The sequence below is a fragment of the Phyllostomus hastatus genome, unplaced genomic scaffold, assembly GCF_019186645.2.
Source record: "Phyllostomus hastatus isolate PE091 unplaced genomic scaffold, TTU_PhHast_1.1 phas_scaffold_1674, whole genome shotgun sequence".
Taxonomy (NCBI): domain Eukaryota; kingdom Metazoa; phylum Chordata; class Mammalia; order Chiroptera; family Phyllostomidae; genus Phyllostomus; species Phyllostomus hastatus.
The window spans coordinates 523101-595189 of record NW_025334011.1 but is presented as its reverse complement, the minus strand read 5'-3'; the positions used below and the strand labels follow the sequence as shown (position 1 = coordinate 595189).

The 72089-nt window shown below is 36.8% G+C and overlaps 2 protein-coding genes and 1 pseudogene across 2 annotated transcripts; all 3 read right to left on the bottom strand.

Moving 5' to 3' along the window:
* Nucleotides 1-1814: 1814 nt before the first annotated feature.
* AMTN (amelotin) lies at nt 1815-14137 on the bottom strand. Its single transcript, XM_045857701.1, has 8 exons — nt 14084-14137; nt 11255-11341; nt 10212-10277; nt 9227-9316; nt 6390-6425; nt 5130-5156; nt 2481-2748; nt 1815-1825 (listed from the first exon to the last, which is right to left on the bottom strand). Exons 1-8 carry the CDS (start codon nt 14135-14137, stop codon nt 1815-1817), a joined length of 639 nt encoding a protein of 212 aa, XP_045713657.1.
* A 17083-nt stretch (nt 14138-31220) lies between these two features.
* LOC123831053 lies at nt 31221-40096 on the bottom strand (annotated as a pseudogene).
* A 12606-nt stretch (nt 40097-52702) lies between these two features.
* On the bottom strand, nt 52703-61809 carry LOC123831332 (cell wall protein DAN4-like). Its single transcript, XM_045858192.1, has 3 exons — nt 61693-61809; nt 59891-59959; nt 52703-53658 (listed from the first exon to the last, which is right to left on the bottom strand). The coding sequence occupies exons 2-3, from the start codon at nt 59942-59944 to the stop codon at nt 52714-52716; spliced, it is 999 nt and encodes a 332-aa protein (XP_045714148.1). The 5' UTR covers nt 59945-59959; nt 61693-61809; the 3' UTR covers nt 52703-52713.
* Between the last annotated feature and the right edge of the window lie 10280 nt (nt 61810-72089).

Sequence of the window (72089 nt, the reverse complement as noted above, 5' to 3'; positions counted from 1 at the left end):
GTAGTTCTTGTAGATGTAGGGTTAGGTTGTTTATTTGAGATTTTTCTATCTGTTTAAGGTAGGCCTGTATTGCTATGAACTTCCCTCTCAGGACTGCCTTTGCTGTGTCCCATAGGTTCTGGGCTGTTTTGCATTCACTTTCATTTGTTTCCAGAAACTTTTTGATTTCTTCTTTGATCTCATTGTTAACCCATTCATTATTTAATATAATTGTTTTTGATACAGGGTTACTGAGGAAGTCTTCTGATAGCTCTTTTAATCAGTTCATATGACACTAGTGACAAAAGAATTTTGGAAAATTGAATCCTAATTTATACTTATTTGGCTGTGAAAATCTCAGCAATTTATAAGTGTTATTCAGATTCTGCAAATCTGAAACACTATGACCAGTAAGTCTAAAACCACTAGTAAATCTTTAACCATTTAATAAGCTTAACATGGAATATTTCTATTTCATAGGTGTATATTTGGCTTATTTCATACTGATGGGGATGACTCAACTATACTGAGATGTGTTATTAAACCTATCCATCCATATTTTTCATCTGTGGGAGCCATAGTATAGTTTGTATTAATCTCTCTCACCCTTTCCCACTCTGAGTGAACTGTAATGATCTAGGTTAGTTAGTTTTAACTGGTGTGTCTCAAGAATGTTTAAAACATTCAATACCTGACTACTTAGTTATTGGCACTGACATCTTTCCCCTTAGATTGTCAAATAAAAAAATGACTACAGCTAACACAGCAATAACCATCTGGTGTGAATGAATGAAAATTATACGTATTTTTTTTTCAGAAGGATGACAAATATATTTTTTGGTGTGCTATGAAATCTTAGTGTGCCAAGACATGAAAAGAGGGGAAAATCATTGGTCTAGGTCAGGGGTGTCAAACTCATTTTCACCGGAGGCCATGTCAGCCTCTCAGTTGCCCTCAAAGGGCTGAATGAACTTTTAGGACTGTATAAATGTAACTGCTCTTTAACAGTTAAGCAAGAGCTTGGCGCTGCTCCTGGGTAGAAGCAAAGTGCTGGGCCAGACAAAACAAGGTGGAAGGTGGGATTCAGCCCATGGACCTTGTGTTTGTCACCTGTGGTCTGGGTTATAAATTTAAATCAGATTAAATTCTACCTTTTAGGCTGAGAAACTAGAGTATCATCATTAATGATAACTTTTATCACTGTAATTTCTTACTTTCAGACATATTAAAATTAATTATTAAACACCATAATCACTAGCTCTGTATTAAAGTAGCTTGAGGATAAACAATATGATGTATAATTCTTTGTTTTCACTGTATATTTTAGATGATCAAAAATAACTTGCATATTGAAATTAAATGTCTAGCTCTTATGGGAGAGAATAAGTCATAAGGTAGGTGTGAAGAAATCAGAAAATTCCCTTCCATTAACCAGTGTCCACCCCCATGACTGCCGCACTGCCTGCTTCCAAAGCAGGCCCTAGATGCTACTGTCATCCTAGGATCCTGCGGTCACATGGTTCCTGAAAGGGGGTCTGCCTTTCTTTCATCCCCCAAAAAGAAAAAGACAGTTTCAAAATATGTTTTAATACATGTATCTTCTACATCCAAGAAGACGTAATGTTGCATTTCAAAGACAAATCATCTATTTAATTATTCTTTTTCAGAAGTCAGCACTCTCTAGGAAGAATGAATTTGCTGAAATTTCAAGAAGGCTTTTAGTTAACTAAGAATTAATATCTTCTGATATTCTCCAGTGTGTCTCAATGTTCTCCAAAATATGACCAATGAGAAAAACACCACATTTAAGGTCATTTAGATGGAAAAAATTCAGCTTACTGAACTCCTGGAAGAAAAGAAAACATTTTTTAAATAAGGTAAAAGCGTATTGAATTTAAACATTTTTCTTTGACATCAAAATTTTTTTCTAGGAGCAAGAGTATCAATATCAAATCATTTTTTTTGTTATCTCCAAGGACATTTGGTTCTAGACATCCACACTTGTTAAACTATTATTTTTGGTTGTTAGTGCTAGAAGAGCTTATTTTGCAGCATTTGTTATGTTTCACCAGTGGAGAATGGCTCATGGGGTCACCTTTGTGCTAATTCCAGGGTGCTACTAGCAGCTGCGTGTTAACATTAAGTTAGGGAGGTTCTGAGGCTTAGGTGAGTAGAAAAGAGTATTGTGATTCATTGCACCTACTGTGTGTCTGTGTGTGTTTGCGATGGGAAAAGGAGAGAGCAGTTTGTTTACAAATATTTCCAGTTCTGACCTAAAATGGAAAAGTATGTTATAAGCAATTAAATGTCTTCTTCCTGGGTTGAGCCCATAGGGTTGGTGGCCCAGTAAAAATATTCCCTCACATTGCTGCAGCCCACTCTAAGTAAAGGGTCTCCCTGACTTTACTGAGATCTCTATTTGTCAAGCCAAAAAGTCTTCTCTCCCACCCAGCAGCTGACTTTGCTAACCCAGAGGCACTTTTCTAGCTGGGTAAACTTACCATTTGGGGACCCTGTGGTGGTTCCCTCAGGAATGTGTGTCCCCCTCTGGATGCCTGCAGGGGTAGTCACTTCAAAGTCATCGTCAGTGTCTGTGCCGCCGGGGGTCAGGAAGGGGCTCTCGGTTCCCTGGATGGAGGGATTTACTCCTGCTTGTCCTGCAGGGAGGATTCTGTTCTGGACATCTGGATTAGCCTGGCTGCTGGGCAGGATAGCTCCGGGGAGCAAGGGCTGGAAGATGAGGCCTGTGAAGATGTGTGGGGCTCCTGGCTGGAGTGAGGAAAGGAAACCAAAAAGAGTTAAAGGAGTACATTTCAAAGGGCAGTCAACCAGCCTTTCTTCTTTGAGGGGAGCAAATTGGGGTAGGAATGGCAAGGTGGAGAAGGTAGAATCAGAGAAGATAATAAAGATGGGGTATTCCTCATCTTTAGGAAATTCCTCCCTGCCTGAGCCGAGCCTGATGCTGGTTTCATGACCGGGATGCCTTGCTGTGCTCCGTTTTCAGAAAGGGAAAGGGAAAGCCACCATCAAGCCAGTCACCAGAAGAGGAAGAATGCATCCTTGGCTAATATCAGGTGTAGTTGCAGGTAGAACCCAGCAGAAAATTCCTACAATTACAATGCTATATCTCTGTTATTGACCTAAGTCATAGCCTTTTTTTGTTTTTGCCCATAATTTTTAAAAAAGTAATGTAGGAGACTAAAAATTAACAGGCAAAATTATTTCAAGTAGATTACTCAATCCCTATCTCATGGTTTGCCTCCATTCATACTTCCTTTGATGTGTTTTTCAAAGGCACTGGAATATTCAGTCAAATCTTTCTTTTAGCAATTTTAATGATTTGCACACTGGTATGAATGCTGTTGCTGCCACAATTTTTTCTTTTTTGAGAAAAAAAAATCACTGTTAGAAATTCCCCCTCAGAAGAAATCCTTCAATACTGGCTGGTTTTGGAGAGAGTTCAGACAGAAACCAGTTTTCTGGGCCCTCCCAGTTCTGATAGAATAAAAGGGTCAAGAGCTCATAGTCAGAGTACAGGTCAGTTTCCTTGAACATCATTCTTAATTGTTAGTTTTCATTAAGAACCACTTAAGGAGCTTGTTAAAAAGGCAAGTTCCTGAGCTCCACTGTTAGAGAGGTTGTGATTGAGTAGGTTGAGGGCAGCACCCAGAAATCTGCATTTTAACCAGCATTCCAAGTTGTCCTGACTTGGTGGTCCAGGACTGAAGTTTGGGCAGCGCTGTGAGTGCAGCCAGAATTAAACTTATGCTAGATGAGAGACAGGTGTAGAGTACAGAAGATTTCACACTGAGGATCATGACAGTCATAGGTTTGAAATAAAGAAGGTGGGGCTGTGCACATCATTACAAATCAGACACAAAGTGTAGACTCTATCAAATATATTATGTGTGTATCCCACATAAGTGCAAATATAGTTTTATGAAATGTGTGTGTGTGTGTGTGTGTGTGTGTGTGTGAGCTGCATGAAAAACGTAGCTGTTACTGTGGGTTTTACCAAAAAATGCTTGAAAATCACTGGCATAGTAGACAGAAATAAGACTTTCCATCTTTTTAAAAAATACATTAAAATAATCCTTACCTGAGGATGTTTATTAAATTTTTTAGAGAGAGAGTGAGAAAGAGAGAGAATTATCAATGTGAGAGAGAAACACCCATTGACTGCTTCCCGTACGTGCCCTGACTTGGGTTTGAACCAGCAATGTTTTGGTGTATGGGACGACACTTCTACCAACTGACTTACCCAGCCACAGTGGCTTTCAATCTGTTTTTGACCTTGAGATCTAATTTGCTTAAGCTCTCTGAGTCTCAGTTTCTTTATCTATAAAGTGGGGTTGAAAGTTTCTACTTTGTAATTTGGTGAGGATTAAAGGCAATGCATGTAATAGACCTTCTAAGGTGCTTGTCCTATAGAATTGGCTCAAAAACTGGTAGATGTAGGGGTTCATGTATCCATGTTGGCAAACAGCCCCATTATTTTATTGATGGACAGTCCAGCAGATCTCTACCTTTTCATAACAGAAAAATTAAAAAAACACTGTTTTCCTAGATATTGCAACTTTTAATATCAATGTCATATTTAGATATCACATCAATTATGGGACGTGCATAGAAGGGCCTAGGAATGATAACATGAGTATTATTTATGTTAAGCCTTTTAGTCATTCATGTGTAGAGGGAGGGGATTGTTCATCACTATAAAACACTAGAAGATATATTTTCCTATGAAAATTAAAAATTTAAGTCAAGTAAATTAATTTTTTCTGCAATAAATATCAACATATATTATTCTACATCTGCATGCATTTTGATAATTTATAATCCTGGATTTTAATCAACATAAAGTAAAAAAATATGCACTGGCTTTCTGGATAGAATCAAATCTGATGTCAATATATGAAAAACAAAAGTTAAGTCTTATTAACGGAGATGTAGCTGGAGAATGATGATAGAAGTCCCTTCTAGATAAAGGATGACCTAATGCAAAGAGCTATTACATTGTTCAATTTATTGTAGTAGATAGCAACTTAGGGGTTTGTGGTCAAAGAAACTATGGAGATGAGGACAGAAAACAGCATTGTGTTAGCACTGAAAAGAATTTTTAAGTATTAGGAATTAAAATTATTTTTTACCAGTTCCTCCGAGCTTAGGATAGTTCCCTAAAAGGAAAATAATAGTGTGAATTATTACACAAATAGTAATATATGCATGGCAAGATGTGTATAACATAACTTAAAAAGTTAAAAAAGTTTTAAAAATTATAAATAGAGAATTTTTAAGTTTTTAACAAAATTTTAAAACTATCTTGTGACTTGCATCACAAAACTCATCAGTACATGATGGACTGTTGGCATCATCCGATGTGAATTCTTTCATATTTTAAAATTTATATATTTTCTATTATTAAGTAATAGATGTACATTGAAATAAATTTGGAAAAGGCAGAAAGCAATAACAAATATATAATCCCATCAAGCAGAGTTTGATGTATTTCTTTCCAAGTGTTTTTCACACATTTAGTTTTTACATAACAGAAGTCATGTCATTTATACAATTTGTGTCTTATCTTTCAATACTATACAACAATCACTTAACCATATAACTGACATACTTTAATAAATAGACTTTTGAATGATCACAAAGTATTTGCTTTTTTGTTGCAGTTTACTTATGTTTTCTTTAAAATTTAAGTTGAACAAAGTATTCCTCTATAGTATAAATGTTATTTTGATTAATACATTTCCTGTATTTCAGATTATTTCCTTGGGCTGCATTCCCAGATGTGGAATGAAGAGTGGATAATAATTTTATATTTGATTCTGCTTTTAGAAGTAAAAGCTGGTACCTGATGCTCATATTTAATTTTGACTCTTGGTAATTTTATCAGTGATTTCAAGAATCATTTTTGACAAAAGAAAATAGGGAGAAAGATGAAGAAGTGTTTATATTACTTTTAGGGAAAATATGTATTTAATAAATAAATTAGAAATTAATAAATAAATCCCCAAATCATTATTCATTAGATCGATTCCATTACTTTATTTTTCTTGACAACGTGGTTTGAAGGACTGACTGCTTGACTTGTGTGACATTTACTGTGTGGTTATAGTGGCATTTCTGAGCCTCCAGTTACTCATTTTCAAGTTGGAAATAAAAATATTGTCTGTAAAAGGTGGCTTTGAAGATTAAATGAGACAGTATATAATAAATAATAAAATACTTATAATAGTGCTTGGTACATAGTAAGGACTCAGTAAGTGTTTTCATTATTATCAATATCCATATAACACCAAGTAAATAGGAAACTTGGCAACTATCTGGTAAATTGAAGCAAGATTAAATATTTCACATTAAGATGTTTAAAACAAAAATCATCATACAAATCATCTTACCTGGGCTCCAAGGTGTGCTACAATAAGTGGTAACATCTGAAAAAAAATGGTAAAAATTCAGTAAAAAAAAATATTCAAAGCTATGTTCTGATAGATGGTATAAATATCAAGATTTGCTTAAAAACACAGTATTTGTTAAACAACTACTTGTTACTAATGTATCATTCGTAATCATACATATAGGCTCATAGAGCTGGATAGGAATCAGAACTCATCCAAACTGTAAAAAGATTAGACCCAGAGAGATTCAGAAACCAGTACAAGGCAGCACACTGAGAAGGTAGAAGTTAGTAAATTGGATGATCCAAAATTAATTTTGGTCTTAAGCCACCTCCAAACTGAAAATTATCCCAAGAAATAATAATGTAAAGTGTGATAAAGATGCATGTTTATTTTATGTTACTTCAGAAGATACATTAAAACGCAGTAGAGCTTTTAAAATACAAAAGTTTGAAAGTGAGCCACAGAGTGGTTAAGTAACTTGGCCAACATCACACAGGTAATAAGGGGAGAGCTGAGATTTGACCAGCTGTGTGATTAGAATTCACTCACCCATGTTGGCCTTGCTTTAATAAATGGGAGCTTTGGACTGGTGACCAAGTTCCTGGCAGAGGACCCTGGAAAGGCAGGGTCAGAGGGACTGGAGCTACACAGAAGGTCAGGCATGAAGGGAGACCTTTGGTGGTGGTATAGGCTAGAGGTGTTGAGGAATTTCCACTGAGAATGGGAATTGATTTACGTTATTGCACGTTGGGGGGTGTGCAATGTTAAACCCTCTCTTTTACTGAACCTTTAATAACATCTACAATGACAACTAATGCATATGAGTAGAGTGGATATTCTTTGCTGAACATGAAGATGTACTAAGTCTGACTTCAAGGTTAGAGCAGGGCGGTAATTGAACTGAAGTTGGGCAGTTGGCATAAGGATTGTCAAGATCACATGTTAAAGGAATTCTCTTTTTATTTGCCTGCCTCTCTGGTCCATTTAAGAGGATTACTTTTATTATTGAGGTATAAATAAGCAGCAAATATGTTGAGTGAAGGCTTTAATATATCTGTATGAAATAAGTACAAGTATACATCTCAATATTAAAAAAGAAGTGTAAAAATTCATTACATGACAGAATTTCACAAATGTGAATTAATGAAGCAGCATAGAGTGTCCTGTGTTGTTATTTTGGACAAAGGTATGAATATAATTGCAGGTTATAAATTGCAGGTTTAAAAGGTATGAATATAGTTGCATATAATGTGAAATTTAAATTGAGCAGCATAAAATTATTTTGTCAATTCAACTCAGTTTTGAACATAATGACTAATTAACACAAGCTTACTCTTATTGAAACCTGGAGGTGTCCATAGTGGTAAGAAGGTAGTTAGGATACATCAGTCCACTGTAATAGTCATGCTTCTTAATTTGGGAATGTGTTTTCAAAGTCTTATATTTTTGTATGTCTTTGGACCTACAAATTCCTTTCTTAAGAACTGGTCCTAAGGAAATAATCATTGATATGGTCAAAAAGTTAGTTACTAGGATGTTTACTGTAGCATAATTTGTAGAAGCAAATTTTGAAACCCCTCCAAATTTTTCAATATAATGGAATACTAAACAATCACTAAAAACTATATTATAAGTGACTATTTCAAAACACAAAGACTAATCAATATTCATTAAGGGAAAATATTATTACAGAACGTTAGATATTGTAAGAACATATTTTATTAGAAAATGTGCTTACCATATCACACAAAAAAGACAGGAAGGACATATCCTATAGTGCTAACAGTGTTTAATTCTGGCTATTATGACTATATTGCCCCCTAATGTTAAACTGAATTCTTTGGGTGTTTTTTTGCTCACCTGTATTTTCTGAGTTACCTATAATTACCATATATGATATATGTAATAAACAATAAAGCTTCTACTCAAAAATTATACCATTATGTGAGGCCAAGATAACTTGTTAAGGAGAATAAGTTATCCATAATGACTTAGTCCAGTCATACAGGGATCATTATATTTTTCTCAAGAGCCTAATAATCTGCTTAAGGAAGTTTCAAAGAGGTAAAAATTAAGGCTTTGTCCCTAATTAGAATTCAAACACTCCCCTAAGTGTTTGATGCCCTAAGTATATCCTTTATATCTTACTGTGAGAGGGTTTTCTAGGGGTTTTCCTGAAAAATGATGGTGGTAAATAGGAAAGATCTAGAAAGTACTCGGGGACTTTCAAAGGGACCTGATCAACAAGTCCAAAAGTGAAAGATTAGATTTGCTGAATTTAGATTTTATTCTCCTCTTAATTTTAGTTTGGGATGATTCTGGCCACCCAGAAGGCCTTCAACGGAAAACCCAACACACTGCTTGACCGGGGTAGTGAGCACACCACACAGTGTGCAGACGATGTGCTGTGGGATTGTGCACCTGAAACCTGTAGAATTGTATTGATGTGTCACCCCAATAAATTCAATATAATGGAAAAATGATGCAAAAAACCCCACACCATGCTAGAGAAGAATCCTCCTACTTCTCAGTTTGCCCCGTTATACTTTTGACCCTTCAGCCTTTCCAAGCTCTTCGCATTTCTCTGCCACCCATGATAAATGCAGGCTAGAGAGGTTATGGGGCAGCATGCGCAGTTTTCTGGGTGTGTTCTCATAGATTTTCAGCAAGAACCAAACTGTCAAAGACAGTTCCATGTTCTGTAGGGCATCCCTTTGCCAATTATCTGGGTAAAATGTTTAAGAGCCTTGAAAAGATTCTTTCCTTCCCTTTAGACTTCCATCTGCGAGAAAACGCTCCCCAATGGTAAACTGAGGTCCCATTGTTGAACTTACTTGTGGCTGCAGCTGCTGCTGCATGTTTAGCGCCCCCAGGGTCAGTGGGAGGGTCTGGGCAGCAGGTGCCATCCCTGCAGGAGGATTTAGCTGTAAGGCAAAGAAGATTTTCACTGTGTTGTTTCAGTTTGAACATTCAGGAAGCTATCATGTATTTACTGAATGTAAAACATGTTTAAATAAAAAACTTGCTATGCAAATGTGAAATATACTATATTTCATTTGGAATAAGTTACGGAGACAGAGTTCACAGACTAGTCTACCAGCACAACCATATGTTGTCTAACTTTTTTCCATGTTAAATTTTCCTTTGGCATTTAACTCATTCTTTTTGAGAACTACTTAGGATTTCATCCTGGCTTTTTGTTTTTGGCTATAACAGCAACAATTCTTGGAATTTTTCTGAGGGTTTTCTTATAAAGAAATGATTCTTCATAGGAACAAAGTATCTATTTTGCATATAATCTATTACTATGAATTGTACAAATCTGATCACTGGATCCAGATTTAATCAGGAAATCCACTTTAATCAGGAAAGGAACTTAAATTATATATATATAGTTTAAATCACTGTACCGATATTCTATAAAAAATGAAAATCTTTCTGTCCCTTCTGGCTTGCTCTAGTCACTGGGGTGGAGATAGTGGTTATGTGTTGCAGTGGGTGTGCAGGTGCTGTGGGGGTGCAGAGCGGAAGGTCTGGTTAAGAAATGGGGAGAGGAACTTGGATAAGAGGTGAGAAAAACTACAAAAGTAAAGACTTAAGAATTAGGATTCTTTTAGAGGCTATTTTGCTCAGAAAAAAATTTCATAATGTATCGAATAGCATTCAGTTCTCTGACTTCCCTGTCATCTCTCTTTCAACTGATCTACCGTGAAAATGTGTGTGTGTGTACATTTGTGGATACACACACACATACACACACTCAATGTTAGGTATATATACTCAACAATGGATATTAAAATGATATAAAAGAGTACTTACCAGCTGCAGATCTGACCCCAGCGTGAGCATCTGTGTCAATGGTATTAGACTTAAAGAATGGAAGACCTGCAGGGCATTGAAATTGATGAGACAAGAGGCAGTCTGTTTTCACTAACCTGTCGTCAGTGGTGGAAATCCTCAAGTAACTTGTACTCCCATCACAGGTGGATTTGCCATGAAGGTAAATGAAGGTGAAGCTTCAGTGCCTCTCACTAGTATTGCCCCCTTCTTTGGCCCTGGAGGCACCCTAGCAGTCTATCCAGTGTATGGCATTTGTCAGCTTAAAAAGTGTGTATTACTCATTTCTCATCTCCTTGTGAATTATCCACTTTAGTACTTAATTTTACATATCTAATTTTGTATTCTTTTTCTTAAAGGGTATTACATAAGCTTCAGGTTTCCTAAAGAGAGAGATAGGCTTATGACTTGAGTATTTCATAATGTCCACAGATTTAAAAAAGAACTTTAGACTCTGTTTTTATCTGATTGTTTTACAAAGTCTAGATGGAGGTGAGGTGGGGGTCTTTAGAACAGAGAGGATGGGTTAGAGTCAGAAGAAGGGTAGTAGCTAAGAGACAAAGTAGTTTTCCAAAGTATTTAAATATGCTTTGAAGAAATAGACACTACAGTGATGCATTAGCTCATCATCAGCAATGAAACTTGAGGAAATCTGCAGTTGTTTTCATAGATTACCTCTTAATCCTTGTTAGCTCTGGCAAATACTACAGTGACATGTCACAGTTTCACAAGGGCATAGAAAACCGAACTTTATCTATGGGTACAGCTGTTGCTTTTCAAAGTTTACTAGATTGGGTGACTAAAACAAATTATTATTCAGATAAAAGGAAAAAGAATGAGGATGCTTTATTTTCCTGACTTGACTTTTTAAAAAAACTGTATGGTTCCTGTTTTGCTTTTTTCCCTGAAAGGAAAGCCTCCCTCTCATTTAGTCATGGGACACTGTGTAAGTCTTGATTTTAAATCCACTAGTCTTACCACGTGTCCTTCGCTGGTCTGCAATGTTCTTCTTGGAGGACTCTTACCTGATTCGGATGCTGTTGGTTCAGTAGGGTTGTCTGATCTGGAACCAGCTGAGCTGGAGGAAGTCCCAAAGCAGGGGTGAGCTGCATCTGTGACAACAAATATTTGAAGAGTCAGGTATGTGTTTGAAGTTTTGTGTCCATTTATTCTCAGGATGTAACAATTTGTCCCAAATGCAAAAATGTCTGCCTTTAGGCTCTGTGTGTTTGGAGTTTCAATTTCCTGAAACATCTTATGCACAACAGGAGATGGAACTGTAGATGGAAAAATGTCAGCCTAGGTGGTGAGCGGTGTGGGGAGGGAGACAGCGAGGGAGAGGACACATGGATTTCTAGCTTTCCATTTCTTTTCTGTGACTGCCTTCTTCTTTTTTCAGGGCATGAAAGACATAGTCTGCCCTTAGCTCTTTACACATGTGCTTTTCCGCAGTGCTTGAAGGCATGCCACCATGACTCCTAGTGTGTTTCCATGATGCATTCTGCTTTTGACCTGTACCTGATGAGTCAGTTTCTGTAATGGAAGTGAAGTCTCTTTTCTGGCCAGAGTATTTTCCTAGTGTATTAAGAACCACTGAGTTTAAGGGGTGAAAATGTGTTTGTGATTCATGTGCTATATTTGTATAGTTTTGTTTAAAGATAAGGAAACTGAAGCTCGGACAAGCAGAGTGACCTGCCTGAGGTGACATGGTGAGTGGCAGAACAAGATCTTGAAAGTGCTCTTGGTCCTTGAAGAAAGGAGTCCTTCTCTTGGTTTCTCTCAGCACTCCCTCTGCATTCAAGTGGAACTCCCTGGCCTGGTTGACCCCAGTTAGCCTTTGCTTCTGGCTGTACCTCAGAGGGCAGTGGGGTAGGGTGTGGTCTTTGAGTAGTGCCCTTGGGCCACTTCGATATACCCTGGAGCTGCCACTAATTCCTGGTTTCACTTTGGATTTTCCTCCTCAGTTATAAGAGGTAAGACCAGCATTATCCATTCTTAGAGGTTCCTACAAGCTTTAAGATATGTAAGTATAAATTCTGCAAATTTATTTTCATCCCTTATAAGCTATTCTCAACATGGTAGCCAGAGCAGTCCTTTGAGAAGAGCGGTCTGCTCCTTTCACTCCTCCGCTCATCCCCTGTGTAGACTTCTATTCTCACTCAGAGTAAAAGCCAGAGACCCTACAGTGGCCCACAAGGCCCTCATGCCTGGGCCCCAGTGCTGTCTCTGTGACAGCTAAGGCCCAGCCCTGCCTCAGAGCCTCGCTCCACCTGTTCCCTCTGTCTTGAAAGCTCTTTCCCCACAAATTGGCTCACTCCCTCACCTGCTTCAAGTCTTTGCTTGAGCTCATTTCTTACTGAGGCTCACTGACCTGAATATGCAACCTGCCCTATCTCCAATTCCTAAACAGACCTACTGAAAACAAGTGTTGGGCTATTTTAAGTGTCCACATTTGCAAATTTATTCATTTTGATGCCTTTATGATAATTCAATAAATTAGCTTACAAATCATAAAAAAGTCACATCTATGTTTCCTGATTTTTTGGTTGATAAATACCATTACTATACCTAATAGATATCTCAGTGCCACCTGCCCTCTTGCCCCCGATATCCCCTGCACCATGTTTCTCTAGCTGCTCTTATGTTATTGGCTATTAGCAGTCTACACTGACCTGCATGCTACTCCTCAGTCTACATTGAATGGAAGCTGTGTTCCTGGAAATTTTATTTCTCTTCAGTTTTTACAAAGTGTATAGTAACTTAAATATACAAGAGACACTGTTTAGGAGAAACTTTTGGTAAATTTATTTGAAGTGAAAAATCAATGTTTTACAAAAAATTTAATTTCCTAATTTACCTTGTTTAGAAATTGAATTTGTGCAAGATATGTCCTTCTTTCAAGGACATATGTATCATCTGGAATGAAATACAAGGGAGGTTTATTCATGTCTGTTCCATCCTGTTCCTACAAGATCACCCTCTTCATCTCCTGACTAATCATAGTTATAATTTATCATTTAACAGTTTTTAGAAATTATTTATTATTTATTAGTACTGTGCTAGTGAACACCATGGAGGACCACGCCCTTTCCCCCTTCATCACTGTATTTTCAACAACTGGGTGGTTTATAGAAGGTTTCCGGTAAATATTTGTTCATGGTATGGATTACTACAGAAGTGTCAAGTGGGCTTGAAGCTCACCTAAAATGTTTTCTTTGTGCTCTGCTATTTTATAGCAAATATATCCTAATTAGTTTCTTAATGCCCACACTTAAGTATAACAAATAGTCAAAGGGAAGCCTACTTAGAGGCCCAGCCTATCTTTCACATGTAAACACATTTTGTGATGAAATGTTCTAAGTCAAAAGTTATAAAAAAAGTCTGTAGTACTTCCTTGCAATTGCATGATTTGGTCATCTTTTTAGAGTTTAGATAATCTAGATGTTTTGTGCTTCTAATTAGAAAAATCAGAAAATGTAGTTTACTTCTTTAGTCATGAGAAAATAATTAGTTGCCAAAAAACCTTAAATTCTTTTTGGGAAGTAAAATTATATTCCACTTGAGTAGTCATAACCCAAGGTATTCTTTTTTCCCTCATTTCTACCTATGGCTCTGCCCAAATAGTAGAAGTCCCACCACAATAGAGTGGATGAATTTAAAAAATGTAAGCACATTAAAATATGCACTAATACTTTGTTAGTTTATTATCTGTCACCTTGGAAAATAAAAATTGAAAGCTAAGGGAATGGGTCACAGAACAGAGCAGTTTTAGTGGAGGGCAGGAAGAGCAATAGTTCTGCAATTAAGATGCTACTAAGGCTGGTTGGCACATAAAATAAACATGTTGCACTTACTGGTAATGACTGAGTTGATCCCAGAAGACAAAACAGTAGAATCATAGTCTTCATGTTTCAAATTGCTACCTATAACAACAAAATAGTGTTATTCTTTTACTCCATTTTTCTCCTTTTGAGGAAAGATGATACTTAAAAACAGAATGTTTTATTTGAAACGTTGTCAGTTAATGTTACCTTTCTCTCCACTAGGCAAAGTGTACAGGTGAAGTCCAGTTGACTTCTCCAGTTCTTATGGAGAAAATTTTATCCTTTGATGAGTTGTGAGTTTGTAGAAGGAATTTAAACCAAACTCCAGGAGGTTGGCAACTGAAAGACCAATCAGGCAGGACTCAGCTGTGAAATCATTTGGTTTCTTTCATTTCCCAACACTTCATTAAGTGAGTTATTAGCTGCAGACATCATATTACCCAATGTCTACCATTTGAATAGGTGGTATGTCTGCCATTTGAATAGATGTCTTGTGTAATTAAAAAGTATACAATTAAAAACATTAAAACCCTTCTTCATCTTCATTTTCTTCCCAAATGACTCTCCAGAGGTACCTGTTTTATCATGTATATATGGACATATAAATCAAGCATCAAAATATAATTATGTGTGAAAAAATGAGGTCTATCATGTATATTGCTCTTCAAGTTACTTGGTTTACTTGACAAATCATGAACAATTTTATGTGTCTGTACATATAGATTTGTTTAACTTATTTAATGGTTACATTATATTATATTACATTTCATTTTGTTGGATATTTAATCCATTTCCATTTTATTTTATAATTAAAGAAGTGGTACAATGAATACTCTTATACTTTTTTTACACATGTGGAAATACTTCTGTAGGTATTATTTCTAGAAGTACTGTATTGAAGAATATATATATGTTTTAAAATTTAATAAATATGAGAGGAAATACATTGGTTAACAAGTAATTACATGCTTGATAAGTTATAATACTAAGAGTATACGCAGGCATAAAGAGGAGTGTGAATAACTTTGTTGGGGTCAGAAGGGTACAGAAGGCTTATAGAAGAATTGACACTTGAACTAGATTTTGAAGAATAAAAATAATTCATTAAGAATTCAAGAAGAGCATCCAGGCAGACTAAGTATCTAGATGAGTGATTTTATTGTTCCCTATTATTACTGGAACAAAATGGGGTGAGGGTAGCAGTGGAAGATGGAGTTGGAGTGACGTCTAATTTTAATCACCTTTAGTATTTCTGTTTGTTTCTCTTGCTCATTTTGACTGTTGATCAGATATTATTTTATATGGCTCCTTCATTATTTTCCTATGGAATGTTTGCCTCGAGCTATATGGGGAGTTCCTAGGATCTTGTCTTATACTTCTTCCATGTCTTCTATGTTGATAACATTAACATTGCCAAGCACCAGATGGTCTCTGCACACTGATGAATATGTTGTAGAGGTATATGCTGTAGGGAGTTGAGGTGAAGAAAGACTTCAGAGAAGAGATGGAGCTTTAGGTGGATGTGGGGACTAAATATGATTGACAGCACAGAAAACAGCATGGTAAAGGGGCAAATATTGAGAGAAGCAATGGAACATAGTGCTGAAGGGTGTGGAAAAGAAGCAACTGGCTTTCATAGGCATAATGATTCATTCTTTTATTCAGTCAATTCATTCTTCCCACCCATCATTTAGCATATATTCACTCTATATACTGTTAGCATGGTTTTGGTTCCTGGAAGTGAAACAATGAATGAAAAGGGCAAAGATCCCTGCCCCCTTGGAGCTTATATTACGGTAGGGAGAACATGAAATACTCAAGCATCACTGTGTGGAAGGGAGCTTACAATTCCGGGGAGTCCAGTTTCCTTTGGGCATTATTTTCAATCAATGTGCAGGAGGAGGGGCTTCATTAATTTGTTTTTCTTTTTGGTTGATATAGAATTGAATTTCAGGCCATTGTTGTTCCTGGGCTTAGGTGAGGAGACGTGTTCTATTGCCAACCTATAGTATGGTGCCAGTAAATAGCTCATTTGAACTGAATCACTGTTTGTGATTGTTTGGGCTTCAGGTGATTCAGGGACAGACTGTGCGTGGTTGCCTGTTGCAGACATGCTTTCAACTCCAAGCTGGGATGGGACACACCCTATCTTGGAAACAGAGCAAGCAGTGCGATATGACCAAAATAAACAAGGGTAATGAAGAAGGTTGAGTAATTTCTTAGACAAGAAATTTTAAGTCTGAAAGCAGACAGCTTGCAATACTATAATTATGGAGTTGTGTCAAGAAGTAGATACTATACACAGGAAAAACTCCTAAATTATTCTAAAACTAAGAGACATCAGCAAAAACTGTGAAGCAATTAATTTTTCTGAAATGACTTAGGATATCAGGGTTCATTAAAGTGTTATATGAACTATAGGTGACATCGCTGGCCTACAGGTCTAGACATTTCTTGATCTTTCATGTTGGTTTTAGTTTTAAGTTTCTTTGGGTTATGCACCCTTTTGAGAATCTGGTTGAATCTATACACCATCTCCTCAGAAAAATGCACATATGCCCATAAACATGATGTATATTAGACAACTTCAGGGGTTTCACAGATTGTAGTAACATGAAATTCCAACTCAATGTTAAAAGTACACACACGTAGATTAAAAACTAAGCTTGGATGTAGGTGAAATGGGGAAAGGATGTCTTGCAAATGGCAACAAATGAGGATGCTGAGGAGAGGGGTAAGAGATGCAGTACTAGTGAAAAGGATGAATGATTTTAGCATATGGATAGTGAATGATGGTTTAGGTAAGGCTCTGGGATGCTGTTGGGAATATATATTGTCTCAGAGTTAATACAGTACTGCCAATTGGGTAATTACTTTCAGTTTTGTAGAGGTTATCAGGAAAATTTGTTGTTTCAAAGTGGATTGAAAGGTCAGTATATGGTTCGGTGGTGCCATAAGGAGATTCTGTGTTTCAAAGTTAAATGCAGAGTCAGTGTAAGGTTGGGTGCCATCATGGGGAGAGGCTTTTGTTTCAGAGTAGTTGACGTGGGTGCCAGCTTCTAGGCTGTTGTAGTATGGAGTGGTGTGTTTTATGGTTATGGCAGATGTCAGTGTGGGAATTACAGCTGCAGTTGCAGATGTGGAGGTGGTGGTAGAAGTCACTTTAGAAGTGGTGGTAGCAGGGCTTATGAAAGTTATAGTAGTGGTTTGTGTTTGAGGGTAAGAGTTTAAAAATGAAAATATCCAAATATGGGATTGCATAGAGGGGCATAGAAGGAAAAAATTAATTTTCATTATCTTTTTTCCAAATCTTATTGATAAGTAGATTTGAAGGAAATTAGTGTGATCAGGTATTTTTGAGGTGGCTTTGGACAAGATATTGGACAAGATTGAGATATAGAAACTTTTTATCAGTATCAACTTTTAGAAAATATTTTGATAGATAAGATTTGATTGACTATGGAATTTTCTATGAAGTTTTTGAGAGCAAGTTCCTATTGAATAGCTATTTTAAGAGTAGCTTTGGATGGGACAATTCTTGGCTTAATAGCTACTATTGGGTGATTATACAGGAAGGCAACACCAGATGAAACAAGTTTTTTTTTTGGGTATATATTTTAGATGGGTTGGCTCTTTGCTTATTACTTATTCTTGAATGGTACTCTTAACTGAACACCTGTTTTCAGCTATCTCTGGACAGGGAAGTCTCTTTCTGACAAGTTAGTTTTAGGTGAGTTTGATAGAGGCAGCTGTTTTTAGGAGAGTTTTGGATGGTGCAGCTATTTAAGTTTGTGGTAGCTCCTTGCTGAATAGCTTCATTGGACAGGAGAGTACTTTGCAGATCATCTTGTCTGATGAATTTGTGTAGAGCTAGGTTCTAGCTAAGCAGTTGCTTTTGGGTGATCTTTGGACAAAGAAACCTTTTTTCTGACATGCTGATTTCAGTTGAGTTTATGTGGCACTAGATCTTAAACAAACCACTGTTTGGGGATGAGTTTGGGATGAGGCAGTTCTTTGTTGATAAGTTGGTCCTTGATATATTTGTGTCAAGCCAAATTTTGGCTGAAAAATTATTTCTGGATGAGTTTATGAGTGTTCTTTGCTCCTCAGTGAGTTTTGAAAGAAATTAACTTGTTTTTTTATTCAGGTATAAATGATGTATAAGTTTAAGGTATATGACATACTGATTTGATATATATTATTGTTGTAATACTATTGTTGTAGTGTTAGCTAACACTTCCATCACATCACAAAATTAGGAAGAATTTGAATTTGATCATACTTTTATTGAGATGCAGCTGGCCTGAAAACAGGTGAATCAGACTTTGTTTTTTGTTTAGTTCTAGCTTTTCTTTGCTGAGTATCACAGGGTTGATTAGGAAGAATGATAAGCATAAAAAACCATCACTGAATTTTAGAAGACAAACAAGTAAGTAAACTGATTATAGAGTTTTAATTTGACCCTCAAAGGGAAGTATAGACTAGCTCTCATTTATCTAGGTAGTTTAGATGTATGAGTTTCTTGATCGTAGTTCTCTGGTTAAGTACTCCAAACAACTTCCTAATTGTGTTTTTAAATCACCATGTGTCAAGGAAGTGCTGAAGCATGAATTGTTGACTTCTTGATCAACTATCAAGGTTACATAGGTTATGCTAATTGGTGTGGGAACCTGTTGAAGTGGGGTTGGGAGGAATTCTTATCTTTTTGAATTTTGTCTTTCATTGTAGTGGCTAGTTTTTCAGTGTGTCCCCACCCCCTTACCTAAGTCCAATTGCATTCTAGTTTTAGCTAATTGATTATTGAAACAACTATCTATTAGGTATTTATTATTTTTTCAGACACTATGCTAGACAGTGGGGGATTGAGCTAGTAGGTTGTTAATTTGCTATCTGTAATGTAAAATGAGAATAGATGACGCCTAAGATTCAGTCACTCTGAAGGCCAATGTCTTGAAGTGTGGGTGGAGGTAGAAGTTAGTACAGGAGACTGAGAAGGAGCAGCATCTCCAAGAAAAACTTGGGTGGTGTTATACAAGGCAAAGTAACAGAGTTTTTAAAAAATGACCAAGTGATTAAATTGTAGTTTCTAGGAGGTCTAGTACAATAATGACTGAAATATGTCTGTTTAAATTAGCAACAAGTAGGTCATTGGTGAAGTGAGTGCAATGAGAAGTGAGTGGAAGGTTAAGTGGACACTGAATGTTATGATGTTTGTAGACAACTCAGCCCTTTGAAAAATTCAGGTTTGAGTTGAAGGAATAAAAGAATAAAGGTATCAGAAGGCCCCATAGTCATAACGGCCCTGAGAGGCAGAATGTTTTTGTATCTAGAACACAAATGGTGGGATTGGTCTTTGACTGAGCCATTGAAACAGGACTAAAGGAGAGGATATGAACATGTGAGGGTAGATTTGTAGATAAGGGGCAGTGAATTGAAGAAGTCAATTTGATGACCTCTGTTTACTTTGTGAACTTATTAGTTAAATTTATTTACTATGGAGGGGGGTCATGGGAAAGAGACTGAGATTCTAGGCTGGAGGATATACAAGTATTTATTTTATTTTATTTATTTATTTTTAGAGAGGGAAGGAGAGAGAGAGAGAGAGAGAGAGAGAGAGAGAGAGAGAGAGAGAGAGAGAGAGAGAGAGAGAAACATCAGTACATCAATGTGTGGTTGCTAGGGGCCATGGCCTGCAACCTAGGCATGTGCCCTGACTGGGAATCAAACCTGCGGTGTGTGGTTTGCAGCCTGCACTCAATCCATTGAGCTACACCAGCCAGGGCTAGTATGTTTTGTTTTATTGAGCTTTCTTGAGCTTCACAGGTGTTGCCTTTTTTACAAATTGAAGGCAAAACCCTGCACCAGCAAAAACATCAGAGCTCACTTTATTGCAGTACTCACTTTAGTGTGTCAATCTGGAACCAAACCTGCATATTTCTGAGGTATGGCTGAAAAACAATTCTTTGGGGTGTGAGTGAACCTGTAACCAGAGCCCAGTGGTCTGGGACAAGCATTTCTAGTAATTCCAGTTGTTCTGCTGTGTGATCATTTCCAGTAACTCTTGGCATCCTGGTTACAGTGCTGTGGTTTAGGTAGTTGTGGGGTGCTTTTATTTTTATGGATACTTAGCCATGGTGCTGAGGACAGTTGTAGCTTTAGGGCATGGATGGAACTGTTACTGTTGGTATTTATCTAATTATTAATAGGAAAGGGGAACAAAGGGAAGTAGACATTGAGTTTAGTAAAATGGGGAGCACAAGCCTGTTTGCTTAGCCAGGAAGCTACAGCTTTATACTCCAGGGGATCATGTATTGTTCCATCAAGGAGTTTAACATTCCTCCTCCCCCCCACTTTGCTGCTGGATTGTTGGGGGGCACTAGGTGAGGTGCTGGACCATAGTGGCCTGTCAGTCTAACTAGAGGGTTTGGACCTATCCAAAGCCTGCAAAAACTCGGAGACTTAATTGGTCATTTTGAAAAAGCATCTTGTCATCCCAAACCCAAGCTCCTGATTATTAGCCCAGGGGTACAAAGAAGTTCTCTGTGTCTTGATCATGACTTGCACTTGCACTGTGCACATGCATGGCTTCTCTCCATAGCAATGTGGCCTTGGCAGCCACATGGCCCGTGACCATGGAGGCTCCACAGTCCAGGAAGGAGCCTGAACACTGCAGCACTGCAATGGGCTGCAGCTGGAAGCACACAGTAAGCTAGCTGGATGCTGGACTGGACTGTTTTTTAGTGTAGAACAGAAACTCTGGGCAGTGGCCTTTGTCCTGGGCCTAGTGAAGACAAGTTAGACTTTTCCATGGCTACAGGGACAGAGATGGCACATTGGGAAGTCAGGAAGGGAACCCCCTTAATTTTACATCATCAGTAAAGTTTACAACAGAATCCTCTGCAGGCCTCAGGAAATTCTTTTCCTCATGATAACACAAGAACTCCACTTCCACTGATAACAGAGCTAGTAAAGGATCCCCACTTGGAATTGTTCCTCCCCAAATCGCTTCTTCTTCCCCACTTCTTCCAGTTGATTTCCTCACCTTCCTTAACTGAAACAGCATGGAGAGAAGAACAGCCATTTTAGGGGAACTCTTTTCTTCTCAACCTGCCCACACCCGGTCTCATCCTTTTGTTGTTATAATGGAAGGAGTATTCTTACTCCTCCTAGTGGATAACTCCTCTACTTTTGTTCTGGATCCCATTCTTTTTTACTTTCTAAAGGACTTCACTTCTTTGGTTATCTTCTGCTCTATTTTTCCTTGGATCATTTCCATTAGCATACCAACATGCTCCAAATTAAGAAATAATAAAACGCAACTACCTTGACTTGGTATCTCTGTCCAACAGCTGCCTTATTTCTTAGCTCCTCTGCATAGGAATTGTTTGCATTCCTTCTCCCTCTTTCTTCACTTTCTGTGGACTCACTTTACAGTGGTGTCCATTCCTACCACTCCACTGGAACCACTCTTTCTTAACATTACGAATGACCTCCAAGTTTTCAGTGCTAAGGGACACTGATCTTTGTCTCATTCAGCCTTTGGGTACCATTAGCCACTGCCTCTTTCTTGAAATACTTTCCTCTCTTGTGTTCATGATACTGCTCTCCTGGTTTTTCTGTTGTCTCTCTGATCATTCCTTCTAGTGTTCTGTATCGTCTTTAGAAAAGTTAGGTTTAGTCCTGAGCTTTCTTCTCTTGCCTTTTCTTTCATTCCCTTCCCTGTTTATCTCTTCTCCCACTTCTCTCCCTATATGATCTCACTCAGTTCCATGTCTTTAAATAGAATTCAAATGCTGTTACCTCTCAATTTTATATTTTACCTAGATTTTTCCTATGAGTTCAAACTTCTATACCTAAGGGCCTACTTAAGATCTCTATCTGAATATCTGATAACATCTTAAACATAATGCATTTCAAACTAATTTTGAATGCACTCCATTTTCCTCCCAAACTCATTTTCCCAAATCTTCACCATCTAGGTAAATAACACCATCATCCACCAGTTATCTAGGTCAGACACCTTGAATTTTCACTTTAACCCTTTGGCATGGCTGTTGTTAATGAACCAAAATTCATATTCCTGACACTTTGAAAGGCCAAAACTCAAAATATCAGAGTTTGGAATAAGGAAAGGTTTATTGATTGAGGAGGCACCAACTGAGAAGATGGGAGACCTAATGGTACCTTAAATCCATCTTACTTCCTGGACTAGGCTAAGGGTTTTCCACAGGTGAGAGGGAACAGGTATGCAGAAATGCTGTCAGGGCAAGGTTTAATTGGAGGACCTTGGGTTTTGGCTATTTATGGTAAAGAGGAGTCAACACTGGATCTTCTAGACAATGGAAATTTGGCTTCTGAAAGGGTTCTAGTGTTCAAGTTCTGGTTATTTCCTGGTCCTTTGGTTTGGAAGAGGGTGGGGTGCAAGACTTTGGTGTGCAGCCGAAGGTTAAAGTTCTCTCCTCTGCCAAGGCAGCAGCTGCGTGACTTGCAGTTTTGGTCTGCTGCCTCTGACAGAAAACTCAGTATTCCGTTGAACAGAATAGGACCATTTTGAGCTCATTTTGCTGTTATATTCATATGTAGTACAACTTCTAAAATATATCCCAACCACTCAATTTTTCTCCAATTCTGTCCTCGGTCCCCCCACCACCCGTCTTACCTGGTTCTGGGTTTTCAACCTTAGCACCATTGACATTGTGGGCTAGATAATTTTTTTTTTCAGGGAGACAGTCCTGTGAATTGTAGGATGTTTAGTGACACCCTTGGCCTCTGCCTACTAGATGTCAGTAGTGACCATTATGACAACAAAAAATGTCTCCAGACATTACTAAATGTCTCCTATAGGGGCAATGTTGTATTCAGTTAAGAACCACTGATCTAGACTCAGACACCATCATCTCTAACATGAGTTGCTGCGGTAACCTCCAGACTATAATCTCTCGGCTCCTAGCCCTCCCTCCTGCCCCCGGGTCCCATTATCTGGGCTGGGACTACTGCAGTAACTTTTTCACTAAACCCTTGTTTCCACTCTAATTTCTACCCAGTCGGTATATAAAATGTCAATCAGAAAATATCTTTGTCCTGCTTAAAATCTTTAGTGGCTTTTTATTGAATTTTGAGTGAAATGCAAGCTCATTACTGTGGTCTACAAATTTTTTTTAATTTTTAATTTTTTAATGAAAAAAACTCCGTAATAATTTGGTGCCTGTGAACCTCCTGTGGTACCAGTCTTCCTGCAGTTTACTACGTTCTGACCACCCTGGACTCTCTTCTGTTCTCCTCAAACATGGCAGAGACTTTGCCCTTGCTTTTTTCATCTGCCTGAGTGCTTGGCCCCTAACTGTTGGCCTGGTTGGCTCTTATTCAACCTTTAGGGCTTGGCTTAAATGTTTTCTTCTCAGAGACCTTTTCTGGAACACTCTAGTGCCCAGAGAAGTGTCCTCCCTCACTCTCTCTCACATCACCCTGTTTATTTCCTGCATAGTCCTAACCACCGCTTCTAATTACCTTGTTTATGTGCTGTCTACTTGCATGTTGTGGTTCTCCTGATTGGAATGCAAGTTTTATGGAAGTGACGACATTGTCTTTTCCACTGCTGACTTGTTGCCTGGCATGTAATGGGACTTGATAAATATTTTTGCATGAGTGAATGAGATAACTTTGTATAGTGGAAAGAAACATATTTGCATTTTGAATCCTGACTTTGTTACTTCCCAGCTGGATGTCCTCAGACAAATTAAGGAATTTTACTAACCTTTAAATTCTTTATCCATAAAACAAGCATTTCACCTTCATCTTATAGAGCTGAAGGTTTGTATGGCTACAGACATCTATCACAATGCTTGATGCATAGTAAATATTTAATATTTATGCCCTTTTTGGGGTCTGAGACCTAAAGCTAAGCTGACAGTAGATTGGTGTCAGTGAAAAGGCATGTTCATTGGGTCCCTTTGCTTCTGGTTTTAAGCAACAATAATTCACTTCTTCACAAAAGATGAAGGACTTCTCTCCCTCCATCCCACATCACCATTGGTTCTATAGTTCTTGACTGCAGGGGTGGGTGTTCTAAGCGTGTGTGGATGACAGACTGTCAGAGCCCCCAGACTGTTGCGCTGGGGACTTCTGAATATCCTTGTGATTAATAACTCACTAGAGAACAAACACTCATTAGAAGGTACAGGGGCAGTTTCAATAACCGATCTCTAGTCCCTACCCTGTCTTCTTTCACAACTAGCAGAAAACTCTGATGTTTCTGACAATAGTATGCATAATTTTGCTATTTTGCCCTCTCTTTGCTCACATCCATTATCCAGATTAGCCTTCAATTCTCTGTCTGCATAATCAAAGGTGTTATAAGAATGAGCAGCTCATTCTCTAGAAGGAATGTTGCTTCCTCCACGCTCACACTTCAGCAGCTCAGAAGGTAACACCTCTCTCCCTTTCTACATTTGTAATTCAGTGGAGAAATAAAATTAATCTCTGAGTAATGAATGCTGTTCCTAATATAAACCCAACACTGACATACAGAAAAACAGGAAGAAAAACAGGAAGAAAAACAGTGAAATATCCAAGTGTTCTTTGAAAACTGTTTTGGATGTTATCTGACCAAGTTGTGGTGTTTGTTAGGGAAACTGTGTGAGGATGGTTGTTCAACATTGTCCCTGTGTAAAGTGAAAAACTATTCACCTCTGGTAGTTCCTAGGGTTGATCTGTTTGTCTTGGAAGATTGGGGATCTGCAACCTGCTGCTTTCACACTGGAGAAGAGAACCTTGCTTCCAAGGCAGTTGATCTTCTGAAACCCCATTGGATAATGTCATTTTATTTTGTTTGAGACTCTTGCTATGAACATACTTTTTTAGCATACCCGCACTCCTCTGTAATCTTTGTATGTGCTACTGTAAATTACTAATATGGTTAGCAAGTTAAAGAATGAGATTAAAATATACCCTGCATCACAGCAATTTAAAACATGATGTGGTGTGCCATTTGCTGTCACTTCTAATTTCTGGATTTTTAGATTTTTTTAGATTGTGCCTTTTAAAGAGACTCAGTTATTCACTTGATAGATAGGTAGATAACAGGGCAAATGAGCAAGTGAGCAAAAAAAGAAGCAAAAAGAAACAAACCAAACACCAAGATCAGAATCTGCACTTCAGGCAGGCAGCCACCAGAGGGCACATCTGTCAAGCTGTAAGAATTAGGGTGAGCAGTTTTTCTGTATGAGCTTAGCTGAAAGGTCAAGAAGCAGTGAACAGCTTTTCTAAAGCTCTGAAGACCTGTTCCCTTCCTGTCAACAGTCAGAAATAAAGTTCTCTAAAAAAAAAAAGCAAAATGAAAACAATATTGGCCAGCCTATTTGTAAATAAAAGGATGCTGAAGAGCAATAGTTTTTTAAAGATACAATTTAGTCATCTTTTTACCAATATTTTGTAATTGTTTCTGATTACAAATCAGATTGTCTGGAACTTCTTGAGTAAAAATTTAGTCTATTATTTTTAATTCTAATAGTGTGTAGGTGTTACCCTAAACCCCCCAATCAGACTATTTACTGAAAAAAATACAAAGGTAGGTTACTCAAATATACTTTAGGATTACTGATTTGTTTAGAGACTTTCAACTAGAGATTAATGTTTGCTTTGAAAATTCAAGAGCCATAAGGAGCAAATTAAGAAGGCTGCTTAATTTTGCTTTTCCATGTCTTAATGTGGAGCCACATCTCCTGTGGGTGGGTGCCCAGTATTGCAAAAGTTCCCTGAAAAATGTACAATGAACTAATGAAAATATCCTTGCTTTTTTCAGCGGTTAATCATTCATTCCACAGGATGTGCCATAAAAAAGGGGATCCATAGTTAATGGACTTAATAAATAAGTTTGGGAGAAGTTACACAGTGTAAGGTTCTTGGAGGTTCACAATGCTTCTCTGTGTGCCCAAAGCTCCCAGAGGTCCTAGAATAAATGAATATGTTTTCTCTAACATACCTCAAACTTACTTCCTTAGAAAATTTATTTTCATGCAACTACTCTTCTGTGGAGTACATTTTGAGAAGCATAAGGCACATTATCACTTGAAACTTACTCTTTTGCATGTCTAGGTATGATACATTTTTGTCATAAATTGATGTTTGATAAGGTTTTAGAAAAGACTGAAATATGAGTTTCACATTTTTAATGAATCACATTTTAAGTATCATCCAATTTATGTCTCTCTTATATGTAATATATATACTATATAAGTTAATTTAAACATACTGGAAGTTTCCTGAATATTTCCTTTCCTACATTACATTTCCTAAAAATAATACTGACAAATGTCATGTGGGATGGATTGATAGAAAGAACACAAGCATTGTGTAAACATTGAACAGTGTTTCTTTTTTCTTTAATCCTCAGTGGGGAGTACGTTTATTGATTTTAGTAAGGAAAGGGTGGGAGATGAGAGAGAATGAGAGAGAGAGAGAGAGAGAGAGAGAGAGAGAGAGAGAGAGAGGGAGAAAGATGTGAGAGAGAAATATTCATTGGTTGCCTTCCATACACACCCTGACCAAGGATTGAACCCGTAACCTAGGTATGTGTCCTGACAGGAAACTGAACCTGCAACCTTTCGGGGTACAGGATGACACTCCAACAAACTGAGCCACTCAGCCAGGGCAGAGCAGAGTTTTCTTACAAGAGGAAGTCAGCACAATCAAAACAGTCAGCAGAGAAAGCAGCAACTTTCTCTAAGAGAGATATGTATAAACTTCCTGACTGATGTCAAAGAAAGATTGCACCAGGCACGTTAAACAGGCAGAGACGAATTTATTAAAGACTATTGCAATAGGGAGAGAGTTTGACCTCAAATCCACTGAGAAAAAAGGTGGGAGGGTTTTTAAGCCTTGGAATGAGAGTTAATGGAAAAGGAAAATGGGGGAGGGGTGGCCAATACGATTAGGCTGTCTGTATTTGTTAATTGGCATTAGATAGTTAAACTTGTTAGGGAGTGGTAGTTGCCTACCTCCCACAGAGACTTGGAGGTAGGGACACTCATTCTTGAGAACTACTTTTCAAAGGTAAGGTTCCTTGGTTTTAGGGAAAGTCATTCTCTGGGTGATAAAACTGGTAAGATAATGTAAGATATTTTATCTGCTTTTCAAAGTGGCAGCAAAAGATTCGGCAATTTTAAGTTTTCTAAAGTAAATGCTCAAAGTCAAAGACCAATAGTCAGGAAAAAATGTGTCAAAAATTTAGTCAAGCTGAATGGAATGTTAAGGCCACTGAGAGCTCCATAGCAGGAACAGAATGTGCAGATGAAAATATATTGGTGACTAAGGATCATACAAAACTTTTGGAAGCTTAATCATATCTCTCCAGGTCCAGATTTATACATATATGATCATACATAATGTTAAACTCATTCTCCATGTAGTAGCATGAATAAATGTTGGGACTGCCTTACCTGGACCCAGTACAGTCCTCATATTCTAAATTATACACTACTCAGTATGACTGCTAAAATATAATACACAGACCATTGGTAGTAAGTAAACTTCTTATAGGTTTACCTCATCCTTCTCAGACACCACAGCCTGGTCCAAGTAATTTTTAAAGTTCCTTACTATTGAACCAAAACCAAGACTGATTTTCCATATGTACCCAGAAGTCATGGATAATAAGCTCACTGAGCAGCTGAGGAGCTTATCCAGCAAAGGGGTAAAATAGTAAAGATAATAATAATTGCAATTTTCTTTCTGATATTTTAATAGTCATCATCATTTTTCTTATCACTGTCAAAAATGTTAATTGATAATTGATAGTACATGGAACCTGTGTCCTGCACTGGGTAGACAAATATTAAAAGAGAATCTAGAGTTCCTAAGAATGCAGTTCAAGGACAGAAGTATTTATTCTTCCTGTTCTCTGATGGTGGCTCCATTAGTGGATTTCTCAATTTCTTCTGAAAGAAGTATTTTTGTCAAAGATAAGAAAATGCATTTTATTGAATTTCAACCATGAACTTATCATGGTTGAAATTACGTACAGCACACAATAAATGGGTGCTGTACCTTATCAAATGCTTTTTCCACATCTATTGAAATGATCATGTGATTTTTGTCTTTTCTTTTGTTTATGTGTTACATTTATTGACTTGCAAATATTGTACCATCGTACATGTACATCATACATGTACCATGTACATATTGTAAGAAATGACGATGAACAACTAAATTTGAAAACCTGAGTGAAATGGACATATTTCTAGAAAAATATATTTCCCAAAACTGAATGAAGAAGAAGCAGAAAGCCTGAACAGACTGATAACAGCTGACAAAATCAAAGCAGTAATCAAAAACTACTGGCACACAAAAGCCCTGGACTAGATGGTTTCACAGGAGAATTTTACAAAACATTTAAGAAAGAGCTAACCCCTATCCTTTCAGACTATTACCAAAAACCAAGAAGAGTGAAGGCTCCTAAACTCTTTTTATGACGCCAGCATCATCCTAATTCCAAAACACTTCTTTTACCACTTCTAAGACAACAAAACAAGGAAAGAAAACTACAGGCCAATATCACTGATGAACATAGACACTAAAATCTTCAACAAAATCCTACACAAAACTGCATGCAGCAATGCATTAAAAAGATCATATGCCATAATCAAGTGGGATTCATCCTAAGGATGCAAAGATGGTACAATATTTGCAAGTCAATAAATGTAACACATAAACAAAAGAAAAGACAAAAATCACATGATCATTTCAATAGATGTGGAAAAAGCATTTGATAAGGTACAGCACCCATTTATGATACACACACTCAGCAAAGTGGGAGTACAGGGAGCATTCCTCAACATAATGAAGGCTATATATGAGAAACCTACAGCCAACATCATACTCAATGAACAAAAACTAAAAGCTTTCCCACTAAGATCAGGAACAAGACAAGGGTGCCCACTTTTACCACTTCTATTTAACATAGTATTGGAAGTTCTAGCCACAGCAATCAGACATGAAAAAGAAATAAAAGGCATCCAAGTTGGAAGGAGGAAGCAAAACTGTCATTGTTTGCAGATGACATATAGTATATGTAGAAAACCCTTCAGATTCCACCAAAAAACTACTCCATCTAATAAGTGAATTTGGCAAAATAGCAGGACTCAAAGTCAATATTCAGAAATTTAAAGGAATTTTTATACACCAACAACAAAATATCAGAATCAGAAATCAGGAAAAAAATATCCCATTTTTTATAGCAACAAGAAAAAGTAGAGTACCTAGGGATAAACCTTACCAAGGAACTAAAAGACCTGCCCTTAGAAAACCATAGAGCACTGAAGAAAGAAATTAAGCAAGACACAAATGAATGGAAGCATATACCTTGTTTATGGATTGGAAGAATTAACATCATTAAAATGTCTATATTACCCAAAGCAATTTATAGATTCAACTCAAGCTCTATTAAAATATTAATGACACATGTCACAAATGTAGAAGAAACATTTCAAAAATTTATATGTAACCATAAATGACCCTGAATAGCCACAGCAATTTTGAGAAAGAAGAACAAAATAGGAGGGATCACAATAGCTGATATAAAACTATATTACAAGGCCACTATAATCAAAACTGGATGGTATTGGCATAAGAGCAGACACATAGATCAGTGGAACAGAATAGAAAGCTGAGAAATAAACCCATGTGTCTATGGTCAATTAATATTTGACAAAGGGGGCAGGAACATAAAATGGAGTAAAAATAGCCTCTTCAACAAATGGTGTTGGGAGATCTGGACAGCTACATACAAAAAAATGAAACTCTATCACCAATTTACACCATACACAAAAATAAAATCAAGGTGGATAAGAGACTTAAATATAAGTCACAAGACCATAACAGTGCTAAAGGAGAACATAGGAAGAAAATCTTAGATATTCCACACAGCAATACTTTCACTGATATGTCCCCTAGAGCAAGAGACATAAAATGAAGGATAAACAAATAGGACTTCATCAAAATAAAAAGCTTCTGCATGGCAAAAGAAAATGGCAGTAAAATGAAAAAGGAACCAACCTTATGGGAAAATATATTTACAAATAATACCTTGGACAAGCATTTGATCTCCAAAATATATAAAGAAATATATATACATGAGTCCACTCCAGGAAGACAAACAATCCAATTAAAAAATGGGCAAAGGACATGTACAGACACTTCTCCAAGGAGGACATACAGAGGGCCCAGAGACATATGAAAAGATGCTCAGCATCACTAGCCATTGAAAGATGCAAATTAAAACTGCAGTGATATACCACTTCACACCAGCCAGACTGACCCTCATAACCAAATCAACAAACAACAAGTGCTGGAGAGGCTCTAGAATAAATCATACTTGGTTTAAATCCCAGCTCTGTCACTTATAGTGTGAGCTGCAATCTCACATGTTAAGATTGTCATGAAGATTGGAATAATTCATATTCTCAATTTTATGAGGGCAATGTCTAGTTCATGATATGGTATCTGTAGTGGTTATTACTATAGTACAAATATACCAAGAAGAAAAAGTTTGGCCCAATTGGAGAAAGGAATTGTTATTATTTTATTGGATTCCTAATATCTTATCAGATTACTCTTCTTATTTACAAGATTAACAGTATTCCCACAGGTAATATTTTCTTCTAATAACACAGGAATTGAGCCTGTTATGGCATTGTTTAGCAGTTCACAAGAAGAGAGTTGAATAACTATTAGCACAACTATTGCTATTATTTTATGTATATAACTTGAAAGCTGCTTAGTTTATATTAGAATATATTGGTCCCCAATACATCAAAAATATTCATATACCTGGCCTTGTGGAACTCTTCTTAGGATGTTTTGTCCTAAGACTGCCCTCTGACCATTTAGGGGCTGCCCTCTGACCATTCATGTGATGGAGCACCATTTTTCCTCTAGCAAGAAATAGGATTTAGCAAAGGGCAGAGGATTAACAAAATAACAAGATATTAGTATTCATGAAGAACAATTGTTTCAGAGCTTAAAGATAAACATTACGTTTTTTAATATGAAAAAATTTTAAAAATTTGATTTTGTATTTCAAAAAATATTCAAACACACAGAAAAGTGAGGAGAGCAGTATAGAGGACAAATACACACTCATTCCCTGGATTTCACAGTTGTTAAAATTTTGCTATAGATGTTTAATATTAATTGTACTGATGAAACATTTTAAAGGAAATTGCAGCAATTTCTGGCTGTCATCCACGTTGGGATTGATCGTGTCACTGCCTGGCTTCCAGCCAGCAGGACAGACTTCCCCCTGCTCATCTGTGTACTGAAAGGCCTGGACCAGCCAGAGAGCCTCATCCACGCAGTGCCCCCAGGTAAATTATTGACGGTGGTCTTGAAAAGGGCATCCTTGCCATCGATGATAAAGAGGCCCGTGTAGACAATCCCCTCATCTTTCTTCAGCACGCCGTAATAATGAGACAAACTTCTGGTTACATCAGCCAGCAGGGTGATGTTCAGAGGGTCCACGTCTCCCTCCTTCCAGGGGTTGTTACTCCAAGCTGGGGGCACGCTGGGGGCAGGGGAACTGTGAGTCTACAGAGACCCAGGCACCTTGCAGCCCAACTTGCGGAAGTCCTCTGCATGCTCGCTGAAAACGATCATCTCGCTGGGCACACCGAAGTGAAGTCCAATGGTTAGAAAAAGAGGACCACGTATTTCCCTCTGTAGTCTGAAAGCTTCACCTCCTTGAAGGTGCCATCCACCATGGTGGTGGCCTGGAAGTCTGGGGCGGGCTTTCCGATGTGAGCATTTCTGGAGGCCAGAACTGAAAGCTGTGTTGGGAAGGGTGGGACATGCAGAGAAGAGGACTCACTGACTCGCAATCTCAGAGACCTGTTCTTTTCTTTATTGTTGTTCAAGTATAGTTGTCTCCATTTACACCCCCCACCACTACCCCCCATCCCCACCTCCCACCCTGGATCCTACCCGCCTTTGGCTTTGTCCATGTGTCCTTTATACATGTTCCTTGCTAGCCCTTACTCCCTTTTCCTTGTTATATCTTTCTTCCCTCTCCCCTCTGGTTACTGTCAGTTTGTTCTTTATTTCAATGTCTCATGTTATAATTTTCTTGCTTGTTTGTTTTGTTGATTAGGTTCCACTTAAAGGTGAGCTCATATGGTATTTGTTTTTTACCACCTGGCTTATTTCACTTAGTATACTGCTCTCCAGTTCCATCCATGCCGCGGGGAAGGGCAGGAGCTCCTTCTTTCTTTCTGTGGCTCAGTATTCAATTGTGCAAATGTACCATACTTTTCTGATCTACTCATCTACCGATGGGCACTTAGTTTGTTCCCAGCACTTGGCTATTGTAAATTGTGCTGATATGAACATTGGGGTGCATAGGTTCCTTTGAGGGACCATACATTATATTTACTTGTTAGGTCTCTAATTTATTTTATTCTAAAACATTTTCCTTTCTTTTCCCCCATAATATTGCTCTCTCGAATGACTGGATCAGTTGTCTTATAAATACTTATCCTTAGAAATAAATTTAAAAACCATTTTTCTAAAGGTTTTCAAAATTAAATATTTCTACTATATAAAATCATTGAATTGGAAGTGTGATTCCCCTTCTAGCCAGTCAATTTATTCCTTTTCACATATGGTTTCTGAGGGCAGGTTCGGTTCTGTTGTTCAGGTTTGATTCCTTGCTCCTCCACTTATCAGCAATATAATACTTGGTAAGTTATCTCACTTCTCTAAGTCTCACTTTTTCTATCTGAAGAACTAGGGGTGGTTTCTACCTTACAAAGTTGCTGTGAGAATAATATTAGGTAATTTAAAGGGCCTGATATGGTGCTTTTAAATTATAAGCTCTCAGCTATTGAATTGCTACCAGTGGGAAACAGTAGTTTTGACATAGCATTCAGTTAACAGAGATGGGCCACAATATCAATTTCTTTCCCTCTTTTTTGCTAGTAACCCTCGATATATATTTATGTTTGTTGTGGTCCACATTGACTGTGGAGTAGAAGTTTTATTGATTTAAGTTGGAGCCACTTGGCATTTTAGGAACTCATGATCAAGCAGCAGCATGTGTACTTCATACACATTTTAACCCTAACATGTAGAAATTACCAACATACAGACTGTAAACCACCATTGTGCTATATTTTAAGTTAGCACTGGGTGCTGGGACCTGGGCCCGCACAGTAACCTCATGAATGGTGTGCTCACTGCCCACAGAGTTCTGCTCTTCTGGAATAAAATGACTACTGCTGATTTCTGCTCCTCACTACACGTTTGCCTTTGTACCAGAATGCTTCAGAGCTGGAGAAAAGGAAGTTTGTTATCTAATTCAATAAGATCAGATATTGATTAATTGAAAAGTTCATTGAAGTAGAATTCATAGCAAAAGGCTTTTTATCAACCTTCTCTCTACCCTGATCCCTAGCCCCATGGATTCTTCAGATTAATTTATGTTTTCTAATCCTTTGTAAAACCTAATTAGAATATGGATTAGAATGTTAATTATTTTAGTCACTGCATTAAGACAGCTGAATCAATATTATTTTAGATTTTTTTTAATTTAAAATGTATCTCTTTTTATGAAGTTGATAGTTGGCTTCCTTTAGAGTTTAGAGAAGGCATGTGCAGGATTGGAGAGTCTATGGAATTCCCTTTCAGGTTTAGAGAAATAATCTGAATTTAAGAGTAAGAGAATTTAGCAATTGCAAAATGGAAAATTGACCTGGAAAAGTGGTGGGAAACCCTGTCTCAGGTTTGGCTAGCCTTGGTAGGGACATTATAATCTAACTTATGTCTGTATGTGAAGGAAAAAGGATAGAGAATAATGTGTACCTTCTTTAGTTTTGATTTCCTACTATTATCAATCCCAATATTTTTATTTTCAAAGTATTTCCACATAGTCTATAATTATCAATGATCTAGAACAATTATTAGAAGCAAATGTAGTATTCTGGAAATCTATTAGGGACACTCATTTTGCTAAATGTAACAAAGCCAATGGACTAACAATAGATAATGGTGACATTGATAATATGGGCTTTCTCAAAGTATGTTTATTACGGGAAGGTTAGGTAAATAGTTTGTACTTCCCAGTAAAATGCCTCATTTATTTTCCATTTCTCTGACATCAATCTTCTTTTGCCATGACTATATCTTTTGTATAGCTATGTACTGGCTTCAGCTTTATAAAACTGACACTTTTTATCCTGGAAATCAGCTTTCTTAAGCTATGTTTATTAGGGGAAGGTTAAATAAATAGTTTGTGCTTCCCAGTAAAATGCCTCAGTTGTTTTCCATTTCTCCTACATCAATCTTCCTTTGCCATGACTATACCTTTTGTATCAGCTGTGTCCTGCTGGCTTCAGTTTTACAAAACTAACACTTTTTAGCCTGGAAATCATTTTCTTCTTATTTTTTTGATTTCAAGGTTTTATACTGATTATTTCCTTCTGGTTTGGGTTTAACAAAACCTATGCTAAATCATTGTATTGAGGCACTTCTTCATTAAAATAAATTACAATTATTTTTCTCACTGCCATGTCTGCCTCTGGAGTTTTGGGCCTACTTTAAAGAGGGCATTTTGTGTTGAAATAGACAAAGACCGAATAAGAGGGTCTTGGACTGAAAGGGAAAATGAAAAAATGTGTCATTCTATGAGGGATATAGCAGGACCAGCAGGCATTCACAGCAAAAATGGAAAGTGCTCCCATCTATCTATAGTCACCTCACCATGAAAGAATTGCTTGGGTTGAGTGGTTAAGTGGATTAACAGCATTTGTCTTCATTACCTTATTATTTCAATGCAGATTTTAATAAACAGAACAGTAGATATTGAGGCAATGATCTTTTGGCATATTCTAAAAACTTGTGAATTTTTGTAAAGGGTAGAATCTTACTTCCTCAACATGAGAGGAAGGTTGATTTATGTCTATAATGAAAATGGTTTTAAAATGTGGTATATAGTCTTCTAAAAAACTTGCTTGAAAACAGTTTTTCTCTTTAAACCTCTATTTTTTTCTGGGAAATGATAAAAAACTAAAAGAAATGTTATAGAATATATTAAGATGTTTGTAATTTCAAATTCTAGATAACCAAATATCTTTAAAAATCTGATCCATTTCCCAAGAAATTGCTGAGAAAAGGATTATGTTTAAATTCCACCTGATCTAAGAGACAGATTAGGTAGACATTACAAAGGAAGGAAAGACTCAGAGTTTCTTTTCAGTTAAAATAAAACAAAATGAAGACATCTTACTAAAGAGATACTCACTGGGAAAATTGCATGGAAACACTGGAAATCCATAATTTTTCTTTTATGTTGTGCTAAATATAGGAAAGGAAACAAAACAAGAGCTTTGAATGTGGAGAAATCTTTTCTCCGACTAGTTGAGCACAGTCAAAAAAATGAAAAGAAAGATACTAGGAAGGGCAAAATCAACTTGCAATGATTTTAATGTTTCTCTGCAGTCGTGGAAAGATGGACCTTATATGTCTCAGGAAGGAATTTGTTCTGTAAAGAAAATCAATGAATAATAAGGGGAGGTGTAATTGAGATAAAAATTATGGATTGAAATGTGTATTATAATTTAGGTTTGGTGAAAACAGTAACCAATTTACTATTAGAGCAGGATTTATTAAAACATAGCATATGGACCTAATTTGGTCTGTGGCCTTGTTTTATACACAGCAAATAAAGGTGTTTACATTTTTAAAAGACTATAAACACACACACACACACACACACACACACACACACACACACAACAACAACAACAACAACAAAGACCTAAAGTATTTGCTGTCTGGCCCTTTCCAGAAAAAGTTTGTATGCTGATCCCAGTTTTAACTAGAGAAACTTTCTAAAGGAAGTCTATTTTACCATTTGATGTTTGGGCTTAACTATTTTTAAAAGTCCTTCAGGAATCAAACAAGTATTTTCTGGAAAAGATTGGTGTATTTCTGCAATGATTTGTGTTCTATTGGGCTCCTCATTCAATTGGGCTCTGCCTTTTGATGAATTAGTTCTAGGACTACGTAAGTTATTTAACTCTTCTGAGAATTAGTAATATGTTACTGATTTTCCTCATAGTAATATATGTACGTATTTATGGGATCAAACTCATAGGCTCTTTGTGAAGATTAAATGTGGTAATGAGTATTGCATGTGTTACCCAACACAAAGTAAATGCCCAATAGATGTTATCTATTATTGTCTGTAAAATTGTTAGATGCAAACATTCCAGAATTATGGCAACAAAGAAACAGATTTACCATGCTATTAGAGTAGAATTATTCATGGCATCCATGCATTTGCCCAATGGAAAAACTTGAGACCCATTCAAGAATTTGCCTTCCTACTCAAGGTCATGGAATTTAACTCACAACTGTGTCACAGGTGTGCGGGCACTACTTGCAATTTCCTACCCACTTTGGCAGAAAGCTCAAAGTGGACAAACATGAAACATGCAGAAACACAGCACAAACAAGGGGGGAAGGAAAAAAGAAAAAAGAAGAAAAAGCTGTTTTCAGGTTGAATAAAGCAAAATTACCAGTGTTTTATAGAGCTTCCCAAAGAAACTAACATCTTTTACTTATACCTGATGAAGTATATTTTAGACCACTGCCCAAGCAGGAACTGAAATAGCCACATCTCACCCCAGATTGGCTTGGGACAAACCTTAAATGGTAGCTGAAAAAGCTTGTATTTATCGAATACTGAAATGTCTCTAATGAGAAAAGCTGTGCTTCAAAGTAGGATGGCCTTAGACATTACTACTGCCTTAAAAGGAAGCATCTATACCATTATCAGAGTGTCGTGTGTTCACACCTGATGAGTCTGCTAATGTACTGTTTTTGTTAAATCACACAAGGAGATTGTAGGAGACTGCTCTGTGTGGCGTGGGCCTAGCTCCCACCCGGAGATGCACAGGACCCACTCCCACAGATAGGTTCTCCTGTGGGGAATCAGGCCTGCAATGTGCCTAGGCCACTATGAGTCTTGCTCTTGCTAAAAAACTCCCTCACCCTGAATTGAGGACATTTACTGCAAAGTAACTTCCTAAAATCCATGCTAAACCTTCCAAGGAACCACCTAAAGTGAACCTATGCATAGTAAATGAAGACCTTCATGTGCTGGGAAACCCAATAAAGGCTGGTCATGGCAAGGGCCAAGGCTTTTGCTCCCCTTGAGAGAAAAGCCATGCTGTCCCTTTTCCTCCACCGGATTCGGTAGTTCGTGTGAATGTCTCATTTTATCCATAATGATGCGGACACTGCGGGCCAGTGTCTGCATTAGGACATAAGTGAAAACCGTAAGTCATTGTACCCCTAGCTTTTGGGATTTAATAAATCAGCAGTTTGGATCATGGGGCTCTTAGTAGAAAAAGTTGTTACTTATTTTGTGAATCGTTACCTTAATCTGTGTTTTCTCTTACCCATGTCTATATTTTGCTGTGGTATCTACCTTAATGCAGCCAGATCAGCTGTCAAACTAGCCACCTCCATGCTAGTGAAGCCCTTGCTGATCACTCAGGGAACAGTGTGGAAGGGGTTGGGGGGGATCCATATAAGACCTCAAGAGCTGTTTTCCATGGCAGGGAGTGTTGGAGGATTTCACTGAGGGGATATGACCAGCAGTGGACCTGTGAGCTGGATGTGAGCAATGTGGGACTCCTTTGTTCTAGGAATGTTTGCCCACCCTTTCCCTATCCAGAGCCACTTCAAGGATGGACCTTGAAAGCATAAGATGTTACTGAGACTATCTGGACTGAGTATGTTGACTGAACCCAGTTAAGTCCTCTGTATGAACTTTTCAGATACTGGTGGGCACAGAGATCTACTCATCTTGCTGCCTCTAAAGAGAAGCCTCCTAAGTTCCCTGGCTTTTTAAACCCAATACCTACCATCTGGAGAGGTCTGCATCTTAGACCTGTTATTGCCCTCCCTGTTTGGAGGTCAGTTTACAAACCAATAGTACTGTTTTAGGCATAGCTGTTTTTGTTTGTAGATACTCTTTATTAGTTTCAGAGAAGTCCTTTCTCTTAGTTTACTGAGTTTTTGTCGCAAGTGAGTATTTAATTTTGTTGAAAACATTTTGCATTCATTGAGATGAACATAGGGTTTTTATTTTAGTCTTTTCATTGTGGTGAATTATATTGGTTGATTTTAAATGTTAAATCGACATTGCATTATTGGAATGAAGCTCACTTTGTCATGATGTATTATTTTCTTAATCTACTGTTTGATTTGGCCTATGTGCATAAACCACAATGGTCTTAAAATTATGAAATTTCAGTTGATCAGCTATATTTTGTAGTTTAGTTTGGCATTGACCATTTTTAATACCAGCTGAAGATAAAGATGATTTGGGCTGTTTTGGGTGATGGAATAAGATTGAAATTTCCCTGTTAATTTTTTAGCAGTTTTACTTTGGTGAGATTTGGTTGTTTTAGGTTTTTGGTGATCTGTTGAATTCCTGGGGTTTTTGAATTTATTGCATACTCAGTGGTGCAGGAGATCTTTGGTGAGGATTGGGTTGAGGTCCATGCTGGGTTAGCACTAACCTCTTTTGTCCATTTTCTTTCATTTTCAGTTTAGAGCATCTCATCTTCATTATTTTAGCAGTGCTGAACTGGTGGTTTCTCTGGTCATTTTGCTTTTCCATAGGATTTTTTACTTTATGTGGTTGCTGTTTAATAACTGCATTTTTTTTTTTGCAGTTTTGAATGTCTAGATATTTTCTGCTGGCATAATATCTGTGGCTTTGCTTGTTGGTGACTACTTATACACGAAGATACTTTGGTTTGGCTTGTGTTCTGTGGAATAATAGTACTTGTGGAATATTGAGATGTCTTTGAAACTTTTTTTTCCAGGTAATTTACCTATATGAGATTTGAATGTGCTAGATTTTTTTTGGTGAGCATTTGCTTTTGTATTACTTTAGGTTTGGTGATTCCTTCTTTGTGAAAGAAATACCTGATGAGGTTATGCTTGATCAAGTTGATGATTTTCACTAGGCTTGGATTTTTTTAAGTTTCAGTTTATTTGTTTGTTTTGTCCCTTTGGGCTTGTTTTGTCCAGTAGATTTTGCTTTAGGCTTTGATAATGGTTTTTTTCCTGTTTGAGAATTAATGAAGTTATAGTGTCTCTGGCTAGTTTATAAAGGTGTTTTTATTTGACTACTGGGATGCTGCTTTATGGTTTTAATTTTCCAAAGTTTTGATTTTGCAGATGTTTTCTGCAGACCTAAAGTTTGTTGCCTAGTTTGACACTGACTATATTTTTTACCAGTTAATGTTGTAAATGTCTTAGTCATATCTGGATTCTGTTGAATATTTATATTGGGAAAAGATTTAGATTTCCTTGGTAATGCTTTAGGAGTTATAATGAGGTAAGATTTATATTGATAGATCTTGTTTTTGAGCTGTTATATTCACATTACTTTAGAGTTGGTGGTTTTTTTGATGTGCAGATTTTTCACTAGCTTTTCGTTGTCTAATTTGATGGTTATTAGTCCCACTTGGGTAATATCTCTTTACAATATATTGTGCTGTTTTTCATTAACTTTGATTTTGTTCAGATATTTTTGACTGAGATTTTGGTTGGCTAGGTATTTTTGAATCACTTAACAGGTTTAGCTTAATTTTGGGTTTAATTTTTTTTTTGAAATGGGTGAGCTTTAGCTTGATCTGATTTTGGATGGCTGTGGATAACCATGAGAGGTTTATGACCTTCAGTTAAGTTTTCAGCAGGTTGTTAGGCATCAGGTTTGGTAATTTTAGATCTTGATTTAACTGGTAAATTCAGGTAATTTGAGGGTTGTTGGCTAATTTGTTGTAGAGCAGAGCTTTACTAGATTTAATCTTCGGAAATAAGTGTGTTTGAGAGTCTCCAGATCCTTGTTGAGCAGGTGAATTTTACTGAGTGAAAATCTGACCACTTTTCCTGTAGGAATGAATGTACTGAAGTGAAGATGATGCCCATGCAGATGGATTCACATGTCATCTGTTTTTCATCCTGTTGTGTCATGCTTGTCTTACAGGAAGGAAAAAAAATACCATAAATAACCTTTCACTTATGGATTCAAAATCTTGAATGCATAAGCTTTCTTTATGCATTGCTAAAACTCTGTTATCATGCGCAGAACAGGAGAACTCTTTTCTCTGAGATAATCACTGTATTGGGAGTAGAGCTTTGGCTCAGGAGGACTCCCCAGATATCACACTGTGACTCCCAGCACAGAGTCACAGAGCCTGCCCTGTCTTCTACCCCTGACTGTTGTTGTGGAGCAGAACATGAAGCTCTCAATTCTCTTACCAGTTAGTGCACTATGTCATAAGAACACAGTCTCCAGTCTAGAAAAACAGGTTTACCCTTTACTGTGTAGCTACCATTTACTGAGCTGTTCTTAGAACTTGGCTACATGTTATTTTTATTGCTCCCTAATTCTAGCAACAACCCAGGGAGTTAAATAAAACCACTTTCATTTTATACATAGAAAAACTAAGTAAAAAATTTAAGCAACTTGTTTAAAGTCTCAAAGCCAGTAAATAACAAAGCTAGGGTTTAAAAACATGACTCTCTGACTCCAAAGCTTTTATTTTTGTTTTTACCTGTTATGCTGTTGTGGAAAATTTAAAAGTAATGCATTTTTTTTTCTAAAATTCCACAATAAAGAGAAGAAAACTTTTCTCTTTTGGGATATTCCTTCTTTAATATGGTTTTATTTTTGTTAGTCCTTTGCCCTGATTTGGGAAATTAAGCTGCAAGAATAGAATAATAGAATAAAAGAGAATCACACAGTTAAATTAAAAAATTTACTCTTTATTATAAGAAATATATGTTATGGTTAGATTTCTAATTAGAGATAATATGAACCACAATATTCAGCCATTAAGATAACATTCAATTAATTTAAACCCATGGTCAAGTGAGTGAATATTATTTGATGTTAAAAGTGCAGAAGTCTAGAGAGGCCCATTAGTGGACCTGGCTTTTCTAAATGGGGCATATGAGTACTTTCCCTTGTCATATTCCATGCTATGTATTTTTCAGGTATATACAAACAGCACCATTGACTGCACTTTAACTGAAAGCATATCAGAAGTTCATCCTGTCACAGTGCCTGAAAGTGTTCATTAACCTGAAAAATCCACCGTTTAAAGGACTGACTCTGTGTTTCTATTGAAAATTACCAGTACCTACCCTTGTGGTGTCCTTTATTCCTGATGTGGTCCATTTAGTAAAATGGATTCTTGTCAGTAACTGTGTTTGAGCATCTTCACAATCCAAGAATAAGTAAAAGTGAAGTCACAAGTAAGAAGAACCATTGAGACAATAGTGAATTTTATAACCTTTTTTTCCCTATTCCACTCTTTTTTAGAGATAGGATATATTGTGCTAAAAGAGAACATCATGACTAAATTTGATTGAAGAGTTCCCCTTAAACAACAGAATCAATGGTTGTCATTTACTGTGTCTGTCAGTTCTCTTTTGTCTTCCTCCCTGAGGCCGTTGTGCTGTGTTTCACCACACCAAGTTTTTCTGCATGCCCATGCTAAGATTTCAGGAGGTTTTGGTAACCTGTTTCATTTATGCGACAAGCACCTACTGACATATTTCTATGGGCCGGTCAGTAGCCTTTGGGCATATTTCATATTTTCTCTTAGCCATATTAGTTGATGGCATTTCTTTTAGTTTTTTCTCTAGAGATTAAAGTTTTCTATTTGAAAGGATCTTTCATGCTTTCTATTAGACATTGCTATGGAATCCTTTAAGTACTTCACCAAGATCCCCTATCAAAATTAAGCTCCATCTATCTTCTTGTAGTATTCTCTCCTTTTTTAAAAACCTGTTTGCCCAGTAATAACACTTATAGTAGTTGGCTTTCAGTAATTTACATGTGTCTACTTCTCCTACTAGTTTAGTTACAGATTTGCTGTTGTCTTCAACTTCACATGCTCTGCACATCTGTAGCACTTTGCATCAAGTTTTATTGTGCAGTGTAGATGTCTTACATATTAGAGTAATGCTTTCTGCTAGAATAAATAGAACCCAAAATGTATAATTGCTCTCACTCAGGAGAAGATTATTACTTTATTCAACCTTGTTGTTTTAAGTCAGTGGGCAGCTTTACTTTATTTTATTTATTTTATTTTTTATTGTTGTTCAAGTACAGTTGTCTTCATTTCCCTCCTCCCCCAACACCAGCAATTGCCACCTCCCACCCCGATCCCACCTCCCTTGGTTTTGTCCATGTGTTCTTTATAGTTATTTTATAGAATGATACATGGATTCAGTCTTCTTTTATTTTGTGGTCCCACCATCTACTAGGGCCCCATCAACACCTGGGGAAAAAGCACTTCTTTCCCTATAGAGATTTCCTCCCAGGTTGTGTGTATGTGACATAAGTTAAGTTAATTATATAGTATATTAATGATGATAACTTGTGTGGAAAAAATAGAGTTAGGTAAGGGAAACCAGATGTGCTAGTGGAGGGGATATTGAAATAGATGTTAATGGAAGGCACCATTGAGAAAAATGACAAGTGACCCAAACTGTGAAGGAAGTTGAGAATGAATCCTGTGGTTTCCAGAAGAAGCATATTTTTGGCAGAAAAACTGGAGGTGGAAATGTGCTTAGTTTTGCTGAGGACCAGCAGTAGAGCCAGCATTTCTTAGGGGAGGGAACAAGGAAGAAGCATAAAGAGATGACGACAAAGAGGAATGGCCCAGATGGGAGCCATTGCAAGATTTTGAGCAGAGCAGTGATATGAATTAACTCCTGTTTAAAAAGATAACTGTGGCTATAATGTGGAAAGAATGACAGGGAAGAGGCAAGGATGGAGGCAGGGAGACCAGTTATGTGTAATAGCATGGTCAGAGATGGCGACAAGGCTTGGACAAGGGTGGATGAAGATGGGCAGAGTGGTTAGATTCTAGATTTATTTGCAGTTAGCATTAAGAAAGTTTGCTGATAGATTGGATAAGGCAATTCAAGGAGAGAGGAGGCACAGTCTTTGGCTTTTGATTCACTGTAAAAATGAATTTTAGGCTGAAAAATGTCATTACATTTTTAAATCATAGCTAATTTTATCTTTAATTTTAAAATCTGAAGCTAATTTTGAAATAAGTTATAAAATCCTCATTGAATTACATTTATAATTTCCTTGTTCAATAGACAGTCTACCCTGTGGTGTCAGTCTGTCCTGTCTTGACTCTCTACTTTGTTCTCTGAGATCAAGCCTCTCAAATCCCATGTGCTCCTGAAGACATTCATGAGCATTATATCCTTTTACTGATTTTTTTTGTTATGTAGCTAGTAAGAATTTTATATTCTTTCCCTCTTTTTTTCCCCTTTGTGTTTTGTCATTCCTGTAAATTCCTACACTTAGGCAGGGTTTATGAATGATATTTTTACAGGGGCCCTGCTGTGTTTGGAAATCTGGACGTAGCTTGCATGTTTTGAAGCCATCATATTTTGGTACTTGTGATTTCTGCTATGGCAGTATACACAGTTAGCAAATGAATACATACTTTCAGTATTTCAAATATGTTGATAGTCTTCCAGCCAAAATACAAATAAAGTAATGAGAGCATATACTATAATTGGTTTATGAGATTGGTGAGATATTCTGTGTGGAGTAACTATGGGACACTCATCTTTCTAAACAGGATCCTCTGAGAATTAACTATTTCATAAATCTGTTATTGTTTGAGTAGCAACATCTATAAGACACAATATGGCTTCTTTTTGCTTTGGTGTTGTTAGTGAGTGGTGTCAAATTTCTGACTACTGATTACCAATACTTTCTATCAATCTTTGCCTACTGGAGACACAGGCCATGGTGAGCAAGCTTAATGCTAAAATATTGTTTCTTTGGGAAATTTATGAAATCCTGGATTCAGGATCTGTGGGAAGAAAATTTGTCTTTGGCTATAAGAATCCCCCAAAGAACTCTGGGGAAATACTTTAACTCCAGTAAGAGAAGGGTGGGCTTGACATGTAAATACAAAATGCCTCTGGTTGACCCAAACAAATTATTTGTTTCTTTCCATATAACCTCAAGAATTAAATCACATAATGAGATGATTCTTTAAGAAGAAATTAGTTAAAGGTAAAGAGAATTACACTTTGTAGGTGGCTTTTCAAGTGCTCTGTGGAGATTAGGGGAGGGTGGTGAAACATCAGCTTCACTCACTGAGCAGAGATATCTGTTGACAGGCATGATGTTCTATCTCAGAAGAACGTTTTCAGGCCAAGAAAATGGAAAATGCCACGAAAATATACCCTTTGGATTAAGAGTTGTTATGATGGTTTTCATAATAATTTTCTACATTGTGCCTGTTTTTTTAAAAAAAATATTTTAATTTTTATATAATGTTTTTAAATTTTATTAAATTTATTGGGGATGACATTGATTATTATAATTTTATGGGTTTCAGGTGTACAGCTCTATAATACATCACCTACAGATTGCATTGTAGGTCCACAACCCAAAGACAAGTCCCTTTCTGTTTATAACTGTTGTTATATTTGGGCAGGAGCAGTAGTGCGGCCAATTGTGTGGGAATTGGGGGTGTTCCATTCATTTCCAACATGAAAAGTCTACATTCTGAGCCCTGGTTGGCGTAGCTGAGTGGATTGAGCGCTAGCTGCGAACCAAAGTGTCGCAGGTTCGATTCCCAGCCAGGGTACATGCCTGGGTTGCAGGCCATAACCCCCAGCAACGGCACATTGATGTTTCTATCTCTCTCCCTTCCCTCTCTAAAAATAAATAAATAAAATCTTTAAAAAGTCTACATTTTGCAGCACTCTATCCATTTGTGAAAATTTTACTTCATATATTAGCTGACAAAACCATTTATTTCTATAAGATCATCACTCCTGGAACAGCAGATAATTTTAGTTTATCATTTTTTTCTTTCCTTTAATTTTTCCACCATTCTACAGTATCAATACTGTGACAAAATTTCTTGTCACACCAAGTACACAAATAAAAATATATTTAATTAATATAAAATATAACATTTTTCTGAGAAGAAATAATCATTATAAAACTTTTGGTGTGAGGGTAGGTCTTCTAGTTATTATCTTTATGTCTGCCCCTCAAGCTCATGATTGACATAAGGTGGTAATTATTTGAAGGAAGTTATAAATAGAGCAGCAGCAGATATAGAAAGCTTAGAATCAGAACTTTGCTTCTGTTTGGGTAGGAATGTTAAATGGCTGGTGTAATATCAGAGCTTTTAAAAGCATTAGAAGAATTGACGGAAGCAGTGTGACTATGCTGAGGTCAGTGGTGTCAAGTTCATAATAAAGCATAGTGTCATGAAATGTGTTTGAATAAAATGTCATGCCATATGTGATGACCAGGGCATTTGTTATAGAGGCAGTGGGTGAAATTGTGGCTACAAGTATAATAGAGTCAAAAAATGTGGAAGGGACAATTGAGATAGAGGAAGTGGGAATGTCCATTGGATCAGGGTGGCCACAGGTGTTATAGATAAGCTGGAGGCAGCAGATTTGTAGTGGAGGGTGAGGAAATGCTAAGAGATGGGGTGAAATCAGATGAAGTATTAGTTGTAGCAGTAGTGGAAGCAGCAGAGGATGTATTGGCAGCAGCATCTGTGTTGGTTGTCAGTGGCTGGTTGAGTGGTGGGGAAAAGAGAAGTAGTGGGTATAAGTGCAGGGATGGTAGGTGAAACTGTGGTAGGAGCCAGAATGGTAACATGAGCCCAAGTGGGGATAGCCAATGTGGTTCTCACTGGGAAAGATGCTGTAAAAGAAACTCCTACACCAGAAGTAGTAGTGCTGACTGGTGGTGCTGAGAGAGGAGGTTGGAGCTGATAGGAGCAGCTATACTCCCAAGAGAAGGCCTCAGGTAGGTCTTGGTGGTTGTAGAGGGAACAGAAATGGTCATGGCAATGGATGTCAACCTCCAGATGACAGGGAGAATGCAGCTGTGGTGGAGGCAGCCTATAGATTGGTGTAAATGGATAAAGTTGCAAGTGTTGTTGGTGAAGCAGTGATTACAGGAAATTTAGTGACATTTGACATGACACTTGCTGTTGGGTTTCCAGGAATGTTAGAAGAAGCTGATTGATTGGTGTAAAGAGTAGGTTTAGCGGTGTGAGAAGAAGAGGTGGTTGTAGGAATCAGTGTATATTAGTGGTTGACAAAGGAAACAGTAGCAGGAAGCACTGTTGAGGCAGAAAAGACACTGATATTGTGGTCTTAGTACTGACAGCTAATATTATAGGAGCAAAGATTATTGCAAAGGAATTAGACATAGGGGTAGCAAGGATGGTGATTTCAGGAAGCTCAAAAATGTTCGTTGGCATAGAATCAGGTTATTGAAGTAGACACATCCTCAGATGAGGGGCCGGCTGCTGTGATGACATCAGATGTGGAAGTATCTAGAGGGGATGAGTCAGTTACAGTGGTGGGGATTTCAACTGCTGTGGAAGGGGTAGAAGACTTGATGGTGGCCCCAGGTGGTGTGTTGATGGCAGTGACTGTAGAGGTGGCAGGCTTGGAAATAGTGACTTTTGTTTCCAGGAGAGAAAACTTTTTAGTAGAAACAAGTGTTGTGGTGGGTACGGTGGATGGGGCAGCATATATGCTTGTAGGAAGTGATGTTGAATCACACATGGTGGTAGTTGTAGCAGTTATAGCAGAAACAGGTGCTGTACCAGCTGATACAGATGCTGCTGGAGCATAGGCAGCTGAAATGGAAAAACTGGAACTGACACCTGATGTAGTAGTTGTAGAAGATTTCAGATTGACAGCTGTAATGACATTTGTGGAAGTGTCCTGTTAGTCTTAACATCTTTGAAGTTACTAACCTGATGGGTAGTTAATGTGGAAGTGGATGTAATCATGGGAGTTGTCATGGGTTGGGAGGTGATGGTGGAAAATGAATTCATGTTTGTGGTGTTGATGATATGTGAGCAGCAGGTGCAGCCTTAGGGACAATTGATGTAGTGTGAATAGAGAATGCTGAAGTGTTGATGGAGGATATCCTGATAGATAAAGTAACCTTTGCATTGGTGGCCAGAGTTCCAGTAGTGGTGACCAACTTTATGGTTGTAGTGGGGTTTGTGGATAAAATGACAGATTTGGTAGTAGTACCCACTATTTTGAAGACAGGAGTGAAGTTGGTGGTCTCACTCATATTCTTGTTAGAGGGAGTTGGTAGGAGTGTAGTGGCCATCATGTCAGTGGTGATGGCCTTAGGTATTGCAGAAGTGGATGAGTTGGTAGTAAGTGCCACAGTCTTGATTGTAATAGAAGATTTGTTGCTGGCAGCCACAGATTTGGCAGTGGTGAAGAATATAGGTTTATAGGTTGTTAGATTTGGTGGTAACTTTCTACCAGGTTGAAGCAGACAGGATATTGTTGGAAGATGGTGATGTGAGTGTGGTTTAGGTTTAACTGAGGGCCTTAGGGGGTATTTGTTTAGGTAAGGGTTGGGTTTTTTACTGCATCAACTTGGATGATATTTTTGGGTGCCAGGTACTTGAATAGGTTTATATGGATAGATATACAGTGGGACACAATGTTTCTGCCCAATAGGATGACAAAATAAAGGCACCTTTGGTTGAGGTTTTGATTGCCCCAAAAAGGGATGCTGGGGGCATAGTTGGAGAGATCTCAGATGATGTTTTGCTGGTTTGCTTTTCTGTTGAACAGATGCTTTTGGCTTAAGTTTTGAGCATCTTAGTGGTTTGTACTTAGTCAAATTGACCCGATAGTTTCTTTTACTAGTTTGCTTTTGACAATTTTTGCTTGACTATGTTTTGCTTTATGATATTTTTTTCATGAAGTTTCATTTGGCCAGAAGTTTTCTGTGGTCTGAATGCTGATGGCTTGATGTGAGTTGGTCCATTTCTTTCACCAGTTGAAGCTGAGTGTGGTTGGGGTCATTTGCTATTTTGTTGGGAAATGGTTCTAAAAGTTGTTTTAGATTTCCATGGTAACTTTTTGTCAGTTTTGATTGAATGAGATTTGTTAGCCATAGATTTCTTATGCATTCCTGATTTCTTAGGATTTGGGGTTTGCTGATACATTGGGCCTACTGGAGGGTTTTTTTTTTTTTTTTTTACCAAGAATTGTTTGGGCACACTGATGATGCCCAATCCCATTTATGTCGGTTTTCTGTTCACCCAGTGGCTGCTTGGGTTGTTTCAGTCTTTTCTGTGCATTTGTCATTATCTTTGTATTTGAGAACCTTGCTTGTTTTGACCCAGTTGTATTAAAGCAGTACTGTGCACATTTTGACATCAATGTGCAGGGCTGAAGGTCATATCAGAGTAAGAACTTTAGGTACCTAGCACCAAAAGAAATGTGGACAGAGGAAGAGAAATACAGCTTGAAAGGTACAGAGCCATAAGTGAGTCAATGCAAAATTCTTCAGTCATCAAATATGTAAATTTGTAAACAGATTTAATTTTTATGGAGGCCTAGTCAAAATTGATTAATAATATAAGAAGTGGGCATTTCATAGTTTTAATATCTATAGGTTCATGGCCTATCAAATATTTAGATAAAATGTGTGATGCTCTTGGTTTAAATCTTGGCTCTGACACTTTTAGGCTATTTAATAAGGGATAATAATAGTTTGGTGGATTAAATGAGTTAATATTTGGAAAGCTCTTAGTGATTGGCAGTACCATACAAGTATTAAATTAAAAAATTGTGTCAGTGATGGTTCATGTAGATTTTCTCTGTCCCTTCTGTCAACATCCCAGTTCAGTGGCACCAAGTTGTCCCTATTAGGTGAGGCTGTCAGGTTTCTGAGGCTAAATGCAGACGGAGAATTTTTTTTCCATCCATTTTGTCACTTTTTAATTATTAATTTTTATCATGGTAATATACTTTATAGAACAAATGCTACTCCTTCACATCTTAACCTGCTCTCCAGAGGAAACTGTTTCTAACTTTTTTAGCTGTTTCTTCTATTTGCCTCCATATTTTAAAACCATTATCTTAACAGCTATGTTAAAAGTGGTGGTCTTTTTAAGGGGGCAAACATACTTCCAGTAAAGTATGCTCATCTTAATATTCACATGTCACATTTTGAATGTTTACATATGTTATATATGTTTATACCTGTGTGCCCAGAGCCCAGATGAAGACAGGAAAAATCTCTGGCTCCCCTGGGACCCCTTTTGGCTCAATTAGAAAACCTTCACAGCAGCATAACCCATCCATCACCTTAGATCAGGCTTCCTCAACCTCAGTACTACTGACACTTGAGGAGCCTGTTCTGGACACTGTAGGATGTATAGCAGCCTCCCTGCCCTTTACCCACTTGAGTAGGCAGAATAATACTTCCTCCCCACCCCACAGCATGTCCATGCACTAATCCCTGAAACCTGTGAATATTTGTTACATGGTCAGTGCGAAGTAAGATGGCAGATGAAATAAAGGTTGCTATCAGCTGACCTTAATATAAGGAGATTATCCTGAATCACCCAGGGCCCAATGTAATCACAGGAGTTCTTAAATGTGGAAGAGGGAGGAAGAGTCAGAGGAGATGTGATAATGGAAAGTCAGGTTGGAGTGATGCACTTGAAGACGGAGGAAGAGGTCATAAGCTACAGAATTCAGGCAGCCTCTAGAAGCTTGAAAAGACAAAAAAACTGAGGTTTGCCTCGAGCCTCCAGGAGGAACACAGCCCTCCAGACACCTTGGTTTTAGCCCAGTGAGACCCAATTTGGATCTTTGAGCAGAATTTTCTGGGTGATGTATCATGTTTTATTGTTTGGAACTTGATATTAAAAATTATTTAAGTAAATTATTCCCTATTCTGGGCCAACAGCAGCTTAAGGAATTTCACTTAGAATAGACTGTTTCCTTCCTGTTTGATCACACAGATCCCTGTAGTTCCTCTTTATAAAACACTTACAATAATTTGTTGAATGTGTTCTCCAGCCAAATGTCAACCCTATGTACATTGCTGAAACTCAAGCACCATGTACAGTGCCTACACATGTAGACATTTACTAAAGTGAATTACACTGAATTCCATGAACCATCTTAATGAAGAATTTTTCACTTTTCACTCATAACCCTGTGACTGCTGAGTTGTGTATAGTAAACCCAGTGCTACTGGTCATTGCAGAACACTCAATACAGCCACAGCTATTTCATTTGACAGAGCTGCAAGTATAAGATGCACAGAATAAGCTCAGGAAGCAAAAGTGAGGGGAAAGAGGTTGTGGGGAGGGCTCTGAGTCTCCATTGAAAGTTGTTCCTACCAGGAATAAGGGAAACAGACGATTGGAGAAAAGTTAGCACTAGGGAAGGGGTGTGCTGAATGTGAAATGAAGTTGATGGCTGACTTGCAAAACTGATAAGCCCATGTTCTGCTGCAGTGTCAGTGTGGTGTGACTCAGCTAATTCACTTTACAAAGGATCATGGGAGAATGGAGAGGAATGAAGAGGAATCTTTCCTTATCAAAATGGTCCCTCCAGGTGGCCAACCTACCCTGGTGACTGAAATAGGGTCTATGCCAGAAATGGCAAGAATTGCCTGTGTTAAAGTCTCTAGGGTGATAAAATGATGGCTACTAAAAGTCAAAAGGATAAAGAGCTCTTGATGACAGGAAATATGCTTTTAACTACCTTTGCACATGGTTCATAGAAAAGTGCCTAAGTGGAGGTCACATTAAGGATTAAACTGGAGGTGGCATGAATCTGTCCAGTTGTTGCTGGCAGCAGCAGCAGAGGCAGAGAGAGCTGACAGTGCTGAGATTCTGATGGCCCCATGCTGGAAGATTAGTGGGATGTGGGTTTCTTTGAAATACTTAAACAGTACTTAGGTTTAGAAACCAGGTTATGTTAGTGATACTTCACAAGGAGGTTGGTTAAATCTGGCATGTAGTGCCCTGGAACAGGAGTTCCAAGCTGTTCTAACAGGCCAAATACATATGGATACAAATACATATAACTCGGACTTTTATACTTTTCACAAAAAGTTGATGCGATCTTTTTGTGTGAAAGAATCAAAAAACGAGAGTCAGAGACAAATACAATTTAGAAGTGACAGCAACATACCTGACCAATATTATTAGGTTGATTGAGTGCAAGTAAGTCTATAACCATATTTACTGGCTACATTCTGAAAAGCACTTTTTTTTGCTATAACCAAAATTCATTTTACTTCTACTTTGATTAAATAAAATAATGCCTCATATCTCATTTAGACATTTAAATTTACTAGAATTGATAGAATGGACTTTTAGCATCATGAATGAATCAATGATGCTATCATTATAGAAAGTAATTATATAATTTGAGAGCTATTTTCCTGGGTCATAAAATGATCAGTTCATTAAGATATTATTTTATGTTTTATGTTCATAGCTTGTTCTGCTATATTTAAGAAAATACCTCTGAAGTTTTATTATATTTATTTTATTGTTGTTTAGTTACAGTTGTCCCACCTTTTTCCCCATTGCTCTCCCCTGCCCCATCTTCCCCACTCCCACAGTCAATCTCCTGCCCCCATTGTTCCTGCCCACGAGTCCTCTATTCATGTTCTCTGGCTTGCTCTTTTTCCTACTTTCTCTCCTTATTTTCCTCTCCCTGCCCTTCTGGTCACTGTCAGTTTGTTCTTTATTTCCAAGTCTCTAGTTCTATTTTGCTCATTTGTTTGTTGTGTTAATTAGGTTCCACTAACAGGTGAGATCATATGGTATTTGTCTGTCACTTCCTGGCTTATTTCACTTTAATATATGTTTATTTTGTTTTATATTGATATATTTATATATCATTTTTATTTCAATTTTGTATTTTGTCTTAGAAATTATATTATTTAGTTATATTTTTATTACCTAGAATCCCCAGAGATATGTGCATTTCTAGGAAAAGGCAGTAAAGATTGATATAATTTTATAATTTACCTTGCTGCCATCTCTTCCCTTTCTGTGCAGGAAGCCAAGAGCTCTTATATGTTTTGTTGCGTATTCATTTGGCTTTAAGATTCTGAGTCATGCCACTATGTGCTGTTAGTTCCCCACTAGCAATTCAGCCTTCTCCACTTAGCTATTTACCTGGGTAAGATGACCATACAAACTTTACTATGTGGGTTTCTTTGCCTGTTAGAGTTTGGCTGGAGCCCAGTGATGAAAGCAATAGGAGAAGGAGAGAGGTAGGGGTACTGTCCTGGACTCTCTATGCTGTTATGCATTATCCTGCAGTAGTTACATCCCTTAACAGTAACAGATCCCACTAGGTGGCTTTTTGTCCACTGTCCAAACTCTCGTTGAGGGTCTGGTATTGGCATTTGATCCTTTTGCCCCATCAAACCTAGGCAGACTATAAGTTCCACTGTGGCTAGACCCTAAGTGCCTCAATATCCCTTGTTTATACACTTAAACTTGCCCTTTTTCTTTAAGTAGATCCTTTATTAAGTAGATCCTTTGTTAAAAATAAAGGTTCTTTGTTTTCTTCTGGGAAACTGACTGATCAGTTGTTCATAGGTATTAAAATATAGATAGAGTGGTAGTCATCATGACACCAATTGTTGCTCAAATAGTACTTTATTTGATTTCTTTGGTGTGCTAGTTAGATCAGGGTTGATTCCAATGAAATAATTGGAGTTCATTTTTTCTATGAGCTCAGAGATTTTGGAAATATCATTCCTTATTTTTTCTATTTAAGGATGAAAGGAATTGTTCCCAAAGGCGCCGGAGAGCATTTAATACATCTCGACTGGGAGTTGTCACGTGCAATGTGGTAGAGGGAGGGGTTGTGTGAATTTGACTAGTAGCTGTGGTAGATGCTGTGGTGGTTGCTGCTGGTGTTGTGGTAGTGAGGTCTGTTGACAGAGTGGTAGGTTCTGTTGAGGAGGTGGTGGCTTCTGTTGTGGTGGTGGTTGTTGTAGTTGGTTCTGTAGAAGTGATAATGGTTGTTGGGGAGGTGGCTTCTGTGGGACTGATGTTGGTTGCAGTTGTAGTCTCTTCTGTGGAAGCAGTGGTGGTTGCTAATGTGGTGGTAGATTCTACTGTAGTGGTAATGGTTGCCGTTGTGGTGGTGGGTTCTGTGGAAGTGATGGTGGTTGCTGTTGTAGTGGGTGCTATTGATGTGGTTGTTGTGGCAGTGGTGGATTCTGTAGGAGTGGTGGTGGTGGTTGGTTCTACTGAATCAGTAGTGATTGCTGTTTTGGTGGTGGGTTCTGTGAGAGTGGTGACAGTTGGTGGAGTAGTGGTGGCTTCTGCAGGGATAGGTTCTGTAGCTACAGGAGTTTTTGTAATTATGTGTTGAGGTGGAATGGGGCGAAAAGGGGGACGGTTAAATATTTGTTGGAATGGTGAATTTGGAAAGCCTGGAAAGGGTGGAGGCAGTCTAATAGGGTTCAGTGGATGGAGTAGAGATGGCATGGGCCGTTGTCCAGAGGGAGGAAGACGAAGAGGATTATGCTTTGGTAGATGAAAAATAGGAACAGGCGGTGGCAGAAAAACTCTTGGGCCATGGAGAGCAATAAGCTGTGCTGGAACCCCTCTTGGCTGTTGGGGTAGACGGGGTGGTAGCTGCTGGATAGGTTCATGGGGTCCCCTGGGATCTCTGTGGCCATCACTGGACTGTGGTGATAAAAATTGAATAGAAACAAAAAATAGTTTTAAATTTGATCACTTAAAGTTGAAACATTAATATGTGTACTTTTAAAAGTCATAGTCATATATTCCACCAAAAAAATAAGTTAGAAGAAAAAAATAGAATATTTGTCTGGAACTCTAGTAGTCAGTAAAGCAAAAAACAAAACAAAACACAAGACAACTTTACTCTCTGACCTAAAGATTTTGGAGAGAGCCAAATTACCTAGACTGCTTAATGAAAAAAGTGACCTTTGGAAGTTGCTTCAAATGGAAGTAAGTGCTCTAGTGGAATGCCTAGCATATATTTGGTCCTGTCCAAAGTGTCCACAGAGACACTTCATCCATGCTGACCCATCTACCACATCCTGTGTACCATGACCAGCTAGGCTCCTGAGGTGAGAAGAGTTGTGATTGGCAGCCACAACACAATTATTGAACCAATAAAACATTAATAGTCTTTTTGAAAAACCTACTAATTCTGTAAACTAAAAGTATAAATAAAGATTATGGTATGTTTGGACCCAGGGCATTTCCTAATCTTGGCTGATTTGGATAGGATTAAATTTCAAAAATCTTTTGGCATGAACCAAATGGCCTTATGGATGTTTTGTATGGGCCCAAATATCCTGCAAGGCAGTGGAATTACCCGAGAACACCTTTCTCATTCCCCATTCCAAGAAATTAGTGAGATCTGAGGCTCTGAACCATTAATTAATTTTGTAACTGGTTATTGAGAAACTGTTATATGCAACGCATCTTTTAGGGGCTAAAGGAAACACACTGAAGATATGAATGTCTTGCATAAGTCTGAAATCTAGTAGAAACCATAGCTTCCCCTCCCACAAGCTACAATCCAAGGAAATACAACAAAAAGTCTATGGGAAGCAGTATAGTGTGTTCAGATAAAGACAATGGAATCTGATTGTAAGAGCCAATTCTTCTACTGCAGCAAGTTAGCTGAGGTGCTTACACTCTCTAAGCCTATGCCTCTTCATTTATAAAATAGCTCTAGATCTAATTTTTACCTTATATAGTGGCTGATAAGATTACATATGTACTATGTAAAGTGCTTAGACATAGTAAATAAAGTAAACCTTTTATAAATTTGAGCTATTTCACACTCTGTGATTGCCTGGATGGCAGTTACCAGCTTTGTATGTCTAAAAAAAATCAAATAATAATTGATGCAAGTACAAAAAGGTTCTAGATGCAATGGCAGTTTGGAGGGAAAGTTTATTTTTGACAAAAGAGAGAGGATTAAGGATTGCCTAGTAGGAAAGATAGCATTTGAAATGGGGCTTAAAGAATAGACTAGAAATGGGGAAGGGGAAATCAAATTAAATGAATGTAAGCCATGAACAATGTCAGAAAAATACTAATCCTTTTTAAGAAACAGAACACCAGTTTATTTTAACAGAAGTTTCAGGAAGGTACAAGACTCTAGTCACTCTCTTGTAACCTTCAACTTCTTGTCTGTTTGTCTTTTTACCCTATTGACTTCAAAAACATCAAACTTTTAGATCAACCCTATACAAATTACCTTCTCTGTTCCTACTTCCAGGCTGGTGAACATTGCTGGAGAATGATACAAATCCCCAAATATTAGAAACACTAGAGACATACAGTATCTATCCTCATCTGGAACCTCAGCATTGCTAATTCATTCTTCCCTGTGTTCTACCACAAAAGACTATTTTCTCAGCATCCATGCTCCTCTTCCTCTTATTCTCCTAGAGATATGATCTTCCCTTCTATTTTACAAAATTGAGGCTATCACATGAAGGACTTTGCACTTCTGCCCACACACCTGTAAATCTCACCTATATCCAGTTGTTCCTTCTTCCTGTTTACAACTAACATCTTCATCTGTGTTCTGTATGGGTCTCCTCTCCCTCCCCAGGGCTGTTCCTCTCTTAATTATTACATTTCCCTTCAGCCTTTTTTTAAATCCCTGGCTCTGTGATCTCGGACTATATAGTAGCAACTTACATCTCATCTACTAAAGAAGCCCACTGACCACCTAATGTGCTCCTGCTCTATCATCACTAGGTTATCATTTTCCATTCCTAGCCAGATACTGGGGAAGGCTAGACTAGATTTTCTGTTTCTGCTTCCTAATATCCTATTCGCTTTTTATCCTGGATTCCATCCCTGACACACACCCTAATGTCTTTTATAAAGGTCAGCTATGACTCAAAAATGACATAAAGAATTTAGCATAGAATTTGGCCTATTTTGATTGTCAATGAAATTAAATGTTACTTTTTGTAAACTTCTTAATAATGTTGAGTTAACCTTACGATTATTTTAAAAAGCTTCATTAGGCCTTTGTAATGCAGCTCAGGAGTTGAAAAACAAAGCCCTGGGCTGAATGAAGCTTGCCTGATTTGGTAAATAAAATTTTATTGGAACACAGTCATACTCTTTTATTTATTGGGGCTGCTTTTGTTCTCCATTGGCTGAGTTGAACAGTTGATGAAGAGATCATATGGCCCACAAAGTCTAAAATATTTATTACCTGGCACTACTTGGAAAAAATTTGTTCATCCTTGGTTACTATTATAAATCTATGTCATATTCCCAGATTTAAGCCCCTTGGAGTCAGAAATTAATTTTTATACCATTATTATACCACTATCAATGGGCAGTATTAAATACATATTTATGGATGCTGTTTGGATAATGTAGAAATTTCATTTTTTGACAAATGTCACTGAATATGAGAGGTGAGGGTGTGTGGGAGGGGGCTATATTTTTCTAAGACTGTGCCCTGACTTCATGCACTGTTTTTGCTTATCACTCAGAGTAAAAACCCAAGCAGTCAAAGGCTCATGAGACTGTATGCTATCTAACCCTCTTCTATCCTTCTGATCTCCCTCCTGATCCTGCCTTCCCTCTCACTCTGTACCAGGCCTACTAACCTTGTTCCTCATGCCAGGCAGGCATGTCTCTCCTTCAGATGTTGATATTTTCTACTTTCTCTGCTTGCATGATTTGCTTTTTTACCTCCTTTCAGTCTTTAGTCAAATATCATTTTCTGTCCGGCTATCCTGTATAATATCCTACTCAAAAATGTAAACTTGTTCTATTCTCCCCTCACCCCTTCTAAAATTCAACATTGCCTCTTGTCTTTACTGTGTTACATACAAGCTCCATGATGTTAGTAAGGTTTTGTCTGTTTTGCTCACTGCATTCACTGAACATCTAGAATAGTTCCTGGTGGACAGCTGGTGTTCAATAAATATTTTGAGGTGAATGAATTGCATGAGCTAGTGATAAGCAGAAATAACCCTAACTTGAATTGTCTGCTAATTTCTTCCTTGCACAAGGCAAAGAGCATCACTCTCTTTCCTTGAAGACATTTGAGGGGAACAGATACTTAGAGGTCCTCATTTTTTTCTCATTTTGTTTTTATGACTTTTGCTGGCTATGACATTGCTATTTAAAATGTTAGTCACTGACCAAGAGCATCAACATCCAATATCACCTGAGAGGTTGTAAAAAAACCCTCCAGTGATTTGTGTGCCTTTACAGTGTGTGGAATTTTAGAAATACCAGCTGGCCTATGTTATTTGATAACTGCTTTTAGATTGTTCTATTCTGACTAAGGGTGTGATTCATTTATGCTTGTTTATTTATCACTTTTTTTTCTTATACTCTTTTAGATTTTTCATTCTTAAAGATTAGAAATTGCTAGACCAACTGCTCTGTTTCAAGCAGCTTGGTGGACAGAATGTGACACCCTTAGTTTTCTTGTGTTCTTGGCAAGTATCTCTTGTCAAATATGGACCCCTTGGCTCTTGCTGGGTGGTTTAGTTGGTTTGGTCCATCTTCGCACGCACCAAAAAGTTTCAGGTTCAATCCCTGGCCAGGGCACATCCCTAGGTTGTGGGTTCAATCCCCAGTTGGGGTGCATATGGGAAGCAACCAATCATTTTTTCTCTCTTCCATCAAAGTTCCCCTCTCTCTCTCTCTCTTTCTCTGTCTCTCTCCCTCCATCCCTTTCTCTCTAAAATCAATAAATATATCCTTGGGTGAAGATTTAAAAAATAGATGGACCCTTTGTCTTAGAGCTTAGACTTAGCTGATTGTCCACCCCCACATGATACTTCAGATATTCTGTAAAATGTATGAGTTAGTGGTAAGTGTAAGAAACTTATTTGTTAGTCATGCAGTCGACCATACAGAAGCTAAATCACTCATTCATTTCACTATTGAGGCTTACATCATTTGCTGCTCTGTGTAGGTGTTGGTGCATCCCAAGTACCCATCTGGTCTTCTAGGATTTTTGCAAAGTTTAACTCTAATCTGAGAAAATTCATACACTAAATTTATATTTTTTAGGGCATAGAAGCCTCTGCTTCATATATAGGTGGGATTCTAGAGTTTTATAAACTAGAAAATAATTTGTCTTAAGTTGCATTAGTCTTGTATTTCAGGCTTCTGGAATAGAAATGTGCTGTTAATTTGTAAGAATCTTCAGGATGGAGGCCCTGTACATGGCTCCTGGGAAGTTGCCTACTGTCAGTATGAAATACAGGGTTGCAGGAAAGAAAACCAAGATACCACTCTCTCTATTATCTCTGAAAATTGCTCTAGTCAACAAAGTTAGATATAATTTTATCTACCTTTCCTAAGTTTGCTTCTCCACAGAATTTTATTTATCTTCTAATCTATTAATGTTTTTGGAAAGTCTGAAGCAAAGTTTATAAATGTGGCCAGTGAAGTCATCTTTGTCACAATGTGTTGAAGAATGATTCCAAAACAGTGATTTATTGTAGCATGGTAAATTTGATAATTAATTATAATCATTGACCTCAGGCTTTTCATTTGATGTATTAATTTCAGTTGAATTGACCTTAAAATCTTTTTATATAACTCATGTAATTATAACACAATAGTGTAAGAAGTTAATCTCAAAAAACGTATTTGAGTGACCTCAAATTTCAGCATGGAAAACAATCTTGTAGAATTCAGGTTCTCAGGCCCCACAGCCAGATTTTTTCTTCTTTTTTTAAGTTTTGGGATATGGACTTTTTAAAGTTCTGAGATGATTAGATCACAAGTTTCTGATACAGATATCCCATGAAATGAAATATTCTTCTATTTCAACATTATATTATAGATGAGAAATGGGCTCAGTGAAATGAACCAGTTGTCTAAAAATATTTATATAGATGTCATTAAATGTACCAGAATAATAATTCTACTTTATCTGCTTATATTATTACATGTGCTTGATGGCAAATGTTGACATTTGTTCGTTGTGCAACGTAGATGGATTTCTAAAGACTTTCTCTCAGGAAAGCACTGTAAAATGAAGACCTAAACATGAGCTCCCAGTTTTGAATTCAGCCTTGGTACTTTTTGTGTTATCCAGCACTGGGCTCAGTCTACAGCAGATTGTCAGTCATTATTAAAAGCGAAACATATTCTGAGCACTCTCTCCTAACTCTCACCCTAATACCAACCAACATAGTCTATGGTAATTGTTCTTTCTCTGAGGTTCACATTATTCCACTGATGTTTTTGGCTATGGGACTTATAACTTTCTTTTTTGTATTATATGTTTTGGAGCCTATCAAATGCCTTATAAATGTTTGAATGAAAGTGTTTCTAGAGTGAATGACCTTTTCCCTCCTCTTTTTTTATTTTTCCTTAAGTAAAAAAGGAAAGAGTAGAGTAAACAGTAAAGAAGGACTTTACTCCTCAATGAACAGAAGCATGTTAATTGTAACCAATGTGTTTGTATAGATCACAAATGCTTTCTAATTTTCATCTTTACAAATATTTTTATTAAAATGATTATACAATCAGTGATATGTGCATTGATGCAGCATGTCTTTCTAGAATATTTATCTTGAACTTTCTATTTTCCCATTTCTTGTAACCTTAAAACATTAAGGAAGCTTCAATAATATTTTTCTTACAAGTTTGATTTGTCATGCTTTTGAAAAAGAGAAATAAAAGAAAGAGCTGTTCCTGGAAAAAGAATCTGGCTTTCCCAGATTCTACCTAGCCTCAATCCCTTCATGCCCAAAACTACTGGACAGAAAATTATGTGTGAAAGAAAGGAAAAAAAATAGGGACAAGTCTATGATGATAGACATCTTGACACTATATTGTTATATAAAGGAGACATAATTAGTACCAAAACTTTTTTTGAAGTTATAATTAATACAAGTATATCAAGAATTTCTAGGATTGGGGGACTTACCAAGAAACATGCAATAAGAGCCAATAGGCTGAAGTTGAAAGTTAATTTTTTCATTTTTTGATATTGCCCCTGAAAGCAGAAAAAGATTACCAGTGGTTAGTCAAACTGAAAACATTACATTTCTTAGTTTAAAATAAAAATTTAGAAACAATCCTAGTACATGCTATGTAATGTGACAAAAAAAGCACAACAGGATTTTATAGATATGCTTGAAATTTAGAAGAAAGGAAGGGCATACCTTGATAGTAACATTGCTATGTTTCTGATATTTTATAACAAAATCATGGGACTTGTATTTTATGAAAGGCAATTCCAGATAATTTTTAAATGCTTTTTGAAAGTCAAAGCTTTTTTGAAAAATTCTTGTGGTCTCCAGTGGTGGCTAGATTGGAGAGCTATAACTTATTTGGTTGTACTTTTGATAATAATTGTTAAAATTAGCCAAAACTTACACATTCCTGTAGATTCATGATCTATATAGTGTTGATGTGACTGGATTATTGTAAAACTCAGTATCTTGATGTAATTATTTTTAAAAATAAAAAAAATAGTCCCTGTGTTACGTTTACCTGAAGGGGAAATAATTGTGCAATGTGCATCTTTTCTTTAACATCAACCTTCTGAGTTTTTTCTGCAAGTGATTCCCAAAAGCAAATTATTGTCCATCAGTGACTAAATGAGGAAGAAGGTTTTGTCCTTAATTTGGTTACAGTTTTCAGCAGTATTTCACAAGTATATGGCAACCTGTGCTCTGGGAAGGCAAAGTTCGAGTACCCTCATGCTGACAGATTGCTTGGGGTCAGTGTTGGTGTCTATCATCTGTGCCATCTTTAAAAATGACCCAGGAGGAGAGGTCCACAGATTCCACAGTGCCGTGCTCTTGTGGCCACTTACTGAAAAGTGCTTTCTTTACTATGCTCTCTTTGTAGGTAGTTTAAAAACATCAATAAAATACCCAACTCAAACAAAACAACAGAAATGCAGATCTATTTTTAATGTGTCTTTAAAACTCTTCCACTCATGATTGACTTTAGAGACCATTACAATACATCAGCAGAAAAGAATCAATAAATTGTGAAGCTGGATGTTTAACATTTCTGACACACTCCTTCAGAAATGTTAAAGATCTGGTGAGCTTTACCACTGACAATATATTTTCTTAAAATACACCTAAAGTTTTTAGGTAGTATGACTATTTCTATTGTTTCTTCAGCTTTATTCAGTTATGATTGACCAATAAAATTGTGAGATTATTTAACAGGACAAATGTGATGAGTTGATATATGTATATACTGTGAAAAGATTCCCCTCATTGAGTTAATTAATACATACATCACTTTGCACATTTACCCTTTTTTCTTTATCTTTAGGTGAGAATATTTAAGTTCTACTCTCTTAGCAAATTTCAGTTATACAATACAGTGCTGTCAACGACAGTCACTGCATTATACTTTAAACATCAGACTTCATTCATGATGTAACAGGGGAAATTTGGACTCTTCTACCAACCTCTTCCTATGTCATTAACCACAGCCCCTGGAAATCACTTTTCTACCTTCTGTTTCTGAGTTTGACTTTTTTGTTTTAGATTCTGCATATAAGTAATATCATGTAGCATTTTCCTTTTTCTGTCTGGCTTAGCAAAATACTCTTCAGATTCACCCATGTAGCTGCAAATGAACTAGTTTTTTTCTTTTTAAAGGCTGAATAATATTCCATTATATTTTATCACATGTGAGAATGATAAACTTAAGAATATGAGCAAAAGTAAAAATCCTTACATCTGTATTTCTAATACATACCTTGGTTGGAGATTCTTCTTTGAAACAACCAAACTGTTGTTTAATTTTACTTCTGTCAGATAGTCAGTTTATACAGCCACCAGTTGAAAATTCAAGATGAGAGAGAGCTTGAAATTCAAGAAGAATGAGAACTTCCACAGGAAAACCTTCCTTTATAAGTACCTTCATCTGGATTTTTATTGGAGTTTAGAAGAAGGTTGAGTGAAGGTGATCTTTTGGGTTGATTTTCTTTACCTAAACAAAGAAATGACAGTTGCATTTGCCAGTTTGGCAGCTTCATCCATAGAGCTGTGATCCAATCACTTAACAGGCCTTGGGAAAGCATGCAGAGTGGTCTGACACAGTGGTTTTCAAACTTGACTGCACATTAAAATTACCTGGGCAGCTTTTACAATCTATGGGGCAGGGAGACAGGTAAAAGCACTTTTAAAACTGCCCTGTAGTATTCACAAAATGAAACCATATTTGAGAACCACTATTGTAAAATCTGGAGTTTTCCCTTGTCTAGGCATATGAATTGGAACTGATGTATACTGTAAGAATTAGCTTATTTGACAAGATGGATTTTGAAAAATGGGAAAAGGAGAAAGTTAAAATAAATGTGGTTGTCTCAGTTTTGGAAGAAAAAAGATCTCATGGCAGAGGGGGAGAATTAATAAACACAGTATTTATAGTTCCTTAATCTTAATTTGATATTTCTTTTCTAGTTGTAATTTTATTTAAAATTGTTAAAGGTACTGTAGATAGACTTTTAAGCTACTTAAAATATGAAATATGCCTAATAAATTTGTTTGTAGCTAATGAATAGCTGGGTATTTAAAGGGTAAGAAAATACCTTCAAGATATATTAAATTCTGTAAGTATGTTATTTCCATTACCTGAATAAAATGAATGGATACAATAGACACTAGCTTAGCAAAGATGGTAGGTATGGAAAATTTCATAACTTATTTTTAATTTATGGCAAATAGGCATAGTGAATCAGGTAATTGTACATTTAAAGTAAATCCAAGTTTTAAGAGATTTAACCATATGTGATCAATGTATTCAGTTGAGAAAAATTATCCTGTTAGAAAATGTTATACTTCCTTCTCTAATAGCTATTGTTTGTTTAGTCCTTCTCACATCCTAGACTATGTAGACTCTGTGATAATCACTTCTTGTGGATTAGATAATTTAATCTTCATAAAAACCCTTGCAATTTATGTTATTATTGCTAGATTATGATTAAAAAAACAAATCATAGGGAAATCAACTTGGTTAAGTTTGTCAAATATTTAAGATAGGGATGATCTTAAATATGACACATTTAAAAATTTGCATTTTTTTCCACTGTGCTATTTTGTCCCTAAATCTGTTTTCCAATAGCTTAAGTAGCATACTTTTATTTTACTATAGCACAAATTGATATGTGGATGCAACCCCTTAGTAATCTGTCCTATCAATCTAGAGAGTTGTAAACTTTATTTAAAGAATGAATAGAGAGGAACCAAAAAGAAAATATCAGATTGTATCACATGTAACTATTTTTCAAGGAATATTTTATGGTTGTACATGTGGGTATGTATTGGGTTATGCAAGTTATATGTCTTTGACTTGCAGTCAGAAAAGTATGAAAGCCTTTTTTTAAAGGGTAATTTAATGGTGTGTGTGGGATGAAGTCAAGTAGCCTGACTGGATTCCCAACTTCCTTCTGTGTTTAGCTATATGCTGTATGGACAATTACTAATCACATGTGTGCCGGTATAGTCATCCAAAAATAGGATAATATTATTTCTACATGATAGAATTGTTCTGATAATTAAATGAAATTGCATATAGAAAATATGATCCTTGTGATTATTAAATGTTAGGCAAAATTTCAATAAGAATTTTTTCTTCTCTTAATTTTTAAAATATTCTGGTATGATAGTTTTCTGGTAATTAAGATGTAATGTGTGGAAGGAGATTTGACTTGGGGTGGTGAATACACATACAATATACAGATAATATATTGTAGAATTGTGTACCTGAAACCTTCATACTTTTATTAACCAATGTCACCCTGAAAACCTAAATAAAAATGAAAATAAAAGACAGACCAGTGACAAACCATTCAATTAAAAAAATAAAATTTAAAGGTGATTTAAAAGATTTTGGTGGTGATAGGGGAATTGAGTTGAAATTAGTCTTAAACTACCAAGTTTACTTTGCCTTGTCATATCTTTGGCTCATGATTTCATATAGTTGACAAGTAAAAATCATACAGCAATTATTAATTTATTAACTTATTTTTGAGTTGGCCATAAATTCAGGTCCTCTGCTCACTTTTTAATTGGATTGTTTGAGTTTTTTGGTGTTTGGTTGTCTGAGTCATTTATAAATTTTACATATTAGTCCTTTACATATATTCCCCAAACTTCCCTATGTCATAATGTCTTTCTCATTTGTCTCTACGTATCTTTGATTTCTTCTTTTATTTCTTCTGTGACCTAGTTGTTGTTTAGTAACATGTTGTTCAGCCTCCATGTATTTGTGGTGTCTCCAACTTTCATTTGCAGCTGATTTTCAATTTCAAAGCATTGTGTTTATGGGATATGCTTGGTATGATTTTAACCTTCCTAAATTTGATGAGGCTAGTGTTGTGTCTCACGTCTGTTACTTCAAGACCTGAATGCAGAGTTAATCAGTATTCCATGTTGCCTGCCAGATCTAAATAACCTTCATAAATGTAAGTAACATTATATGTTAGTGTATTGCAGAGATTAGTCAAGGGAATTTATAGTCAGGTCATTTTACTTCAAAGTGTAATAGTAACATTTATTTACTGGGTGATATCAGACAAGCTATTGTAACTCATTGTACCTCACTATCTTCATTGGAAAAATGTGGATACTTATAATTTTTCATGTCATGGAGTTTAGCTATTCCATCATTCATCCATTCATTCATTCGTTCATTCAATCACTCATTCAACATTTATTTAATGCCTACTGGGCATCAGACATGGTATTAGTTATTAAAGTCCCAGAATGTTTAAATGGTTAGAGTTTAAGAATAGTTTAGGAATCTCAGGTGGTTTAGGAACAGAGAAGGTACATTTCGAGAGTTGATCTTGAAAAAAATTCTGATGATATAATTAAGAGTATAAAACTGTGTAACTGGTTTGCTTACCTTAGGTCCTAATCAGTTACTGAACAATTACATGTCCAAACAGGGAAGATAATTTTCCTATTTCTAAGTTAACATGAACAGTTCAATAAACCACTTTCTTCTCTGACATTAATTCAGGTTGTCAAAGGTGGAGTATCTTTTCTTTCTTGCTTTGACGCCAACATACTTTTCAGCCAAGTGTTTTAAATCCAGGAACAATCTGAACTTTAATGGATCATTGGCTCTGAAGGACTTAGGATGAACATTGGCAAAACTAAAAGATAATTTCTAGTGACTTGTGACCAACAAAAGATCAGAGCAACATAAGCCAATGAAAGCATCTAAAGAACAATATAAATGAACAAACAAATCAGAAACAGACTCATATAGGGAGAACTGACTGATGGCTGCTGAAGAGGAGTGAGGGTTGGGGGGCTGGCTGAAAAAGTGAAGGGATTAAGAAGTACAAATTGGCAGTTACAAAATAGTCACAAGAGATGGAAAGTACAGCATAGGGAATATAGTCAATAATATTGTAATAACTATGTATGGTGCCAGTGGGTACTAGAAATATCAGGGAGAACACTTCGTAAAGTATATGATTATCTAACCATTGTGCTGTATACCTGAAACTAATACAAAATAATATTGAATGTAAACTGTAATTAATTTTTTAATTAAAAAAGAAAGAAGCAGTCACTCAAGTTAATCTTTAATTAATTCATGGTGTTAAGAGATCCTGCATGAATACTTTCTAGAAAGGTACGGAACTGAGCTAATGTCTCTGGTCTTAGGAACTTCAAGATAACAGTAGAATGACACAATTTTTAGTGCAGAGACTTATGTGACAGATAGAAAATGTTTTTGTGACATATGTTATTAGATTTAGCAAAATTAAACTCAGTCATGCAGCATGATATTTGCAGTTTGCTGCTGTGTTGTGAATAGTAATACCTCTATTTTAGACTGATGAAAAGCATATAGATGTGTTTCTTCCAGATTATGTAGTAGTAGATGATTTGGCTTTGGGGTTAGTAATACTTTGAATATGTCTCTTATTTTTGAATTTATAGATTGCTTTTGAAAATTTGTATGGAAAATTTGTTGTGTGGGTTTAGTTAGTGATGCCATTAAACACAGAACAGCATTCTGTTGGACTGAAGAAGTCTAGCACAAGGAAATGGGATTAATACAAGGCTTTTAGCCTGAAGAAAAACTATAGCTCTGATTTACATAGCATGGATGCTGCAGGAGATCCAGAGCTGGAAGTTCTGTAAACTGTGGAAGTTGGCTACAAGTTTCCCCCACTTTCCAAGATGCTAAAGTTAAAAGAAAAAATATAATGAAATATGAAAGATTCAAAATATCCATAAACCACATCACAGTAATTGTTTAATAAAATTACATTTCCTTCATTTCAGTACCACGAGAAAATTTTTCATTTGTTTTTAAGTAGAAAGAGTATTATTCTGTAGTAAACATGAAAGTAACCTTCACAGTATAAACTGAATGGCTCCAGCCTATGAATGTAATTAAGTGTACAATTACCTTTTAATAACAATTTTGTTACCTACATGACTGCAATCATGTAACCAAAGTACTTCAGTTCCTATTTTAAGATCTATGTTGGGGAATTTCCTTGGCTTTATCTTACTATCCAAAATATATTTTTGTTACAATTTTTTTTATTTTAAAAACATCTAGTTTTATACAAGTTCTCTCTGTAAACTAGATCCAATACTTTAAAAAATTAAAATGTAAATGTAACATATTTTTAGTTGATAAATCATGTTACATTTATTTTTTCATTTAATATGCAAAATAACTCTAAGACATAGAAAGTAACTTTCTAGTTTTTTAACTGAAAAACAAAAAGCTGAGGGGTAGAGATAGAGTTAAGGTTATCACCTAAAAGCTAGTACAAATGCCATAAATAATAACTTTATATTTTGGGGAAAAATGGAATTGTTTTCTGAAATGGAAATCAAAAGGCCTCAGCTTCGGAATTGACCTAGCTATCTATGAATAGTGCGGCTTTGGGAGAAATATCATAAACCTTTCCCGGCTTTATTTTCTTCCTTTGTAAAATGGTAAAGTTAAGTTCAATAGCTCCCTTTTGTCCCCAGTACAGGCAGATTCCTTGTCAAGGCCCATGCCAGGTCCCCAGTAGAGGGCGCACAGGGCTTTGGAGGGGCCTAAGGCTTATATCATTTTGGGAACTGACGGTAAGAAAAAGATCAAAATTATGATTACCAACTACCTGCTGTTTGGTGGACAGCAGCCATATAGAAGGGAAGAAGAAGGAGGCCAAATGTCCCAGGCTGCACCAAAGTGGGAATCGTCTGTTAGAAGATCAGAGAGTAACGGTCCCCGTACTATCTGGCTTTCCTGAGTAACAACAATCTCAGTGACTAACGAAAGCGAACGTTTATTTCTCTCATATCATGTCTTGGCAACCGAGGGTAGCCTGTTTCTGCAGTTTTTGTTGAGTGTGTTTAGGGGGCCGGATGCCCTGCAGCCCTATGGCATTAAGTGGACATCTGTAATCCTCTTTTTACAAAGGCAGTGGAAGTAAATGGTTGGGAACAGTAGTACCATCTACCGCAATTGGGAAGCAGCAGCCAAGGGGATGACAAATCCGTTTCTTTTATTTCTCGTAAAAGAGCAACCTTAGTCTTTGAAAGTCTAATCCCTTCTAGTTTCTCTAGGATACAGTTTTATTAATTATCATGTATTCAAAACTAAACATTCAACTTCTTATTTTCAACTGTATAGAACTCTTAATTCATCTTTCTTGGAACTAAATAATGCTTGATTGCATTACCTTCTCAAGCCAGCGACCTCTTTATGGTCTGTTTAATAGGAAACCTCTTTTGTTGTTATCTCACTTTTCACCCCTTAACTTTTTTTCATAAATTGAACAATTATTGAGCTTCTTATTCCCAAGCATTGTGTCATCCAGGTGCTTCTTGTTCTTCCTTTCTTCTTTTTTCTTTTCTCTAAGTGTTTAAAAATTCTTAAACTTTTTTCTCTTCCTGGCTCTTTTGAATAGTTTCTGAATTCTCTAACCTAGGATTACCCCTTTTCTTCCTTTAAAAAAATTATTTATTTATTTTTAGAGAGAGGGAAAGGAAGGGAGAAAGAGAGGAAGGGAAACTTCAATATGTAGTTGCCTCTTTTGCACCCTCTACTGGGGACTTGGCCCCACAAGCCAGGCAAATGCCTTGACACAGAATCCAACTTGCTAGTTGGAAGGAACCCTCTGGTTTTCAGGCAGGTGCTCAATTCACTGAGCCACACCAGCCAGGGTGGGATTGCCCCTTTTCTATCTGCTTTTCTGTCTTTTCTTTCTTCTGGTCTAAGAAGGGGTTTCCCTCATGATTCTACCTTTTTCACTGCTCCTACTTTTGATTTTCTTCCCACCAGTCCTGCGCCAAACTCCCAATTCTCCTCTTCTGCTCCTCCTCTTTCTTCCTCTTCCTCTTTACTTAACAACAATAAACATACAGAAGAACTTGTGTTTCTAGGAGAAATGTGCTCCAAACTCTACCTAATGGTAAAGGCCATTTGAATTACATTGATGTGGAGTTTGTGCAGTCCTAGTTGAGTAAAACTTTTTGTTATATAAAAGTCCAGGATAAGCAAAACACAAAGCTGACTGGACCATCACAATTGATTCCTTGTTTGTTTTTACATTCTAGATGTCCTAGGCATTAGTGGTGGAAAAAGTTAATAGTATGGGCCACACCAGCCAGGTTGAATACCTGCCCTTCACTTACCTACTATGTGTCCTTGGGTAGTTGATTAAATTCTATGTGCCTCAGTTTTCCTATCTGTAGAATGTCAATAATGATGGGAATTATCTTATAAGATAATGGTGAGTATTAAATAGTTACATGTGAAGCCTGAGAACAGAGTTTGCTACATAAAAGAAACTAAATGTTTTTATTATTTTCAAGGTATATTTTCTCTAATAATCTTCTGGGTAAAACCTTTATTAATTTTCTCTTCCTATAGAACTCTTAATCCTGGTCCTTGTTAATCTGTTTATAAATTCCCGTTCTCATATCCATTTTTCTAGGCAAGTCTGATATTCATGGACAACTTGTTTCATGGGATAAAGAGCAAATGGGAAGTGTGGAAAGTATTGTAGTTTATCCATATTCATTTTCCCAGAATTTAAGTCCTGGTATGTTGTGTACACTTAACATATGTTTGGAGGGTGTGAATATGATTGCCAATTGCTCTCTTGCCTCCATGTATTTGCTGTATTTTTATCCAGCAGAGGGCCTCCTACCTTTTCCTGCCTATTGAAATCAGTCCTTTTGTTTTCATCTCCATGAAAGCATTTTTTTTCCCTTCTCCTCAGTGAAAATCATAATATGTACTATGGATCATTTTTAATGGTCCTAATCTTAGTTACATGCATTCTTACCTTTGATTATTACTTCTTAGGACCTGGTTGTGCCTCATTAGCTACTGAATTTGCTTCCACCCCTCTTGTATCAAGATTTTGTGATTACATGTATCTTCTATAATAGTTTATGTATTCTAGTTTTCTATAAGTGTTTGCTTTCCCTAAAGAGGGATAAATGTCTCCCTCCCCTTTATGCTCATTATTGTTTGTGCTTTGCATATAATACAGGGTGGGAAAAAAGTAGGGTTACAGTTGTTCATATGGAAAATAATATAATAATAAATAAATAATAAGAGAATAAACTCTGTGTTTCACATACTCATATTTGTAAAACTACTTTCATTCTACCTTGTAAATAGTACGGATTCTTTAGATTGTTATGTAGTTAATTGCCTTGTTTCTATCTTTGCTACTTGAATCTTTGATGAATAGCAATGGAGTTTTTTAAATATTTGTATTACTTTATTCCCTATTCCAGATCCAGGTCATTTTTTACTAAATCACTTGAATGGGTTAATTTACCAACTATAAATTGATAAAAAATTTTGGATGAAGTGATTCATGAGATGGTACAAAGTTTCAGTTAAAAGATATCTGGAGAAAATACCTCTTTGATGAAAGAATAGTGATTATGATATTTGGAAAAATAGCATAGTAGATCTGTAGAAATTTATTTTACTTATTTTTCTATCCTTTTTGAAACTATTCCTTCTAGCGTATGATCTCTCTGAACACAGGATGTATTTGTATCTCTTTTTTGTAGCTTTTATCATGGTTGGAATTTTATGTACACATTTATATGAGGTCTGTCTGGAAAAAGTCCAGTCATTGCGAATATAATGAGAATGGTATGCATAACATCCATATAGCCTGGCAGCCAAGGAGAGTGGACTGGAATGTGCACTTGTGAACAATGATGACTTCACTGTACTAGTCAGTGGGGGTAGTAGATGCCATTGAGTGAGCATGTGTACTGTGTGGCTGTCACACTCAAAATGTCAGTGTGTAGAGCAATGAATCTGCATCAAATTTTGTGTTATGCTTGAACATTCCTCTGAGGAAATTCAGAAGGTTGCAGCTGTGGGCAACTGGTGATTGGCAGCTTCATCACAACAATGTGCCTGCTCATGCATCATGTCCTTGTCCAGAGTTTTTGGTGAAACATTAAATCACCCAGGTGACTCACTCCCCCTACAGCCCAGACTTGGCACCCTGTGACTTCTAGAGTTTCCCAAACTAAAATCACCTTTGAAAGGAAAGAGATTTCAAATCATTGATGAGATTCAGGAAAATACAATGGGGAAACTGATGGTGATTGGGAGAACGTATGAGTAGGTTTCAAGGTGCCTGCTTTGAAGGGGACTGAGGTGTCATTGTCTTATGTACAATGTTTTTTGTATCTTGTATCTTCTTCAATAAATGTCTCTACTTTTCATATTACATGGCCAGATACCTTCTGGACCTTCTTGTTATATTCTATTACAATAAGATATAAATGTAAATTCTATTTATGTAGAATTACATTTTTACATAAATTATTTAGATGTAATTTTTGGTTACTACTAAATGCACTAGGGTTTCACAAAAAGTCATTTATAAATATTATAGTATTTTAACATGATGCTATATGGGGTGAATTCAAACAGTTATTTTTTTGCTTTGGAACATTTACATTTTGTTTTTCTGGACTTGGTGTATTGGACTTTGTTTTTCTGGACTTTGTAGTACTTTGTGTACTACAGAGTCATCTCAAAGAACAGAGGTGCTGGCAATACTGCTGTCACTCTGCAGAGTAGTAAAGAGACCAATACCCATGTGATCAAATGCATAAATCAAGTTAGAAGTTTTCACAGTATAGCAAAACTAAAGAAGAAGCAATAAGGACCAACTTTCCTCATCATTTTTCTCCCTTTATGAGTAGACTACATCATAATGTAACCAAGTACCAAGATTATATGTATGACTATTATTGTTATATTTACTAACAAACAAGAATGTAAACAAAGGTAAATTAGAAAATAAGAAACTTTATAGAATGTTCTCAAGATTAAATTGATGTTGGACATATAAAAGTCTGACCCATGTGATTAGCATTACATTTCAATAGGCATTTCCTCTTCACATCATTTAATTTTTAAAATATCCTGATTTGATGGTTCTCTAATAATTGTGGTACAATGCATATTTAAATTTTAAAGGTGATTTACAAGTGTTTGGTGGTGATGGGGAAATTGAGTTGAAATTGAGATTAAACTATCAAGTTTTTGCTAATGATTTCATATAGTTGACAGCTGTAACCTATACACAGTTTATAACTTACTAATTATGTTGACATATTCTGTTACTAAGCATGTGTATGATCCAGTAAATCTTTTAAGTTAATGCTGAGTAACATTAATTGTTACTTCATAAATTGTTACCTTCTGCAGTCACATATTCATTTTGTGAAAAAAATATCTTTTCTTTCTTTTTGGTGCTGTAAATTATTTTCATACCAAGACACATTTTTAGCCAAGTGTTTTAAATACAAGGTGTGATTTCTAGTTGTTATGGAACATTGGTTAAAGGATCTAGGATGAACACTGTCAAAACCAAATGGGTTTTGCTATGGGTCATTGACAATAAAGGATTAAAGAGTCCAAAACAGGCAAAAAGCACACTGCTTTGAAAAATAAAAACTTTTACTCAGGTGGAATTTTAGTTAAAATCTGATCCTAAGAGATCTTGACTAAATACTTTTTAGAACAATATCTAAAATGGCAATTGTCTTTTTTGAAAAGAAATTCAGGTTGCTTGTGGAATTTCACTCTTGTTAGTGAATAAAGTCATTTAACAGATAAAAATTAAT

What these genes read in the sequence shown, in the direction of transcription:
- AMTN (XM_045857701.1), bottom strand. Translation starts at nt 14,137, where the DNA reads ATGAAGACTATGATTCTACTGTTTTGTCTTCTGGGATCAACTCAGTCA. An exon ending in ACCAACAGCATCCGAATCAG is followed by an intron (nt 10,278 to 11,254) that starts GTAAGAGTCCTC and finishes AATGCCCTGCAG; the next exon opens with GTCTTCCATTCTTTAAGTCT. An exon ending in TAGCACACCTTGGAGCCCAG is followed by an intron (nt 5,157 to 6,389) that starts GTAAGATGATTT and finishes TTTTCCTTTTAG; the next exon opens with GGAACTATCCTAAGCTCGGA.
- LOC123831332 (XM_045858192.1), bottom strand. Translation starts at nt 59,944, where the DNA reads ATGAAAAAATTAACTTTCAACTTCAGCCTATTGGCTCTTATTGCATGT. An exon ending in CTCTTATTGCATGTTTCTTG is followed by an intron (nt 53,659 to 59,890) that starts GTAAGTCCCCCA and finishes TTATCACCACAG; the next exon opens with TCCAGTGATGGCCACAGAGA.